At 40.9% G+C, this 72,089-nt stretch overlaps 2 protein-coding genes and 2 non-coding genes across 4 annotated transcripts; 2 read left to right on the plus strand and 2 right to left on the minus strand.

The window, feature by feature from the left end:
• Positions 1 to 7,672: 7,672 nt before the first annotated feature.
• On the minus strand, positions 7,673 to 7,780 carry LOC148573356 (small nucleolar RNA R71). The gene has a single exon (XR_015906834.1). It is a non-coding gene; the product is annotated as a small nucleolar RNA R71 (small nucleolar RNA).
• Positions 7,781 to 15,146: 7,366 nt separating this feature from the next.
• LOC148573357 (uncharacterized) lies at positions 15,147 to 15,791 on the plus strand. The gene has a single exon (XM_088505746.1). It carries the CDS (start codon positions 15,147 to 15,149, stop codon positions 15,789 to 15,791), a length of 645 nt encoding a protein of 214 aa, XP_088361872.1.
• Positions 15,792 to 45,674: 29,883 nt separating this feature from the next.
• On the plus strand, positions 45,675 to 45,782 carry LOC148573358 (small nucleolar RNA R71). The gene has a single exon (XR_015906339.1). It is a non-coding gene; the product is annotated as a small nucleolar RNA R71 (small nucleolar RNA).
• A 10,586-nt stretch (positions 45,783 to 56,368) lies between these two features.
• On the minus strand, positions 56,369 to 57,013 carry LOC148573359 (uncharacterized). The gene has a single exon (XM_088505747.1). It carries the CDS (start codon positions 57,011 to 57,013, stop codon positions 56,369 to 56,371), a length of 645 nt encoding a protein of 214 aa, XP_088361873.1.
• Positions 57,014 to 72,089: the final 15,076 nt, after the last annotated feature.

Raw genomic sequence — 72,089 nt, forward strand, 5'->3', positions numbered from 1 at the left:
ATAAATAATTAGCTCATTTACAACTAGCACAGTAAAAGTAATTGTACTTAAAATTTTATTTTTTTAATTTGTTTAAATTTCAAGTTAAGTAATTGTACTTAAAACTTTATTTTTTTAAATTTGTTTAAATTTCCAGTTAATTAGACTACTGACTTGATGAATTAATATATTTTTAAGTAGAGATGACATTTAAATAATATAGGGTAGTGAGAATGGGAGACAATCTCTCATTATTTACCTTACACTCTAAAAATCCTTTCGACCCATCTTAATTCTCATTCTCTATGATTGGGAAGTATTTCGCTCCTAATAGAGATAGAGTATGTAACATAACAGATCAAGATCAAGAGGATCAAGATCAAGATCAAGAAGATCAAGACACAGTTGTTAAGTGATAGTCAAGCCTAGTTTGTTTTTAATTCTGTTATTCTGTTTTCTATTTCAACAGAATTCTATGGTAGCTTGCTATAGCAGAGTTGCCTCATCTATTGTAACACATCCAATTACTCAATGATAAATCAATAACTCATTTCAGCTCTTTACTTCATTGAAAACTCTTTCATGGTATCAAGAGCATAGGTGATAGATCCATGGCCTCAATCATCCCTCATCAGAACCCACCCACTTCTTCTTCTTCTTTCCCTTTTCCTCAACCCTTTACTGCACATGTTCTTGACAAATTGACTGAAAACACATTTCGAACCTGGGAGAAGCTTGCCCTTCACGTTATAAATGCTAATGGCCTTGCTGATCATCTTTCTGCTGACAAGGTTCCATCACAATTTGAATCCGATTCTGCAAAAGAAGCTGGTACAGAATCAAAAGCTTACAAGGATTGGAAGCAAAAAGATGATTACCTTATGACATGACTCCTTTCTTCTCTGGATCTCATGTTTAAGAATCGAATGTTGGATTGCAAGTATGCGCATCAAGCTTAGACAACTATCACTGAATATTTTGCAAAGACCTCCAAGATCAAGATTCAGCAATTGAAGAATGAATTGAAGTCTGTAAAGAAACAAGGTATGACAGCAAATGAGTATCTCAAGAAGATTCGAGACATTGTTGATTCCATGGCATCAATAGGCTACACTCTTTCCCTAGAAGATCATATATCAGCCATTACAGATGGTCTTAATTAAGATTATGCTTTATATCTCTTAATAGTATTGGGAAAATTAGAATCCATTACTCTTATTGAAGCCGAAGCACTTCTTCTTGGACATGAAGAAATGATTGAAAGGTTTAAAAAGACTACTTTAGGAATGATACAAGCACACTATACTCAATCATCATCTTTCCTTCCTAGACCACCAAATACCACAAATTATGCTCCAAGAAGAGGTCGAGGAGGAAGAAGTTCTAACAGAGGCAGGTTTGCAAATTCTGATTCTAGACCAATTTGTCAAGTTTGTGGAAGGACAGGTCATACTGCACTGTCATGTTTTCATCGCTTTAATCAATAATATCAAGCTTCTTATTCTAATGCATGAACTCCAACCCAATCTGGACTGTTACCACCTCGTACTACCTATCACAATCCAAGGGCTTATATGGTTACTCTATCTACTTTCTCAGATGCAAGATGGCTTCTTGATACGGGGGAAAGCAATCATGTCATAAATGATGCACAATCTATCTTGGCGCCCTCTGAATTTCTTGGTACAAACCAACTCCTTCTATGTAATAGATCAGGTAGTAGTATCTCTCATGTTGGACACTCATATTTGGTGAATTTAGATTCAAAGAAACACTTTCTTTTGAACCAACTTTTACTTATTCCTGAAATTACACAAAATTTAGTGAGTGTACATAAGTTTGCCACTGATAATACATGTTTTTTTTTAGTTTCACCCTAATGTTTGCTATGTGAAATCTCAAGACACCTAGGAGATTCTTCTACAAGGAGCTCCATATAATGGGGTGTACAAGTTTGATAACATTGCTGTCACAAAATCTGCACTTAAGAATAGACATATATCTCCATCAAATTCTATCTCTTGTATTTCTGTACCTGTTGCTTATGCTTCTCAATTAGACACTTACAATTTATGGCACAAATGTTTAGGTCATTGTGCATCCAAGGCTGTTGTTTCTGTAATGAACAAGTGTAATCTACCTATTTCCTTTGCTTCAATAAAATCTGGTATTTGTGAACATTGTTGTCATGCACTTGTTGCCTTTTCAATTAGATGAATTCAATTTTCATGCCCCTTTAGAAATGGTTTACAGTGACATTTGGGGCCCTGCACCATATACATCTTATCATGGTTTCATATATTATATTTCTTTTGTGGATGCTTATACTCGGTATACTTGCATTTATTTACTTCATACCAAATCACAAGCTTTTCAGGCCTTCCTTCAGTACAAAGCTGAAATGGAAACTTTCACTGGTTTAAAATTGAAACAACTGCAGACTGATCATGGCAGGAAATATCTCTCTAATGCCTCCACTCAATATTTAGCTCAATAAGTTATATCTCATCGCTTCTCCTGCCCTTATACTCATTAACAAAATGGGAGGGCAGAGGGGAAGCATAGACATGTAACTGAAGTAGGCTTGGCACTTTTAGCCACTACCTCAATCCCTTTAATTCACTGGGATGATGCTTTTATTTCTGTGACATATATTATTAATAGACTCCCTTCTCCTAACACTAATAATCTATCACCATTTGAAGTTTTACATCATCATCCACCTTATTACTCTTTCTTTAAGGTTTTTGGTTGTGCTTTTTTCCCTTGTATGAAACCTTATAATACTCATAAATTGGATTTTAAATCACAATTTTCTGTATTTTTGGGTTATGCTCCTCATCATAAAGGCTACAAATGCCTAACTAGAGAAGGTAATGTTATCATTACAAGACATGTCTTGTTTGATGAAACAGATTTCCTTATGCTGAACTCTTTCCACTTCAGAAGCCCTCCTTATCATCTGGTCAATTTCCTCATACAACCCTCCCTTTACCTTTTATTTCATTTCTTCCATCTTCTTCAAGTATGACAGAATCCTTGTCATCTTCTCCTTCGAATCCTGTCCCTAAGACCACTACTGATTCCACTCAGAACTTAGAACCTACTACTCTTGTTCCGAGGGTTACCTGAAACTGTAGGTCGATCTCGGATGAGATCTTCTGTACTGGTCAGAGATGACGTGTCCGGCTAGCTGGTGGCGGCCGGAGCTGTTGTGTCCGACTTGTTGGCTGACTTCTGATCCTTGGTCACCAGAGGGTGGGGGGTACCTGCAAGAGACTCCGATGCTTAAGTTAGCACGGGTATTAAGTAGGTTTATTGTAGAATCAGAGTATGAGTTATACCTGGGTGCTCCAGTGTATTTATAGTAGTGTGGGCTGACCTTTCAAATAAGATAAGTTAGTTATCTTATCTTATCTTATCTTTGGGTGGGGTCAACTTATCTTCAAGGGAACCGCCTTTATCTCTTTAGGCTTTGGACTGCCTTTGGATTTGGGTCGTGTTCCTCTATTTGGGCCCTTTATTGGGCTTTCCTATCGATTTGGCCGACCTCTTTGAGAAGAGGTCGGATAGCTCGACCCAGGGTGTGAACAGTGCCCCTGCTTGAGCTCGGTCTTTTTTGCTGAGGTCGAGTCCTTGACTTCGGTCCTTCTCTAGCAAAGCCGAACTCAAGCATTTTGTCAATTCCTTTCTTTGTAGAGCCTTTTTGAATGTGGAACATTTTTCTTTAAAAGCGCACGCTTTTATATCGGCACTTTGGGAACGTGCGAGGGTTTAATACCCTCATTAGTTGGCTTCAAATGCCCCGTTTCCCTTGGGTTTTATTTTGAACTTTGCCATCAGAAACGGTTTCTCTTCTTCGTTCCTCTTCGTAACTTCTCCCTTTACTCTCTCATTTTCTATTCTTCCCTAGAGTTTCACAGTTTCTTCCTGCGACACCTGCTCTACTACTGCTTTCTGCGGAAAAGGAGTGATTCTGGATTTCTCCCTCCATTTTCTTCCGGCGAATTTTTCCGTTCGAGGGTGGCTCTGTCGCTTCTTGCTCTTCATCTTTCTTTCGAGGTTTCTGATGAGCGGATAATTTATACGCTTTTTGGCATTGTTTTTAGTATGTTTTTAGTAGGATCTAGTTACTTTTAGGGATGTTTTCATTAGTTTTTATGTTAAATTCACATTTCTGGACTTTACTATGAGTTTGTGTGTTTTTTTGTAATTTCAGGTATTTTCTGGCTGAAATTGAGGGACTTGAGCAAAAATCTGATTCAGAGGTTGAAAAAGGACTGCTGATGCTGTTGGATTCTGACCTCCCTGCACTCAAAGTGGATTTTCTGGAGCTACAGAACTCGAAATGGCGCGCTTCCAATTGCGTTGGAAAGTAGACATCCAGGGCTTTCCAGCAATATATAATAGTCCATACTTTGGCCAAGAATTGACGACGTAAACTGGCGTTCAACGCCAGCCTTCTGCCCAAATCTGGCGTCCAGCGCCAGAAAAGGATCCAAAACCAGAGTTGAACGCCTAAACTGGCACAGAAACTGGCGTTCAACTCCACAAATGGCCTCTGCACGTGCAACACTCAGGCTCAGCCCAAGCACACACCAAGTGGGCCCCGGAAGTGGATTTATGCATCAATTACTTACTCATGTAAACCCTAGTAGCTAGTTTATTATAAATAGGACCTTTTACTAGTGTATTAGGCATCTTTGGACGCCTCGTTCTTAGATCAGAGGGGCTGGCCATCTCGGCCATGCCTGGACCTTCACTTATGTATTTTCATACGGTAGAGTTTCTACACTCCATAGATTAAGGTGTGGAGCTCTGCTGTTCCTCAAAGATTAATGCAAAGTACTACTGTTTTCTATTCAATTCTTCTTATTTCGCTTCTAAGATATCCATTCGCACCCAAGAACGTGATGAAGGTGATGATTATGTGTGATGCTCATCATCCTTCTCCCTTATGAACGCGTGCCTGACAAACACTTCTGTTCTACATGAATTAAGCTAGAATGAATATCTCTTAGATCTCCTAACCAGAATCTTCGTGGCGTACGCTAGAATGATGGCAACATTCAAGAGAATCCGGAAGGTCTAAACCTTGTCTGTGGTATTCTGAGTAGGATTCAATGATTGAATGACTGTGACGAGCTTCAAACTCGCGATTGTTGGGCGTTAGTGACAGACGCAAAAGGAGGGTGAATCCTATTCCAGCATGATCGAGAACCGACAGATGAATAGCCGTGCCATGACAGGGTGCGTGAGCATATGATTCACTGAGAGGAGGGGATGTAGCCACTGACAACGGTGATGCCCTTGCATACAGCCAGCCATGGAAAGGAGTAAGACTGATTGGATGAAGATAGCAGGAAAGCAGAGGTTCAGAGGAACGAAAAGCATCTCCATTCGCTTATCTGAAATCCCTGCCAATAAATCTACATAAGTATCTCTATCCCTTTTATTGTTTATTTTAATCTAATAAAGTATCATGTTTAAATCCGCCTGACTGAGATTTGCAAGGTGACCATAGCTTGCTTCATACCAACAATCTCCGTGGGATTCGACCCTTACTCACGTAAGGTATTACTTGGACGACCCAGTGCACTTGCTGGTTAGTTGTATCGAAGTTGTGACAATTATGAATTAAGATCAGAGCACCAAGCTTTGGAGCCATTACCAGGATTTGTTAGAACCTGGAGATCACAATTTCGTGCATCAAGTTTTTGGCGCCGTTGCCGGGGATTGTTCGAGTTTGGACAACTGACGGTTCATCTTGTTGCTCAGATTAGGTAATTTTCTTTTTGTTTTATTTTCAAAAATTTTTCAAAAAATCTTCTCACCTGTTTTCGAAAAAAAAAATGTTTTCAAAAATATATTTTTCTTCAAAAATTTTAAGAATGAATTCTAGTGTTTCATATAACATGTTTTAGCTTGACTGGCCATGAAGCCATGTCTAATTCCCAGGATTTTGATTGAGGACTATGAATTCATTACTTCCTGTTTCCCAAATGTTTTCAAAAAAAAAAATTATACAAAAATCCAAAAAAAATTAGAAAATCATAAAAATAAAAAAAAATATTTTTTTGTGTTCTTGTTTGAGTCTTGAGTCATATCATAAGTTTGGTGTCAATTGCATATGCATCTTGCATTTTTCGAAAATTCATGCATTCATAGTGTTCTTCATGATCTTCAAGTTGTTCTTGGTAAGTCTTCTTGTTTGATCTTGATGATTTTTTGTTTTGTGTCTTTTCATGTTTATCATATGCATTTTTGAATTCTTAGTGCCTAGGCATTAAAGAATTCTAAGTTTGGTGTCTTGCATGTTTTCTTTGCATTAAAAAATTTTTCAAAAATATGTTCTTGATGTTCATCATGACATTCATAGTGTTCTTGGTGTTCATCTTGACATTCATAGCATTCTTGCATGCATTCATTGTTTATATCAAATTTTCGAAAATAACATAAACAATTAATGTTTTGATTCAAAAATTTCAAGTTTGTTACTTGCTTGTTAAGAAAGATTCAAACTTTAAGTTCTAGAATCATATCTTGTGATTTCTTATGAATCAAGTCATTAATTGTGATTTTAAAAATCAAATCTTTTTCAAAACTAATTTCTATCATATCTTTTCAAAAATATCTTCTTATCTTATCTTTTTCAAAAATATCTTTTCAAAATATCTTTTCTAACTTCCTAACTTCTTATCTTTTCAAATTTGTTTCAACTAACTAACTAACTTTTTGTTTGTTTCTTAACTTTTTCAAAACTACCTAACTAACTCTCTCTCTCTAATTTTCGAAAATATCTTCCCTCTTTTTCAAAAATTTCTTTTTTATTAACTAATTATCTTTATTTTTTATTTAAAAAAAAATTTTCGAAAAAAATACTAACCTTTTTCAAAAACTATTTTCAAAAATCACTAACTCTTTTTCAAAAAATTGTTTTCGAAAATTCACTTCCCCCTCTCATCTTCTTCTATTTGTTTATTGATATACTAACATCTTTCCTTCAACTCTCCAAAAATCCGAACCCCCTCTCTCTGAGTTCAGATTTTCTTCCCTTCTTTTCTTCTACTAACACAAGGATCCCTATACTGTGGTATAAAGGATCTCTATTATTATTATTATTATTATTATTATTCTGTGCCTTCTTCTTTGTCATATGAGCAGGAGCAAGGATAAGAACATTCTTGTGGAAGCAGATCCAGAACCTGAAAGGACTCTAAAAAAAAAAAATTTAAGAGAAGCTAAATTACAACAATCCAGAAATAACCTTTCAGAAATTTTCGAACAGGCAGAGGAGATGGCAGCCGAAAATAATAATAATGAAAGGAGGATGCTTGGTGACTTTACTGCACCTAATTCCAATTTACATGGAAGAAGCATCTCCATTCCTGCCATTGGAGCAAACAACTTTGAGCTGAAACCTCAGTTAGTTTCTCTGATGCAGCAGAACTGCAAGTTTCATGGACTTCCATCTGAAGATCCTTTTCAGTTCTTAACTGAATTCTTGCAGATATGTGATACTGTTAAGACTAATGGAGTAGATCCTGAAGTCTACAGGCTCATGCTTTTCCCTTTTGCTGTAAGAGACAGAGCTAGATTATGGTTGGATTCTCAACCCAAAGACAGCCTGAACTCTTGGGATAAGCTGGTCACGGCTTTCTTAGCCAAGTACTTTCCTCCTCAAAAGCTGAGCAAGCTTAGAGCTGATGTTCAAACCTTCAAACAGAAAGAAGGTGAATCCCTCTATGAAGCTTGGGAAAGATACAAACAGTTAACCAAAAAGTGTCCTTCTGACATGCTTTCAGAATGGACCATCCTGGATATATTCTATGATGGTTTATCTGAGCTATCAAAGATGTCACTGGACACTTCTGCAGGTGGATCCATTCACCTAAAGAAAACGCCTGCAGAAGCTCAAGAACTCATTGACATGGTTGCTAATAACCAGTTCATGTACACTTCTGAAAGGAGTCCTGTGAGTAATGGGACGCCTATGAAGAAGGGAGTTCTTGAGGTTGATACTCTGAATGCCATATTGGCTCAGAATAAAATATTAACTCAGCAAGTCAATATGATCTCTCAGAGTCTGCATGGAATGCAAGCTGCATCCAACAGTACTCAAGAGGCATCTTCTGAAGAAGAAGCCTATGATCTTGAGAACCCTGCAATAGCAGAGGTAAATTACTTAGGTGAACCTTATGGAAACACCTATAACTCAACATGGAGAAATCATCCAAATTTCTGATGGAAGGATCAAAAGCCCCAACAAGGCTTTAATAATGGTGGAAGAAACAGGTTTAGCAATAGCAAGCCTTTCCCATCATCAACTCAGCAACAGACAGAGAACTCTGAACAAAATGCTTCTAATTTAGCAAATCTAGTCTCTGATCTATCTAAGGCCACTGTAAGTTTCATGAATGAAACAAGGTCTTCCATTAGAAATCTGGAAGCACAAGTGGGCCAGCTGAGTAAAAGGATCACTGAAATCCCTCCTAGTACTCTCCCAAGCAATACAGAAGAGAATCCAAAAGGAGAGTGCAAGGCCATTGACATAAGCGCCATGGCCGAACCTGTGAGGAGAGGAGAGGACGTGAATCCCAAGGAGGAAGACCTCCTGGGACGTCCAGTGATCAATAAGGAGCTTCCCTCTGAGGAACCAAAGGACTCTGAGGCTCATCTAGAGACCATAGAGATTCCATTGAACCTCCTTATGCCCTTCATGAGCTCTGATGAGTATTCCTCTTCTGAAGAGAATGAGGATGTTACTGAAGAGCAAACTGCCAAGTTTCTTGGTGCAATCATGAAGCTGAATGCCAAATTATTTGGCATTGATGCTTGGGAAGTTGAACCTCCCTTGTTCATCAATGAACTAAGTGATCTGGATCAACTGACATTGCCTCAGAAGAGACAGGATCCTGGAAAGTTCATAATACCTTGTACCATAGGCACCATGATCTTTAAGGCTCTGTGTGACCTTGGTTCAGGAATAAACCTCATGCCCCTCTCTGTAATAGAGAAACTGGGAATCTATGGGGTGCAAGCTGCTAAAATCTCACTAGAGATGGCAGACAGCTCAAGAAAACAGGCTTATGGACAAGTAGAAGATGTATTAGTAAAGGTTGAGGGCCTTTACATACCTACTGATTTCATAGTCCTGGATACTGGAAAGGAAGAGGATGAATCCATCATCCTAGGAAGACCTTTCCTGGCCACAGCAAGAGCTGTGATTGATATTGACAGAGGTGAAATATTCCTTCAATGGAATGAGAACTCCCTTGTGTTTAAAACTCAAGGATCTCCCTCTGCAACCATGGAGAGGAAGCAGAAAAAGCTTCTCTCCAAGCAGAGTCAACCAGAGCCCCCACAGTCAAACTCTAAGTTTGGTGTTGGGAGGCCACAACCAAACTCTAAGTTTGGTGTTGAACTCCCATATCCAAACTCTAAGTTTGGTGTTGGAGAGTCTCAACAAAGCTCTGCACATCTGTGAGGCTCCATGAGAGCCCACTGTCAAGCTATTGACATTAAAGAAGCGCTTGTTGGGAGGCAACCCAATGTTTATCTAATTCTTATTTTTATTGTTTTTCATGTTTTCTTAGGTTCATGATCATTTGGAGTCACAAAATAAACAAAAAAATTCAAAAACGGAATCAAAAACAGCAGAAGAAAAATCACACCCTGGAGGAGCATCTGTCTGGCGTTCAAACGCCAGAACAGAGCATAGTTCTGGCGCTGAACGCCCAGAATGGGAGCATCCTGGCGCTGAACGCCCAGAACAAGCATGGTTCTGGCGTTCAACGCCAGAAATGGCAGCAAATGGGCGTTGAACGCCCAAAATGGGCACCAACCTGGCGCTGAACGCCCAGAGTTGTGTGCAAGGGCATTTTGCATGCCTAAATTGGTGCAGGGATGTAAATGCCTTGACACCTCAAGATCTCTGGACCTCACAGGATCACCTCAGGATCTATGGACCCCACAGGATCCCCACCTACCTCCACTCACTCTCTTCTCTCTTCTCAATCATCCTCTATTCCCAATAAACACTCTTCCCTATTAACTCTTTACCACTCACATCCAAACACCCACTTTCCTTCAAAATTCAACATCTCTTTCCCACCCAATCCCACCCATATGGCCGAATACACATCTCCCTCCATCTCCTCCATATCTTCTTCTTATTCTTCTATTCTTTCTTCTTTTGCTCGAGGGCGAGCAACATTCTAAGTTTGGTGTGGTAAAAAGCATAGCTTTTTTGTTTTTTCCATAACCATTGATGGCACCTAAGGCTAGAGAAGCCTCTAGAAAGAGGAAAGGGAAGACAAAAGCTTCCATCAAGGGTCTATAGCTCAGTGGTAGAACATGTGACTGCAAATCAAGAGATCCCTGAGATACCTCAGGGGATACATTTTCTTCCACACAATTATTGGAAGCAACTAAGGGTGGAACATCAAGAGCACTCCATCATCCTTCATGAAATCAGAGAAGATCTAAAAGCAATGAAGGAGGAGCAGCAAAGACAAGGAAGAGACATAGAAGAGCTCAAGGACATCACTAAGGTGGACTCATTCCTTGTTCTTACTTTCTCTGTTTTTCATTTTCTATGTTATGTGCTTATCTATGTTTGTGTCTTCATTACATGATCATTAGTAGTTAGTAACTTTGTCTTAAAGACATGAATGTCCTATGAATCCATCACCTCTCTTAAAAGAAAAATGTTTTAATTCAAAAGAACAAGGAGTACATGAGTTTCGAATTTATCCTTGAACTTAGTTTAATTATATTGATGTGGTGACAATGCTTCTTGTTTTCTGAATGTATGCTTGAACAGTGCATATGTCTTTTGAAGTTGTTGTTTAAGAATGTTAAATATGTTGGCTCTTGAAAGAATGATGACTAGGAGACATGTTATTTGATAATCTGAAAAATCATAAAAATGATTCTTGAAGCAAGAAAAAGCAGCAAAGAACAAAGCTTGCAGAAAAAAAAAATAGGCGAAAAAAAAAATAGAAAGAAAAAGAAAAAGCAAGCAGAAAAAGGCAAAAGCTCTTAAAACCAAGAGGCAAGAGCAAAAAGCCAATAACCCTTAAAACCAAAAGGCAAGGGAAATAAAAAGGATCCCAAGGCTTTGAGCATCAGTGGATAGGAGGGCCTAAAGGAATAAAATCCTGGTCTAAGCGGCTAAACCAAGTTGTCCCTAACCATGTGCTTGTGGCGTGTAGGTGTCAAGTGAAAACTTGAGACTGAGCGGTTAAAGTCAAGGTCCAAAGCAAAAAAGAGTGTGCTTAAGAACCCTGGACACCTCTAATTGGGGACTTTAGCAAAGCTGAGTCACAATCTGAAAAGGTTCACCCAATTATGTGTCTGTGGCATTTATGTATCCGGTGGTAATACTGGAAAACAAAGTGCTTAGGGCCACGGCCAAGACTCATAAAATAGCTGTGTTCAAGAATCATCATACTGAACTAGGAGAATCAATAACACTATCTGAACTCTGAGTTCCTATAGATGCCAATCATTCTGAACCTCAATGGATAAAGTGAGATGCCAAAACTATTCAAGAGGCAAAAAGCTATAAGTCCCGCTCATTTGATTGGAGCTATGTTTCATTGATAGTTTGGAATTTATAGTATATTCTATTCTTTTTATCCTATTTTGATTTTCAGTTGCTTGGGGACAAGCAACAATTTAAGTTTGGTGTTGTGATGAGCGGATAATTTATACGCTTTTTGGCATTGTTTTTAGTATGTTTTTAGTAGGATCTAGTTACTTTTAGGGATGTTTTCATTAGTTTTTATGTTAAATTCACATTTCTGGACTTTACTATGAGTTTGTGTGTTTTTCTGTAATTTCAGGTATTTTCTGGCTGAAATTGAGGGACTTGAGCAAAAATCTGATTCAGAGGTTGAAAAAGGGCTGCTGATGCTGTTGGATTCTGACCTCCCTGCACTCAAAGTGGATTTTCTGGAGCTACAGAACTCGAAATGGCGCGCTTCCAATTGCGTTGGAAAGTAGACATCCAGGGCTTTCCAGAAATATATAATAGTCCATACTTTGACCAAGAATTGACAACGTAAACTGGCGTTCAACGCCAGCCTTCTGCCCAAATCTGGCGTCCAGCGCCAGAAAAGGATCCAAAACCAGAGTTGAACGCCCAAACTGGCACAGAAACTGGCGTTCAACTCCACAAATGGCCTCTGCACGTGCAACACTCAGGCTCAGCCCAAGCACACACCAAGTGGGCCCCGAAAGTGGATTTATGCATCAATTACTTACTCATGTAAACCCTAGTAGCTAGTTTATTATAAATAGGACCTTTTACTAGTGTATTAGGCATCTTTGGACGCCTGGTTCTTAGATCAGAGGGGCTGGCCATCTCGGCCATGCCTGGACCTTCACTTATGTATTTTCATACGGTAGAGTTTCTACACTCCATAGATTAAGGTGTGGAGCTCTGCTGTTCCTCAAAGATTAATGCAAAGTACTACTGTTTTCTATTCAATTCTTCTTATTTCGCTTCTAAGATATCCATTCGCACCCAAGAACGTGATGAAGGTGATGATTATGTGTGACGCTCATCATCCTTCTCCCTTATGAATGCGTGCCTGACAAACACTTCTGTTCTACATGAATTAAGCTAGAATAAATATCTCTTAGATCTCCTAACCAGAATCTTCGTGGCGTACGCTAGAATGATGGCGGCATTCAAGAGAATCCGGAAGGTCTAAACCTTGTCTGTGGTATTCTGAGTAGGATTCAATGATTGAATGACTGTGACGAGCTTCAAACTCGCGATTGTTGGGCGTTAGTGACAGACGCAAAAGGAGGGTGAATCCTATTCCAGCATGATCGAGAACCGACAGATGAATAGCCGTGCCGTGACAGGGTGCGTGAGCATATGATTCACTGAGAGGAGGGGATGTAGCCACTGACAACGGTGATGCCCTTGCATACAGCCAGCCATGGAAAGGAGTAAGACTGATTGGATGAAGATAGCAGGAAAGTAGAGGTTCAGAGGAACGAAAAGCATCTCCATTCGCTTATCTGAAATCCCTGCCAATAAATCTACATAAGTATCTCTATCCCTTTTATTGTTTATTTTAATCTAATAAAGTATCATGTTTAAATCCGCCTGACTGAGATTTGCAAGGTGACCATAGCTTGCTTCATACCAACAATCTCCGTGGGATTCGACCCTTACTCACGTAAGGTATTACTTGGACGACCCAGTGCACTTGCTGGTTAGTTGTATCGAAGTTGTGACAATTATGAATTAAGATCAGAGCACCAAGCTTTGGAGCCATTACCAGGATTTGTTAGAACCTGGAGATCACAATTTCGTGCACCAGTTTCCTTCTATTTTCCAGGTTCGATTTTTCCTCCTCTGTCATTTTTTATGTCTGAGTTTGATTTTGCTTGGAGAAAGTTTGGATCTTTCTGCTTTTACTGCGCCTGATTGTTGCGTGTTCTGGAGTTTCTTCGTCTTTTGTATGAATTTTTTCGTCTTTCCTGTTGCTTGATGCTTTTAGGGCTTTTGCATATTATCACTGTTTTTGCTTGTGCTTTCGATGATGGTTTTTGTTTGATTCTGGAGAAAAGGCTGTGTCTTTGACGATTCTCTGCTTGGCATGTTTGGTGTTGTCGAAGCTTTTTGTAAAAAGATAGTGGCTTTGATGAATTTTTGTACTTTTTGTGTTTTTTTGGGGGATGCTGAGACGTAAGCTGTAGATTTTTCCTGAAACCTTGCTTTGTCACTGCCTCCAAAGGATGCCCCAGGACTTTGGTTTGAGTCATGGGATTTTCCTTTTCTGTTTGTTCGTCTGTATCATATTAGTCGAGTTGCTTTGCCCCTCCTTCGAGATGTTTTTTAGTAATCCAATCTTCTTTTCTTTTTGTAGGATTAGTTGGCCTCATGTCTTCTCGCAATAACGTTGCAGATATGTCTTCCAAAGTTCCTGAGGGGATGTCCGATTGGCTGGACTCCCTTGTCCTAATGTGTGTCTCTGTCGAGGATGCTGAATTTTGTGTAGAGCTAAGGAAACGTCATAGGATTTGTGGTACCAGTGCTCGGGAGAGGGATTATGAGCTTGTAGCTCCTGACTCTGATGAGAGGGCTTGTTTTCCTACTTTCGTCAAGGGGGAGCGTCCCTTCTTCTACGCCTATGAATATTTCTTCAGCCAGTTGGACGTTACTTTTCCTTTTACTGCTTTCGAGACCGACTTGTTGTGGTCATGTAACATTGCTCCATCCCAGCTTCATCCGAATTCCTGGGGTTTTATCAAGATATTTCAACTGCTTTGCCAACAGTTAGGCATAACACCTTCTCAAACTCTTTTCCTCTATCTTTTTGTCTCGGCCAAGCCTGGAGGTTCTTCCAAAAAGAAAGCTTCCTGGGTTTCTTTCAGATCGGCCCAGGGGCATAAAGTTTTTGCCATGTATGATGAGTCTTTTAAAGATTTTAAGAATTATTTCTTCCGAGTCCGCGCTGTTGAAGGGGTCCGCCCCTTTTTTTTTTATGAGAATGACGAGCCTGCTTTTCCTCTAGAGTGGCAAAGGAATGTGAGAGTGCCACGTTATACATGGGAGATGCTTAGTGAGGTTGAGCGGGCTTTTGTAGTTGTTCTTGAAGATTTGTGGGGAGAACCACCCCATCTGGATACAAAAAGATTCTTGAGTGATCCATCTTTGGTTCGAACTGCTTTGGGTACTGTCTGACTTGTTTCTATACTTGTTTCTTAGTTTTTCTTCTCCTATGTTGTAACTCGTCATTATGGTTGATTCTGTATTTTCAGAGATGTCGAAAAAAAATGATTCCATGAAGGCCTACAAGAAGGCGAAGAAGGCTGCTGCTGCTCAAAACATCTCGGCCAAGGCGGCCGGAGAGGGATCTTCTCAAGTTCCAGTGAAGCAGCCCGTGCCGAGTTCTCCTGGGCCAAGGAAGGTGATCCCCACTCCTCGAGTTCGTCTGACTGATCCTCCACAGACTTCTGCCATTGCTTCTGGTGCTCCTCCCAATAAGAAACAGAAAACAATTGAGGCCTTTAACCTTGACGCCCCTGATTTTAATGCAATCGAGTTCGTAGATCAGCAAATCGGTCCCTACGGTACCCTCCCCATGGATGATGTGTCAATCCTTCGCCATCTGGATTTTATGACTCGAAACAGTGTTAAAATGGCATATATGGGGGCTGCCCTGTATCGAACTGCTCAGAATCTTCCTCTCCATGCCACCAAAGAATTTATAGAGGAGGCTAAACAGGAGTTCGACCGGATGAAGGGCCTGAAGGAAGAGCTTGAGGTAAAGTTAGCCAAGTTTGAGAATGATCTGGAGAACGAAAAGGTGAGTTCCCTTGCTTTGGCGGCTTCTGTGCGGTTGGCCGAGGACACGGCATTGAGGCATAAGGACAGTTATGTTACGTCTTATCGGGAGGTGGTGCGCCTGAGGGAGGAGTTGGAGAATGCCCGAGCTGATTACTCCGAGCTCCAAGGTCATCTTGTTGGCAGCGTAACTGCTGCCTATGAGAACCTGAAGGAGCAGGTTCAGATTATTGCTCCCGAGGCCGACCTTACTCTTTTCAGCCTGGATAATGTTGTGAGGGATGGTAAAATTGTCCCTGATGACCAGGATGATGATGATGTTGAACCTCCCCCTGTGTCTTTTGCCAAAGTGTCAACCTCTTCAGTTCCTCCAGTTGTGTCTGATCCGGATTGCCAGATTCTGAACCGGGATGATGGAACCGTGGATGCTGTGCCTATTCAGACTCGTCTTCCTTCTCCTTGTACTGATGCTGCCGAAAAGGCTCCCGATCTTTGCTGATTTCTCTTGGATATTTTGTGTGAATAGCCCGGCTTGTGGGCTTCTGAACTCTTGTTTTGTAGTTTGAATATTTTACTCGACTGTGGATATTCTTTTGGGTTGCTTGTTTAGCAACTTTTATTTTTGAAAAACAACAAGTAGTTTTCAAGCTTTTGGGGCTGACCCTGAAGCTCGTTATAATATTGTACTTTATATCCTGCTCGTTTGCGCTTGTCTTAGCACTTTTTGGAGATGTTGGAGCCTTGCTTCTCAGCCTCTTTGGATCGCTTTGCACCTGTTGCTTGCGGGTTGACTCCTTTGTGATCGTGAATGGGCGGGTCCAACTTGTTTCTCGATTTTCTTGCTCTTGCTTGTATTTCTAGCAATCCATAGCCGATTTCTTTATGTTGGTCCTCGTCTTAGCTAGCTTTGTAGTCCTCTTTCTTGGACCTTTGCTAGGTCTCTTTCAGGGACTACTTTTATAGCATTTTTGTGGGAGGTCGACTTCTTTACGTCATCTTTTTCTAAGTTATTTTTGTAATCCTCTTTCTTGGACCTTTGTCAGGTCTCTTTCAGGGATTACTTTTATAACTTTGTTAATTGCAGGAGATCGACTTCTTTGCGTCGTCTTTTTCCAAGTTATTTTTGTATTCTTCTTTCTTGGACCTTTGTTGGGTCTCTTTCAGGGATTACTTATATAACTCGTTTTTGTAGGAGACCGACTTTGTTAGGTCGATCTCTTCTAAGTTATTTTGTAATCCTCTTTCTTGAAACTTTGTCAGGTCTCTTTCAGGGATTACTTATATAACTTATTTTTGTAGGAGACCAACTTCGTTAGGTCAATCTCTTCTAAGTTATTTTGTAATCCTCTTTCTTGGACCTTTGTCAGGTCTCTTTCAGGGATTACTTATATAACTTATTTTTGTAGGAGACCGACTTCGTTAGGTCGATCTCTTCTAAGTTATAGCAATTCCTCTTTTATAGGGTTGGCCAGACCTCTTTCTAGGGATTTGCTGATAACTTGGGTTGACTTGGTCTGACTTCTCAACGTCGGCCAGTCTTTAAGTTATTATTTAGCAATCCATAAGACCTCGTCGGGTTCTTTTTTCGGATCACTTTCGATAACTTCTTGCATTATTCTGTGTTCATCTTTGCCGATTTGTAGAAGGTGGTTTCTGTCTTTCTTTGGTCGACCTTTAGATGAATCGCGTTTTCATCTTTATTGGTCTTTTATCGTGATCGTGCAGTGAATCTGTTTTTCACTTTCTGCCGATCTGTCGCTTTATAATTGGACGATGAATGCTTCAGATTAATGCGTCTTGAGAATTTGTAGAATATCTAAAATATTTTTTATTCAAAAGAAAGCACAAAAATATACATGTTGGAGTTTTTCATCCTTTTAAGTCGGATAATATCTGGATCTCAACTTGGTGCCTCATTTAAAAACCTTTTCAGGAAAAAGAGTGCATCCTATGATGAGATCTTTTACCTTTTCTAGCTATAGTACCTTCTTAGGTTGCAGGCGTGCCACGATCTGGGAAGCTCTCATCCATCGAGTTCGGACAGTCTGTAGTAGCCCTTCCTAAGTACTTCTATGACTCGGTAGGGTCCTTTCCAGTTTGCTGCCAACTTTCCTTCTCCGGGTCGAGTTGTTCCAATATCATTTCGGATTAGGATGAGATCATTCTCCGCGAAACCTCTTGGCACTACCTTTTGATTATATCTTGAAGCCATTCGGCGCTTTAGCGCTTCTTCCCTGATCTGAGATCTTTCTTGGATTTCCGGAAGTAGGTCGAGTTCTTCTCTTTGAAGTTGAGAGTTGGCTTCTTCATTGTAGTGGACTACTCTAGGCGACCCTTCTTCGACCTCTACTGGGATTATTGCCTCCACTCCGTATGCTAATCAGAACGGTGATTCGTTTGTGGTGGAATATGGCGTAGTTCGATATGCCCATAGGACATGTGGAAGTTCTTCAGCCCAAGCTCCCTTCGCATCTTGCAATCTCTGTTTCAACCCAGCCAATAAGACTTTGTTGGCAGCTTCGGCTTGCCCATTGGCTTGAGGATGTTCGACGGAGGTAAACTGGTGCTTTATGTTCAAGTCGGCTACTAATTTCCTGAAGCCTGCATCTGTGAATTGAGTGCTATTGTCTGTGGTGATGGAGTATGGAACCCCGAACCTTGTGACAATATTCCTATATAGGAATTTCTGGCTTCTTTGAGCAGTGGCATTGGCTAGGGGCTCTGCCTCAATCCACTTTGTGAAATAGTCTACTCCAACTATGAGGAATTTGACTTGTCCTGATCCCTGGGGAAAGGGTCCGAGAAGATCGAGTCCCCATTTCGCAAATGGCCAAGGCGAAGTTACGCTGATGAGCTCTTCTGGCGGGGCGATGTGAAAGTTGGCATGTTTCTGGCATGGGGGACATGTCTTTACAAATTCTGTAGCTTCCTTTTGTAGAGTTGGCCAGTAAAATCCCGCCCGAAGTACCTTTTTGGTGAGAGCTTGTGCTCCGAGATGATTGCCACAAATACCACTGTGTACTTCCTCTAAAACTTCCCTTGTGTTAGAGGTCAGCACACATTTTAACAATGGTATTGAAATCCCTCTTTTGTATAGGGTGTTGTTTATGATGGTGTAGTACTGAGCCTCCCGTTTTAACCTCTTTGCTTCCTTCTCATTTGTGGGGAGTGTTTCTTTTTTGAGGTAATTAATTATGGGGGTCATCCATCCTTGATCCTGACTTGTTATAGCTAGGACTTTTTCTGCTTCCGAGATTGACGGGTTCTGTAGCATTTCCTGGATGAGGCTTCTATTGTTGCCCCATAGTTTGGTGCTGGCTAGCTTTGAGAGTGCATCAGCTCGGGCGTTTTGTTCGCAGGGTATGTGGCAGATCTTATATTCCCTAAGTTGTCCGAGCTGTTCTTTGGTTATATCCAAATACTTTTTCATGGTGGGATCTTTGGCTTGGTAACTCCCTATTATCTGTGAGGTGACTACTTGTGAGTCGCTGAAGATGTTGAGTTTTTGAGCTCCAACCTCCTTAGCCAGCTTCAAACCAGCTAGTAACGCTTCATATTCTGCCTGGTTGTTTGAGGCTGGGAACCCAAATTTGAGGGAAAGCTCAACTTGGGTTCCTTGGTTGCTTTCTATTATTACACCTGTGCCACTTCCAGTCTTATTTAAAGATCCATCCACGTAGAGATTTCATTCTGTGGGGGTTTCCAGGGTATCTGTGAATTCTGCAATGAAGTCGGCCAAGTATTGTGATTTGATGGCTGTCCGAGCTTCATATTGGAGGTCAAACTCGGATAACTCGACTGCCCATTGTAAAATTCTGCATGCTAGATCTATTTTCTGCAGTATCCCTTTTGAATAAGATGTCGGCAGAACTCCCTTGGTCTATTAATGTGCGGTGGAGATTGGCGTTTACCAGTATGATGGTGATGACCATGGGATCGTCGTGTCCTGAGATGATACCGGATGCGTCTTCTTTGGTGAACGTGATTGCAGGGATGTCAGGTGCTTCCTCCTTCCCTTCGACATGATATACTTCTTTGAGGTATCTTTTGCGGGATGATTTGGAGATTCCACCTCCTGCAAATCCTCCGTGTATCATATGGACATGTCTTTCTGGCGTACGAGGTGATCGCTCAGCTCGTCCGACGTCTTCATCTCTTCGTCTTTTTCTTTGTTCATCATCTCGGGTGGCTAGATACCGATTTAGTTTTCCTTCCCTTACTAACTTTTCAATGATGTTTTTTAAGTCGAAGCACTCGTTGGTGGAATGTCCTCGGACCCGATGATATTCACAGTATTCGTTCCGATTTCCTCTTCCTTTTTTTCCTTTGAGTGGTCGAGCTGGGGGTATCTTTTCTGTGTTACAGACTTTTTTGTAAATATCCACAAGGGACACCCGAAGAGGGGTGTAATTATGATACTTTTTGATTTTTTCGCCCGTTCGATCTTCCTTCTTCTTGGATTCTTTATCTTTATCTCGGTAGGTGAAACCGGATTTTGAGGCTTCTCCAAGTCGAGAATTTTCTTCCATGTTGATGTACTTCTCTGCCCACTCTTGTACCTCATCTAGGGATGTGGGATATTTCTTTGATATAGATTGGCTAAAGGGTCCTTCTTATAGGCCGTTGATGAGGCCCATGATGGCGGCCTCTGTTGGTAAGCTTTGTATGTCTAGGCACGTTTTGTTGAATCTTTCCATGTAGTTGCGAAGACTTTCCCGATCTCCTTACTTGATACCTAGTAGACTGGGGGCGTGCTTAGCCTTGTATTTTTGGATGGAGAATCTGGCCAGGAATTTTTTGGCCAGGTCGTCAAAGTTGGAGATGGACTTTGGAGGTAGGTTGTCGAACCATCTAATTGCTATCTTCGTGAGAGTCGTTGGAAAAGCTTTGCAGCGAACGGCGTCTGAGGCGTCGGTGAGGTACATTCTGCTTCTGAAGTTGCTGAGTTGATGGTTGGGATCTGTAGTGCCATCATACAAAGTCATATCCAGAAGTTTTTAGGGATTTTAGTCTTCATGATTTCCCTAGTGAATGGATCCTGATCTTTGCGAGAGTTGTCTTCAGAGGTTGTCCGGGTAGTCTTTGCTTTGAGATCGGCTTCAAGTTGTAGAAGTTTATCTTCTAATTCATGACGTCGCCTTACCTCTCTTTGTAGATCCTTGCCGACTTCTTGCTGGTACTGGCTTTCTTTTTCGAGTTGCTTTAGGCGATCTTCAAGTGCTTCTATTACTCCCGGATGTGATGAGTTTTTGTCTCCGTTAGATTCCGGAGTGTCCTTTGGTGTGGCAACCGTGTTTTTGTGCGGCGTTCTGTCCTCTAAATCTGAGTTGTAGTCGTTATCCTGTTCGTCCGCCATGGTGATGAGATGACTTTCAGGTTCCCCGGCAACGGCGTCAATGTTCCGAGGGTTACCTGAAACTGTAGGTCAATCTCGGATGAGATCTTCTGTATTGGTCGGAGATGACGTATCCGGCTGGCTGGTGGCGGTCGGAGCTGTTGTATCCGACTTGTTGGCTGACTTCTGATCCTTGGTCACCGGAGGGTGGGGGGTACCTGCAAGAACTCCGATGCTTAAGTTAGCAGGGGTATTAAGCATGTTTATTGTAGAATCAGAGTATGAGTTATACCTAGGTGCTCCAATATATTTATAGTAGTGTGGGCTGACCTTTCAGATAAGATAAGTTAGTTATCTTATCTTATCTTATCTTTGGGTGGGGTCAGCTTATCTTCAAGGGAACCACCTTTATCTCTTTAGGCTTTGGACTGCCTTTGGATTTAGGTCGTGTTCCTCTATTTGGGCCCTTTATTGGGCTTTCCTGTCGATTTGGCCGACCTCTTTGAGAAGAGGTCGGGTAGCCTGACCTGAAGAGGTCGGTCGCTTTGTCGCCAATCATCTCAGGTCGGATAGCTCGACCCAGGGTGTGAACAAGAGCCAAAGTGAAACCCTTCAGGATTCCAAAAGTATTTTAATTAAACACACTTTACCCAACTCTTTCGATTCCACTGCCCTCAATCAATCAGTTACATAAAAAAATGTGAAGGATATTGGAACCATGCACGTACATTTAATTCTGTCTCTCTCCTACTCACACCACCATTTACCATTATTAACTATTTAATAAAGCAATTTGAACTGGGGGCTACAAGGTCTAACCCAATTGGCCGAGTTACTCGCTCAATAACTGACTTATGTTTCATTAATAAGCTCAACCTGCTTTATTAAACACATTCCCAGGCTAAACTTGGGGGCTATGATCTGACTGCTACAATCAAGTCATAACTCGGTAAAATGCAGCATAGTTCGGCGTTACGTGTTACAACCGAGCTCAACGGCCTACATCCTAGAATCAAAACGTCCAACTAGACATCATCACTCATTAAACCTTATTATTACTCTTCAATTCAGACAATAAAGCAGAAATATAACCGACCTGTTTCATTCCACTTATAAAAAGGTATGATCTTCTATCTTAAGGGACACATTGAATTCTCAATACTAACTTAAGTTTCAGATTGCCTTTGCAGGTACACTCCCCCCTTGTTTCTTGTTCACACTCTGCACGATTGGACATCTCCCCAGGCGTGAAGCTCGGACATTCTCAAGACTCATAGATCGGCACCAAAGATAACAACTCGGCGCTGACTCCCAGAAGCCGAGCTACCCTCCAGGTATCCACACAGGAATAGGACTAAATTGGATCAACTCAATTGACCTAAACTAACTACCAGACTAGATCGGTTTGGGAGGAAAATTATTTGGTATCAAATCGATCAAAAATCTGAAAACTTGGTCAATACTTGTTTAATAGTAGAATCAGTCCAATTTTTTAGTGGTTAACAAATTTAAATAAATAACAAAAAATCAATTTTAAAAATATATAACATTATTTTATTATACTAGTTCAACTTTAATTAAACTTTGGTTAAACTTTTAAACTTCTAACTCTATCAATTTGATATCCAATTCAGTTTTTAAAACATTGTAAATTACTACGCTCTTATTTATAACCAAGGTTCTAAAAATCAAATCTATCATTAAATTAGTATAACAAAAATTTAAAAGTTCAACCAAGGTTCAATCGCCATTAAACCAATAGAATTAATGTTTAAAGATTTAAAGATTCAAATGAAATTTAATAAAAATTGAATCGAATATAATTAGACATAATTTTTATAGAAAAAGGTATTTTTTATAATTTATTATATTAAATCAATTAATTGCTAAAACATTGTATCAGTTCGATCGGTTAACTGATTTTTTCAATTCTTTAATCGATTCATTACCAATCCGATTTTTATATTTGTATAAAGAGTGTTTAGTATGTGAATAATATTCTTCAAACAAAAATACACAATTTCTATCGCTCGTCTAAATTATTATGACAACCTTCAACTAATATTGTACTGTCAATTTAAATTTATATCTTCAACTTGAAAATAAGAATAAAGAGTGGAAATCACTCTATAAAAATGGAGATAGACATAAAATTTCTTCATTGAAAAAAGAGTTGTCACTAGGGACGAAACTATGTTGTAGCCAAAGGGGGTAAAGCCCCCTGTTCATACCCTGGGTCGAGCTGTCCAAACCGGGATGTTCAGTAGCAAAGCGACCGACCTGTTCAGGTCAAGTGGACCGACCTCTTTACGAAGAACTCGGCCAAATCGACAGGAAAGTCCAGTAAAGGGCCCAAATAGAGGAACACAGCCCAATCTAAAGGCAGCCAAAGCCTAGAAGGATAAAGGCGGTTCCCCAGAAGATAAGATGACCTCACTTAAAGATAAGATAAGATAAGATAACTATCTTATCCCCAGAAAGGTCACTCCACACTACTATAAATACACTGGAGCACCCAGGTATAACTCATACTCTGATTCTACATAAAACCTGCTTAATACCCGTGCTAACTTAAGCATCAGAATCTCTTGCAGGTACCCCCCACCCTCCGGTGGCCAAGGATCAGCAGTGCAGCAAGTCCAACAAGTCAGACACAACAGCTCCGGCCGCCATCAGCCAGCTGGACACACCATCTCCGACCAGCATAGAAGATCTCGTCCGAGATCGACCTACAGTTTCAGGTAACCCTCGGAACATTGGCGCCGTTGCCGGGGAACCTGGAAGTCATCCCAAAACCATGGCGGACGGCCATGACAACGACAACGATTCAGATCTGGAAAACAGAACACCGTACAAGAACGCGGACACTACGCTAAAGGATACCCCGGAATCCAACAGGGACAAAAACTCGCCAAATCCGGGAGCCATGGAAGCACTCCAAGATCGTTTAAAGCAACATGAGAAAGAAACCCAGCAACAATGGGAGATCGGAAAAGATCTACAGAGAGAGGTACGGCGACGCCGAGAACTAGAAGAAAAACTACAGCAATTAGAGGCCGACCTCAAAACAAAAGCCCCTCGGACCACTCCTGAGGAAAATTCACACAAAGAACAGGACCCATTCACCAGGAAAATCATGAAGACCAAAATTCCAAAAGATTTCAAGCTCCTGGATATGGTTCTGTATGATGGCACTACAGCTCCCAACCACCATCTTAGCAATTTCAGAAGCAGGATGTACCTTACCGATGCCTCAGATGCCGTTCGCTGCAAAGCTTTCCCAACAACTCTCACAAAAACGGCGATCAGATGGTTCAACAACCTACATCTCAAACTTCGACGACCTGGCCAAAAAGTTCCTGGCCAGATTCTCCATCCAGAAAGATAAGGCCAAGCACGCACCCAGCTTACTAGGGATCAAGCAAGGAGATCGGGAGAGCCTCCGCAACTACATGGAAAGATTCAACAAAACATGCATGGACATACAAAGTTTACCAACAGAGGCCGCCATCATGGGGCTTATCAATGGCTTACGAGAAGGATCTTTCAGCCAATCCATATCAAAAAAGTATCCTACCTCCTTAGATGAAGTACAAGAGCGAGCAGAAAAATACATCAACATGGAAGAGAACGCTCGGTTGGGAGAAACCTCAAAATCTGGAGCCTCTTACCGAGACAAAGACAAGGACTCCAAAAGAAAAGAAGATCGACAGGGTGAGAAAATCAAAAAGTACCACAACTACACTCCTCTCAAAGCATCCCTGGTCGATGTGTACAAAGAAGTCTGCCATACAGAAAAAATCCCCCCAGCGCGACCACTCAAAGGCAAAAGGGGGGGAGGAAATTGGATGGAATATTGCGAATACCATCGAATTCGAGGGCACTCTACCAAGGAATGCTTCGACTTGAAAAATATCATAGAAAAATTGATAAGAGAAGGAAAATTAGATCGATTTCTGGCCACCCGGGATGACGACCAAAGAAAAAGACGGAGAGACGAAGATGATGGACGAACTGAACGGTCACCTCGGACACCAGAAAGACACGTCCACATGATACATGGCGGATTCGCAGGAGGTGGGATCTCCAAATCGTCCCGAAAGAGATATCTCAAAGAAGTATACCACGTTGAGGGAAAGAAGGAAGCACCCGACATCCCGGCGATAACATTTACTAAAGAGGACGCATCCGGCATCATCCCGGGACACGACGATCCCATGGTCATCACAATTATACTGGAAAACGCCAATCTACACCGCACACTAATAGACCAAGGGAGTTCTGCCGACATCTTGTTCAAAACAGCTTTCGACAAACTCGGCTTAGACGAAAGTGAACTTAGAGCATACCCGAACAATCTATTTGGACTAGGAGATACTCCGATACAACCCTTGGGATACGTATCGCTACATACTACTTTTGAAAAGGGAACCAATCTAGGACCCTCAAAATAGACTACATTGTGGTCGACGTAAGTTCAGCCTACAATGCTCTCATAGGTCGGACAACACTCAATCAACTCGGCGCAATAGTGTCAACTCCACATCTATGCATGAAATTCCCAACTACAGAGGGGATAGCCACGGTAAAAGCAGATCAAAAGATGGCATGTCACTGTTATAATGAGCTTAAACCTCAAAGGCAGAGGAGAAGAGTGTCATACAATTGAGCTTGGTGGAGCTCAGCATCGAGAAGAACTCCGTCCGCACCCAAAAGGCGAGATAGAGAAGGTTTAGATTGGAGACACCTCGGATAAAACGACTAATATCGGCACGGTCCTAAGAGGAGACTCAAAAGAATCACTGATACAATTCCTGCGAGATAATGTCGACCTCTTTGCATGGAAAGCCGCAGACATGCCAGGCATAGACCCTAAGTTAATGTGCCACAAGTTGGCGGTCTATCCAGGATCTCGGCCGGTGCAGCAAAAGCGAAGAAAACTCGGACCAGAACGATCCCAAGCTGTGGAAGAACAAGTACAAACGCTACTGGAGGCAGGATTCATAAGAGAAGTCAAGTACCCGCTATGGCTAGCCAACGTCGTTTTGGTGAAAAAATCAAACGGGAAGTGGCGCATGTGTATCGATTACACCGATCTCAACAAAGCCTGCCCAAAAGATCCATACCCACTTCCAAGTATTGACGCTCTGGTAGATGCTTCCTTCGGATACAGATACCTCTCGTTTATGGATGCGTACTCAGGATATAATCAAATTCCCATGTATCCACCAGATCAGGAAAAAACCTCGTTCTTAACGCCAAAGGCAAACTACTGCTACATCGTGATGCCTTTCGGTCTCAAGAACGCAGGAGCTACTTATCAAAGGCTAATGAATAAAGTCTTCTCAGATCATATCGGAAAAATCATGGAAGTATATGTGGACGACATGCTGATAAAGACACAAAGCAAAGATACACTACTGTCCGACCTGGCTCAAGTATTTGGCACTATAAGGAAGCAAAACATGCGACTCAACCCCGCAAAATGCACCTTCGCAGTTGAAGCAGGCAAATTCTTAGGCTTCATGCTCACACAAAGGGGAATTGAAGCAAATCCAGACAAATGTCAAGCCATACTTAACATGAAGAGCCCAACCTGTGTCAAAGAGGTACAGCAACTCAATGGGAGATTGGCCGCCCTATCCCGATTCTTAGCAGGAGCTGCGATAAGATCTCTCCCCTTCTATGCTACTTTAAGAAAGGGAAAACAGTTCGAATGGACGACAAAATGTGAGCAAGCTTTCCGAGACTTCAAGGAGTTCTTAGGACGGCCACCTATCCTATCTCGACCACGAGAAGGAGAACCACTTATATTATATCTCGCAGTAGGAAGCCGGGCAATAGCCTCAGCACTAGTCAGAGAAGACGAAAATGGGTAACAACCCGTCTACTTCATTAGCAAAGCACTACAGGGATCCGAGCTGAACTACCAGAAAATAGAAAAATTTGCCTATACTCTCATCCTAACATCTCGACGACTCCGCCCATACTTCCAGGCTCACACCATTAAGGTTAGAACCAACCAGCCCATAAAAGGAATACTGCAGAAAACAGATTTAGCAGGCAGAATTCTACAGTGGGCAGTCGAGTTATCAGAATTCGACCTCCAATATGAAGCTCGAACGGCCATCAAATCACAGTATCTGGCCGAATTCATCGCAGAATTCACAGATACCCCAGAAACTCCCACAGAATGGAATCTCTACGTGGACGGTTCCTCAAATAAAACTGGAAGCGGCGCAGGCGTGATAATAGAAAGCAACCAAGGAACCCAAATTGAGCTATCCCTCATGTTCGGGTTCTCGGCCTCCAATAACCAAGCGGAATATGAAGCATTATTAGCTGGTTTGAAGCTGGCTAAAGAGGTCGGAGCTCAAAAACTCAACATTCACAGCGATTCACAAGTGGTCACATCACAAATAACAGGGAGTTACCAAGCCAAAGACCCCACCATGAAAAAATATTTGGACAAAACCAAGTAATTACTCGGACAAATCGGGGAATATAAGATCTGCCACATACCCCGAGAACAAAACGCCCGAGCTGATGCACTTTCAAAACTAGCCAGCACCAAACCCGGGGGCAACAATAAAAGCCTCATCCAGGAAATGTTGCAAAACCCGTCAATCTCGGAAGAAGAAAAGGTCCTGGCCATAACAAGTCAGGACCAAGGATGGATAAACCCCATAATCAGCTACCTCAAAGAAGGAACACTCCCCGCAGAAGAAAAAGAGGCAAAAAAGTTAAAAAGGGAGGCACAGTACTACACCATCATAAACAATATCCTGTACAAAAGAGGAATCTCAATACCCTTACTAAAATACGTGCCGACCTCCAACACAAGGGAAGTGCTAGAAGAAATACATAGCGGCATTTGTGGTAATCATCTCGGAGCGCGAGCTCTCGCCAAAAAAGTACTTCGGGCAGGATTGTATTGGCCAACTCTACAGAAAGAAGCCACAGAATTTGTAAAGACATGTCCACCATGTCAAAAACATGCCAACTTTCACATCGCCCCCCCAGAAGAGCTCATCAGCGTGACCTCGCCTTGGCCATTCGCAAAATGGGGACTCGATCTTCTCGGCCCCTTCCCACAGGGATCAGGACAAGTTAAATTTCTCATAGTAGGAGTAGATTACTTTACGAAGTGGATCGAAGCAGAGCCCCTAGCCAATGCCACCGCTCAAAGAAGTCAAAAATTCTTATATAGAAATATTGTCACAAGATTCGGGATTCCATATTCGATAACTACAGACAATGGCACTCAATTCACAGATGCAGGCTTCAGAAAACTAGTAACCGACTTGAATATAAAGCACCAATACACCTCCGTTGAGCATCCACAAGCCAATGGACAGGCCGAGGCGGCTAACAAAGTCATATTAGCTGGACTAAAATGGAGATTACAAAATGCAAAGGGAGCCTGGGCAGAAGAGCTTCCACAGGTCCTATGGGCATATCGAACAACTCCACATTCCACCACGAAGGAATCCCCCTTTCGATTAGCATATGGAACAGAGGCGATGATTCCAGTAGAAATTGAGGAAGGATCGCCAAGAGTAGTTCACTACAATGAAGGAGCAAACTCCCAGCTTCAAAGAGAAGAGCTCGACTTGTTACCCGAAATCCAAGAAAGAGCTCGGATCAAGGAAGAAGCCTTAAAGCGCCGCATGGCTTCCAGATACAATTAAAAGGTAGTGCCAAGAAGTTTTGCAGAGAATGATCTCATCATAATCCGAAATGATATTGGAACAACTCGACCAGGGGAAAGGAAGCTGGCGGCAAACTGGAAAGGACCCTACCGAGTTATAGAAGTACTTGGAAAGGGCTACTACAGACTGTCTGAACTCGACGGACGAGAGCTTCCCAGGTCATGGCACGCCTGCAACCTCCGAAGGTACTACAGTTAGAAAAAAGGATATAAAAATCTCATCATTGGATGTACTCTTTTTCCTGAAAAGGTTTTTTAATGAGACACCAAGTTGAGACTCAGACAATCCCATATGTATATATTTCTACCTTTTTTTTAAAAATATATTTGAGATACTCTACAAAGATTTCAAGACGCATTAATCTGAAGCATTCATCGTCCGATTATAAAGCGACAGATCGGCAGAAAGTGAAAAATAATTTCACTGCACGATCACGGTAAAGACAAACCGTCCGATAAAGGTGAAAACGCGATTCACCCAAAGGACGATCTAGAGATGACAACCACTTTCTACAAATCGGCAAAGATGAACACAGAATAATGTAAGAAGTTATCGAAAGTGATCTAAAAAAGAACCTGACGAGGTCTTACGGATCACTAAAATAATAACTTTAAGACTGGCCGACGTTGAGAAGTCAGACCAAGTCAACCCAAGTTATAAGTAAACCCTGGAAAGAGGTCTGGCCAACCCTATTAAAGAGGATTACTTTAACTTAGAAGGGCTTGTCATGACAAAGTCAGCCCAAGATAAAAGTTATCAAAGTAGTCCTTGAAAGAGATCTGACAAAGATCCAAGAAAGAGGACTACAAATAACTTAAAGGAGACCGATATAACCAAGTCGGACTCCTACTACTTAAAAGTTATCAAAGTAGTCCCTGAAAGAGATCTGACAAAGATCCAAGAAAGAGGACTACAAATAACTTAAAGGAGACCGATATAACCAAGTCGGACTCCTACTACTTAAAAGTTATCAAAGTAGTCCCTAAAAGAGATCTGACAAAGATCCAAGAAAGAGGACTACAAATAACTTAAAGGAGACCGATATAATCAAGTCGGACTCCTACTACTTAAAAGTTATCAAAGTAGTCCCTGAAAGAGATCTGGATCCAAGAAAGAGGACTACAAATAACTTAAAGGAGACCGATATAACCAAGTCGGACTCCTACTACTTAAAAGTTATCAAAGTAGTCCCTGAAAGAGATCTGACAAAGATCCAAGAAAGAGGACTACAAATAACTTAAAGGAGACCGATATAACCAAGACGGACTCCTACTACTTAAAAGTTATCAAAGTAGTCCCTGAAAGAGATCTGACAAAGATCCAAGAAAGAGGACTACAAATAACTTAAAGGAGACTGATATAACCAAGACGGACTCCTACCACTTAAAAGTTATCAAAGTAGTCCCTGAAAGAGATCTGACAAAGATCCAAGAAAGAGGACTACAAATAACTTAAAGGAGACCAATATAACCAAGTCGGACTCCTACAACAAACAAAGAGATCTGACAAAGATTCAGGAAAGGGATTACAAATATAACTTGAAAATGGACTGCGAAAACAACTCGGAGACCAACTTGAAGGAATCGGTTACGAATCGTCAGAAATAAACCAGAGCGAGAACGAACCAAAAAATCAAGTTAGACCTACCTAGCCACAACCACAAAGGATTCAAAATACAAAATACAAAAGCAATCCAGAAAAGGTTAAGCTGTAGGGTTCCAACATTCACAGAAAAAGAAATACCAAGTCAAGCACAAAAGACAAAGTTATCATCCATAAGGTTAAAAGGCCTCGGAGGCAACCAAAACCCACCGCAAAGAAGCTAAAGCATGCTACCATTTGTTTTTATAAAAAACAAAAGTTGCTAGGCAAGCAACAGGAAAAGTGTCAGCAAAACATAAAGAGTTTAAAAAAGCCCACAAGCCGGGCCAACTACATGTCCAGAATAAAAATAAAAAGCTAAGAGTCAGAAGATTTTTTAGCAGCATCAGGCCGAGGAGATGGAGGCCGAGTCTGGAGAGGAACGACATCTACAGTACCGTCATCCTGATTCAAAATCTGGCAGTCGGGATCAGAAGCGGGAGGACCAACCTCGGCAGGGGCAGCAGAAGTCGACACCTTGGTAGAGGTTACAGGGGGAGGCTCGACATCATCCTCATCCTCGTCATCAGGGACAACCTTGCCATCCCTGACAACGTTCTCCAAGCTAAAGAGGGTCAGGTCGGCCTCGAGAGCAATAACCCGAACTTGTTCCTTCAGGTTCTCATAGGCAGCAGTTACACTGCCAACAAGGTGACCTTGGAGTTCGGAATAATTCTCCCGGACATTCTCCAATTCTTCTCTCAGATGCAACACCTCCCGGTAAGACGTCAAATAACTATCCTTATGCCGCATAGCCGTGTCCTCGGCCAGTTTCAGAGAACCAGCCAGGGAAGTAGAAATAGCCTTTTCATTTTCCAAATCTTTCTCCAACCTGGCCACCCTTACTTCAAGCTCCCCCTTCAAGTCCTTCATCCGATCAAACTCCTGTTTGGCCTCCTCCATAAAAGCTTTAGTGGCATGGAGAGGAAGACTTTGAGCAGTTCGATATAGGGCCACCCCCATGTGTGCCAACTTGATACCACTCCGGGTGAGATAATCAAAATGGTGAAGAATCGACACGTCGTCCATAGGAAGAACACCATAAGGGCCGATTTGTTGATCTACAAACTCAACTGCATCAAAATCAGGAGCATCGAGGTTGAAAGGTTCAGTTGTTCTTTGCTTCTTACTAGGAGGGGGACCGAAAGCGGCAACGGAAGATTGTGGAGGATCAACCAGACGGACCCGAGGAGTAGGAATTGCTCTCCTCGGCCTGGGAGAGCTCGGTATAGGAGGTTTAACCAGAGGCTGAGAAGACCCCTCTCCGGCCGCTTTGGCCGAGATGTTTAGTGCTGGGATTGCCTTCTTCGCCTTCTTATAGGCTCTCATAGAATCATTATTCTTCGACATCTCTGAAAAACACAAAAAACAAAGACAAGTTACAACACAGGAGAAACAAAGCTCGGGAGCAAGTATAAAAACAAATCAGGTAGTACCAGCAGCCCGGACCAAAGATGGATCACTCAAAAATCTCTTCGTGTCCAGGTGGGGTGGCTTCCCCCACAAATCTTCAAGAACAACCACAAAGGCCCGCTCAACCTCACTAAGCATTTCCCATGTGTAACGTGGCACTCTTACATTCTTTTGCCACTCCAGAGGAAAAGCAGGTTCATCATTTTCATCAAGAAAAAAGGGGCGAACCCCCTCAATGGCACGAACTCGGAAGAAATAGTTCTTAAAATCTTTAAACGACTCATCATACATGACAAAAACTTTATGCCCCTGGGCCGACCTGAAAGAAACCCAGGAAGCTTTCTTTTTAGAGGAACCTCCAGGTTTGGCCGAGACAAAAAGATAAAGGAAAAGATTTTCAGAAGGTGTTATATACAACTCCTGACAAAGAAGTTGAAATATTTTGATAAAACCCCAGGAGTTTGGATGCAACTGAGATGGAGCAATATTACAGGACCACAACAAGTCAGTTTCAAAAGCAGTAAAAGGGAAAGTAACGTTTAATTGGCTGAAGAAGTATTCATAAGCAAAGAAAGACGGACGCTCCCCCTCAACGGAAGTCGGAAAACAAACTCTCTCATTAGAATCGGGAGCAACAAGCTCGTAATCCCCCTCACGGGCACTGTTATAACAAATCCTATGGCGCTTCCTCAGCTCTGTGCAAAATTCAGCATCCACAATAGAAACACACAACAAAACAAGGGAGTCCAGCCAATCGGACATCCCCTCGGGAACTCTGGAAGTCATCTCAACAATGTTATTGCGAGAAGACATGAGGCCAACTAATCCTACAAGTAAGAAAAGAAGATGGGATTACTAAAAACATCTCGGATAAGGGAGAAAAACAACTCAAACACGATACAGGCCAACACACAAAAAAGGAAACCCCAAGACTCAAACCAAAGTCCTGGGGCATCCTTTGGAGGCAATAATCAAGTAAGGTTTCTGGTAGAAATCTACAGCTCTCACCCCAGCATCTTTCGAATAAGAAAAAGACCTCAAACAAGCAGGCATTTCCAGAAGCATAAATCATCACAGTCAACCAAGAAAAAGCATTCCCAAAACATCAAAACACGCCAAGTAGAAATCATCAAAGGTACGAACTTTTGAGAAATCAGACAAAAAGTAATCAAGCAAAGCAAGAAACGGATGCAGAGTTTCTATCAGATAGTAAAAAATCAGAAGCAACAAAAACCGTATAAAAGCCTCGACGAAAATACCAGAGGAGCGCACGAAAGAAAATCAAAGAAACAAATACAAGATCATGAAAAGGTTCAAACTTTCAAACATGCAAAGGCAAAAGTTTCACCAAAAAAGTAAAATGAAGCCGTAAAAGAAGTGAGAAAGTTAGTACCAACCTGAAAAAGCAGCAGGCTTCAGGGAAGGTGAAAAGGAACGGCGAAATCTGGAATCGCTACCTCGAAGTAAAAGAAAAGACATGAGCAAAAAGCAAACGTCGCTCGGCTGAAACGCGAAACTACGAGCTCCAGACAGAGGATTCAGAAAAATCAAACAACGCCGCAACACAGAGAAAATTGAAAGCCAGAGAATAAAGGGAAAAATGCGAAGAAGTTACGAAAAAAGGCGAAAGAAGAGAAACCGTTTCTGGGTTTTCAAAATCAAAATAAAGAGCCAAAATAAAACGGGGCAATTAATGTTAAAATTAAAAGGCATTAAACCCTCGCATATTTCCAAAGCGCCGATATAAAAGCGCGCGCTTTTAGAGGAAAACGTTCTACATTCAAAAGCTTCTACAAAGGAATCGACAAAATGCTTGAGTTCGGCTTCACTAGAGAAGGACCGAAGTCAAGAACTCGACCTCAAAAAGAAGATCGAGCTCAAGCAGGGGCACTGTTCATACCCTGGGTCGAGCTGTCCGAACCGGGATGTTCAGTAGCAAAGTGACCGACCTGTTCAGGTCAAGTAGACCGACTTCTTTACGAAGAACTCGGGCAAATCGACAGGAAAGTCCAGTAAAGGGCCCAAATAGGGGAACACAGCCCAATCTAAAGGCAGCCAAAGCCTAGAAGGATAAAGGCGGTTCCCCAGAAGATAAGATGACCTCACTTAAAGATAAGATAAGATAAGATAACTATCTTATCCCTAGAAAGGTCACTCCACACTACTATAAATACACTGGAGCACCCAGGTATAACTCATACTCTGATTCTATATAAAACCTGCTTAATACCCGTGCTAACTTAAGCATCGGAGTCTCTTGCAGGTACCCCCTACCCTCCGGTGACCAAGGATCAGCAGTGCAGCAAGTCCAACAAGTCGGACACAACAGCTCCAGCCGCCATCAGCCAGCCGGACACGCCATCTCCGACCAGCATAGAAGATCTCGTCCGAGATCGACCTACAGTTTCAGGTAACCCTCGGAACACCCCCTACTCTCCTCATCTAAAAATTTTGTAATAAAATTTTAGTTATTTCTAATTTAATTCTTCTCAAATTTTATATTTTAGATGTCTCTTATTTAAAAAAAACAACTTTATAATTTTTTTATGTTTAATTAAGGATTGAAAATAAAAATAGAAATATTTAGTAATAATTTTTATATGTATTCTTATATATTAAATTTATCTATAATTTTCTTCTAAATAACTTAATCCTTATATTTATTAAACAAATATAAGCGTATAGAGTAATAAAATGATGTGTATAATAATATACGTAAAATGCTTAAATTCGAACAATGCATATCATAAAAAATATTGGCATCCTTATAAAATAATGAAAATATATAAAAATATATCATAAAATAATTAATTATCAATTTTTTGTAAAAAAAATTTGGTCCTCAAATAGTCTACTATGCCCCTTGGTTATCTCACAATAAGGTCCAAATAGTTACCACAATTTTTTGTGGTAAGGATACTAATATTTGAATATTAGAAAGAATTTCAAATTGAAATTGTTCAACATCTACAATATTTTTTATTTTAAAATTGTACTATATACTTTATTTAAGTATACTTATTGAATTGAACAATTTTATAGAAATCTGTGGAACTATAATTTTTTGCGGAGAGTGGAGATGGAGCTGAAAGAGTTTTCAATGAAACAAAGAGCTGAAATGAATTGTTGATTTATCATTGAGTAATTGGATGTGTTACAATAGATGAGGTAATTCTGCTATATATAGCAAGCTACCATAAAATTCTGTTGAAACAGAAAACAGAATAACAGAATTGAAAATAAGCTAGGCTTGACTATCACTTAACAACTGTGTCTTAATCTTCTTGATCTTGATCTATTATGTTACAAACTCTATCTCTATTACCCTTCCTCAAACTCATGGCAATTTTGGAAATAACCTTGAGTTTGAAATGAAACTTCTCAAAAGTAGAAGCTGATAAGGCTTCCGTGAAAATGTCAGCAACCTGTTCTATAGAGGGTATGTACACAACCTTCAATTGATTCTAATTAACCTTCTCATGGACAAAATGTAGATCCAAGTCAAAGTATTTTGTCCTGCTATGAAGAACAGGATTTTCAGCAAGCAACACAGCACTAATGTTGTCACAGAAAAGAGTGGGGGTTCCAGAGATTGAAATGCACAGTTCCTACAATAAATTTTGTAGCCAGATGATTTCAGAGTCTGCGGCAGCTAATCCGCGATATTCAGCTTCTGTGCTAGACCGGCTCACTGAAGATTGTTTCTTGCTGGACTATGAAACAAGATTTGATCCCAAATAGATTCCATATCCACAAGTAGATCTTCGGTCATCAATATCTAACCCCCAATCCGAATCTGTAAAACTAAATAGCCTTAAATCAGTAGAGGCATGAAATAATAGACCTTGATCAATAGTGCCAGTTAAGTATCGCAAAATTCTCTTTACACATTTCCAGTGTGTAAGAAGCGGGAATTGCATATACTGGATAACCTTATTTACCAAAAAGGAAATCTCAGGCCTAAGAGTTGCATATTGCAATGATCCTACTATAGATCTATATAGATATGGATTGTCAAATTCATCATCTCCCTGACCTGAGAGTTTTAAATTTGTGACCATAGGAGTAGGAACTCCTTTGGAGTTTAGCATGTTATCCATTTTTAACAGGGAGTGAATATATTTTGATTGAGACAAATGGAAAGAATCTTAGGATAATTTAGTAGCTTCTATCCTTAAGAAGTAGCTAAATTCTCCAAGATCCTTTAAAGAGAAGGCATTGTTTAATTGAGTAATGGTGGTTTGAATGACATTGTGATCATTACCAGTAATAAGAAGATCATCAACATAAACTAAAATGTAAAAAATAATGTTACCAGAGGATTTAAAAAATAAGGAAGGATCTGACCTTGTTTTATAGAAACCAAAAGTAGCAAGAGTTGAGGTCAATTTTAGAAACCAAGCTTGAGGAGCTTGTTTAAGACCATAGATGAACTTATTTAACTTACATACATATAAAGAATCACCTTGCTGAAAGCCTGGTGGCTGAGACATGTAGACAAGTTCCTTAAGATCCCATTCAAAAAGGCATTATTGAAGTCCAGCTGCCTAATTGTCCAATAAAAACTCAGGACCAAAGAGAGCACCACCCGAATTGTAGAAGGTTTAATCACAAGAGCAAATTTCTGATCATAATTGATTCCTTCAAGTTGATGATTACCTTTGGCCACCAAACGAGCCTTATACTTAATGATTTGGCCATTGGAATGTCTTTTGATGGCAAAAATCCAACGACAGCCAATAACTTTGTCTGTTGTTGTTGAATTGACTAGTGTCCATGTATTAGTCTTGTATAAGGCTTATAATTCTTCCAACATAGCATTCTTTCAGTGTTTTGATTTTAGGGCAGCAGCAACAAATGAGGGTATATTATTAACAAGATCACATGAGGTGGAGAGTGAGGCAGTAAGGGCTTTCGATTTAAATATGCCAGACTTAGATCTAGTTTGCATAGGGTGAGTGTTAGAAGAAATTCTGGTAGGAGGGGAGTTTCCAAATTGAATGATAGTATTATTGATTGGGATGTTGTGAGGATGCAGAGATTGGTATGGCTAAGCTGATTTAACTTGTGATGTTGGAAGGGGAGTTGTTCACACCCTGGGTCGAGCTATCAGACCTGAGATGATTAGCGACAAAGCGACCGACCTCTTCAGGTCAGGCTACCCGACCTCTTCTCAAAAAGGTCAGCCAAATCGACAGGAAAGCCAAATAAAGGGCCCAAATAGAGGAACACGACCCAAATCCAAAGGCAGTCCAAAGCCTAAAGAGATAAAGGCGGTTCCCATGAAAATAAACTGACCCCACCCAAAGATAAGATAAGATAAGATAACTGGTGCATGAAATTGTGATCATCAAAAATGGCGCCAAAGGACTTGGAGCTCTCAAATGTGAATCACACTTTGTCACAATTCCGCACAACTAACCAGCAAGTGCACTGGGTCGTCCAAGTAATAAACTTTACGTGAGTAAGGGTCGATCCCATGGAGATTGTCGGCTTGAAGCAAGCTATGGTCATTTTGTAAATCTCAGTCAGGCAGATTCAAATGGTTATGGAGTTTAAGGTGATGAAAATAAACATAAAATAAAGATAGAGATACTTATGTAATTCATAGGTGGATTTCAGATAAGCGTATGAAGATGCTTTGTTCCCCTTGAACCTCTGCTTTCCTATTGCCTTCTTCCAATCATTCATACTCCTTTCCATGGAAAGCTTTATGTTGGGCATCACCGTTGTCAATGGCTACATCCCGTCCTCTCAGTGAAAATGGTCCTGATGCTCTGTCACAACATCGGCTAATCAGCTGTCGGTTCCCGATCATGTCGGAATAGGATCCATTGATCCTTTTGCATCTGTCACACGCCCCACAATCACGAGTTTGAAGCTCGTCACAGTCATCCCTTCCCAGATCCTACTCGGAATACCACAGTCAAGGTTTAGACTTTCCAGATCTCAGGAATGGCCACCAATAATTCTAGCCTATACCACGAAGGTTCCAATCTTAGATTAGAAACCCAAGAGAAACGCACTCAAGCCATTGCTAGTAGAACAGAGGTGGTTGTCAGGCACATGTTCATAGGTGAGAATGATGATGAGTGTCACAGATCATCACATTCATCAAGTTGAAGAACGAATGAATATCTTGGAGAAGAAATAGACTTGAGTTGAATAGAAAAACAATAGTACTTTGTATTAATTCATGAAGAACAGCAGAGCTCCACACCTTAATCTATGGTGTGTAGAAACTCCACTGTTGAAAATACATAAGAACAAGGTTCAGGCATGGCCGTGAGGCCAGCCTCCCAAAACGTGATCAAGTGTATGAAAAGTATGAATAAAAGATGAAAATACAATAGCAAAGGGTCCTATTTATAGAAAACTAGTAGCCTAGGGTTACAGAAATAGGTAATTAATGCATAAATCTTCTTCCGGGCCCACTTGGTGTGTGCTTGGGCTGAGCGTTGAAGCATTTTTGTGTAGAGACTTTTCTTGGAGTTAAACGCCAGCTTTTGTGCCAGTTTGGGCGTTTAACTCCAACTTTTGTGCCAGTTTTGGAGTTAAACGCCAGAATTCTTGAGCTGACTTGGAACGCCTGTTTGGGCCATCAAATCTCGGGAAAAGTATGAACTATTATATATTTCTGGAAATCCCAGGATGTTTACTTTTCAACGCAATTGAAAGCGCGCCAATTAAGTATCTGTAGCTCCAGAAAATCCACTTTGAGAGCAGGGAGGTCAGAATCCAACAGCATCTGCAGTCCTTTTTCAGCCTCTGAATCAGATTTTCGCTCAAGTCCCTCAATTTCAGCCAGAAAATACCTGAAATCACAGAAAAACACACAAACTCATAGTAAAGTCCAGAAGAGTGATTTTTATTTAAAAACTAATAAAAATATAATAAAAACTAACTAAAATATACTAAAAACATACTAAAAATAATGCCAAAAAGCGTATAAATCATCCACTCATCACAACACCAAACTTAAATTGTTGCTTGTCCCCAAGCAACTGAAAATCAAATAGAATAAAAATAAGAGAATATACAATGAATTCCAAAAACATCTATGAAGATCAGTATTAATTAGATGAGCGGGGCTTTTAGCTTTTTGCTTCTGAACAGTTTTGGCATCTCACTTTATCCTTTGAAGTTCACAATGATTGGCATCTATAGGAACTCAGAATCCAGATAGTGTTATTGATTCTCCTAGTTAAGTATGTTGATTCTTGAACACAGCTACTTTATGAGTCTTGCCCGTGGCCCTAAGCACTTTGTTTTCCAGTATTACCACCGGATACATAAATGCCACAGACACATAACTGGGTGAACCTTTTCAGATTGTGACTCAGCTTTGCTAGAGTCCCCAATTAGAGATGTCCAGGGTTCTTAAGCACACTCTTCTTTTTTCTTTGGACCTCGACTTTAACCGCTCAGTCTCAAGTTTTCACTTGACACCTTCACGCCACAAGCACATGGTTAGGGACAGCTTGGTTTAGCCGCTTAGGCCAGGATTTTATTCCTGTGGGCTCTCCTATCCACTGATGCTCAAAGCCTTGAATCCTTTTTATCACCCTTGCCTTTTGGTTTAAAGGGGTATTGGCTTTTTCTGCTTGTTTTTCTTTTTTTTTCTTTTCTCTCTTTTTTTTTTTGCCCTTCTCTTTTTTCTTTTTTCTGCAAGCTTTTCACTGCTTTTTCTTGCTTCAAGAATCAATTTTATGATTTTTCAGATCATCAGATAACATTTCTCCTTTTCCCATCATTCTTTCAAGAGCCAACAATTTTAACATTCATAAACAATCAAATTCAAAAATATGCACTGTTCAAGCATTCATTCAGAAAAATAATAGTATTGCCACCACATCAAAATAATTAAACTGTTTTAAAATTTGAAATTCATGCACTTCTTTATCTTTTTCAATTAAAAACATTTTTCATTTAAGAAAGGTGATGGATTCATTTTCATAGCTTTAAGGCATAGACACTTAGACACTAATGATCATGTAATAAAGACACAAACATAAATAACATAAGCATAAAAATTCCAAAAACAGGAAAATAAAGAACAAGGAAGTTAAAGAACGGGTCCACCTTAGTGATGGCGGCTTATTCTTCCTCTTGAAGATCTTATGGAGTGCTTGAGCTCATCAATGTCTCTTCCTTGCCTTTGTTACTCCTCTCTTATGGTTCTTTGATCTTCTCTAATTTCATGGAGGAGGATGGAATGCTCTTGGTGCTCCACCCTTAGTTGTCCCATGTTGGAACTTAATTCTCCTAGGGAGGTGTTGATTTGCTCCCAATAGTTTTGTGGAGGAAAATGCATCCCTTGAGGCATCTCAGGGATTTCATGATGAGGAGTTTCCACATGCTCTTGGTGAGGTTCTCTCACTTGCTCCATTCTTTTCTTAGTGATGGGTTTGTCCTCATCAATGAGAATGTCTCCCTCTATGTCAATTCCAACCGAATTGCAAAGGTGACAAATGAGATGAGGGAAAGCTAACCTTGCCAAAGGAGAGGACTTGTCCGCCACTTTGTAGAGTTCTTGGGATATAACCTCATGAACTTCCACTTCCTCTCCAATCATGATGCTATGTATCATGATAGCCCGGTCTATAGTAGCTTCGGACCGGTTGCTTGATGCACGGAAAACTTGTCTCTTAACAAATTTCCTTCGGCAAGTGTACCAAATTTTTCGTCAAGTAAAAACTCACAATAGAGTGAGGTCGAATCCCACAGGGATTGATTGATCAAGCAACTTTAATTAAAGGAATGTTCTAGTTGAGCGAATCCAGAATTTGAGTTGAGAATTGCAGAAAATAGTATGGCGGGAAGGTAAATGGTAGAAAAAGTAAATGCTAGAATTAAAGAACTAAAAATAAATGACTGAAAGTAAAATGCAGAATTGTAAATGGGAATGGGGGAATTGCTCATAAGAGTAAATAACAAAAATTAAAGAGAATGGGTAAGATCAGAAATGGGGAGTTCATTGGGCTTGGGAGATGTTGCATTCTCCGGATCAATTTCATTTTCATCTCTTCCTCAATCAATGCACTCATTGATCTCCTTGGTAATCTTAAGTGATCGAATTACAATTTCTTGTAATTCAATCTCTCAAATTTTGATCAATAGCCAATTCCTTGGTCAATTGCTCATGAGAAGAGATGAAGTATAGTCACTGATTATACCACATGCATTTCCCAAATCAAGTGTTGAGAAGATTATAGTCACATATCCATCCAAACCCAATTTGGTCCAGCATGAGAAAGCATTTCTAGCATGATCTTTTCATTCCTCTTTCAAGGTTCAGAAGAGATCCAAGTATGAATAGCTTCTTTTCCAAGATAACTACCCAATTGGATGAAGATCGAAAGCTTTCAAGTAAAATCAAGAGAAAAGATAGAAGAAGAATAATGAAAACTAGTATTGATCCATCAAATTACAACAGAGCTCCCTAACCCAATGAAAGGGGTTTAGTTGTTCATAGCTTTGGAAAATGAAAACAAAGATGGAGAATACATGATGAAACTAGAAGTGTAGAGTAAATACAGAGAGTGGTTCTATGCCTAGAGGCTCCCTATAATTTCCAACTCTTCTTTTAATTCAAAGCTACTCCTATATATACTACTCTTCTGATCTTCTAGTTGGCTCTTCAAGTCTTGGGTATGGGCCTTTAGATTTTGAGTTTGAAGCAGTTATCTTCTTCATTGGCTTTAGTTTTACTTGCAGAGAGAAAGTGTGAAGTGGACAGAGACTTTAGCTCAGGACGTTAGTGGTGTTAACGTTTAAGTGGAAATGTGGGTTCGAGAACGTTAGTGACAATCACCTTTTTCACTAACGTTCCTCACCAAAGTAAGAGCCACGTTAACTCTAACGTTAGTGGCACAAACGTTGTTACTAACGTTGCCTCTTTGTCCTTCGCACACATTATTGGGACTTACCTTTCCCAATAACGTTGAGAAGTCTCCTCCTTCCCTACGTTAGAGTCCACGTTAACTTAGTTAACATGGCTCCTTAACGTAGGCTTGCCAACCTTCGAGAACGTTAGTGACACTTACCTTTGTCACTAACGTTCCAATGTGCCCCTAGCTCCCACGTTAGAGTCCACGTTAACTAGGTTAACGTGGCCTTTAACGTGGCTGTGCTAGCCATCTCCAACGTTAGTGACAAAGGTGAATGTCACTAACGTTGGCTCATCATCTCTCCTCCTCACGTTAGCTTTCACGTTAACTAAGTTAACATGGGAGTTAACGTGGCTCATTGTGGCTTGTGTGGGCTCCTTCCAACGTTAGTGACAATGTTAGGTGTCACTAACGTTGGCGATCACCTTCCTTCTTCACGTTAGCTTCCACGTTAACTAGGTTAACGTCGGAGTTAACGTGGCTTATTGGGGCTTGTGTGGGTTAATCCCAACGTTAGTGACAATGTTTGGTCTCACTAACGTTGTCGATCACCTACTTTCTTCACGTTAGCTTCCACGTTAACTAGGTTAACGTGGAAGTTAACGTGGCTTATTGTGACTTGGCCAACGTTAGTGACAAAGTTGAATGTCACTAACGTTGGCTTCCCCTTTACTTCTTAACGTTAGAGGCCACGTTAACTAAGTTAACGTGGCTCTAAACGTGGCCACTTATGAGCTTGGTCCAACGTTAGTGACAAAGGTAAGTGTCACTAACATTGGCTCCATTTCCTTTCCTCCACATTAGAGTTCACGTTAACTTAGTTAACGTGACTCTTAACGTGGGCAATGATGGCTTCGAGAGCGTTATTGGTGATTACTTTTCTCATTAACTTTGCAAGTTACTCCCATTCCACGTTAGGAGTTACGTTAATTAGATTAACGTGGCTGCTAACGTGGTTCTTCCTTGCTTCCTTTGTCCTGAAATCAAGCAAAAGAGTGCATCAAAGTTCTAGTCCAAGTCATGGGAAATACAACATCCAATTTGTCATTAAATTCATGCAAAATCCTCATGAAATCATGTAAAGTACACAATGTATGCTTGAATCAAGATGTAAGTGAATATCTATCCAAAACTAGCTTATTTTCTAAGGAAATGCATGAAACTACCCTAAAACCAATAAAAAAAGGTCAGTGAAACTGGCCAAAATGCCCTGGCATCATTGCTAGTTGGAATGATTGAGCGTTGGATGAACTCCAACCATCCCCTAGCCATGGGCTTGAGGTCATGCCTTCTTAGTTGAACCGGCTTCCCTCTTGAATCTCTCTTCCATTGAGCGCCCTCTTCACAGATGTCCATGAGGACTTGGTCCAACCTTTGATCAAAGTTGACCATTCTAGTGTATGGGTGTGCATCTCCTTGCATCATGGGCAAGTTGAATGCCAACCTTACATTTTCCGGACTAAAATCTAAGTATTTCCCTTGGACCATTGTAAGCCAATTCTTAGGGTCCGGGTTCACACTTTGATCATGGTTCTTGGTGATCCATGCATTGGCATAGAACTCTTGAACCATTAAGATTCCGACTTGTTGAATGGGGTTGGTGAGAACTTCCCAACCTCTTCTTCGGATCTCATGTCGGATCTCCGGATATTCGCCCTTTTTGAGCTTAAAAGGGACCTCGGGGATCACCTTCTTCTTGGCCACAACTTCATAGAAGTGGTCTTGATGCACCCTTGAGAGGAATTTCTCCATCTCCCATGACTCGGAGGTGGAAGCTTTTGCCTTCCCTTTCCTCTTTCTAGAGGTTTCTCCGGCCTTTGGTGCCATAAATGGTTATGGAAAAACAAAAAGCCTTAGCTTTTACCATACCAAACTTAGAAGGTTGCTCGTCCTCGAGCAAAAGAAGAAAGAAGAGAGTAGAAGAAGAAGAAATAGAGGAGATGGAGTGGGCTTTGTGTTTCGGCCAAGGGGGAGAAGTGGTGTTTAGGGTGTGTGAAAATGAAAGAGTGAAGATGGGTTTATATAGGAGTGAGAGGGGTGTGTATGGTTTGGCCATAGAGGGTGGGTTTGGGAGGGAAAGTGGTTTGAATTTGAATGGTGAGGTAGGTGGGGTTTTATGAAGGATGGATGTGAGTGGTGAAGAGAATGGTAGGATTTGATAGGTGAGGGGTTTTGGGGGAAAAGGGATTAAGGTGATTGGTGAATGGGTGAAGAAGAGAGAGAGTGGTGGGATAGGTGGGGATTCTGTAGGGTCCAAAGATCCTGAGGTGTCAAGGATATCTCATCCCTGCACCAAGTGGCGTGCAAAACGCCCCTTTCTGCCAATCCTGGCGTTAAACGCCAGGCTGCTGCCCATTTCTGGCGTTTAACGCCAGCTTTTTGCCCATTCCTGGCGTTAAACGCCAGTCTGGTTCCCTTTTCTGGCGTTAAACGCCCAGAATGGTGCCAGACTGGGCGTTTAACGGCCGTTCTGCTACCCTTACTGGCGTTTAAACGCCAGTAGGTTTCTCCTCCAGGGTGTTCTGTTTTTCATTCTATTTTTCCTTCTGTTTTTGCTTTATCAATTGTTTTTGTGACTTCACATGATCATCAACCTACAGAAAACATAAAATAACAAAAGAAAATAGAAATTTAACATAGATAAGTAAAAATTGGGTTGCCTCCCAACAAGCGCTTCTTTAATGTCAATAGATTGACAGTGGCTCTCATGGAGCCTCACAGATGTTCAGAGCAATGTTGGAACCTCCCAACACCAAACTTAGAGTTTGAATCTGGGGGTTCAACACCAAACTTAAAGTTTGGTTGTGGCCTCCCAACACCAAACTTAGAGTTTTACTGTGGGGGCTCTGTTTGACTCTGTATTGAGAGAAGCTCTTCGTGCTTCCTCTCCATGGTGACAGAGGGATATCCTTGAGCTTTAAACACAAGGGAGTCTCCATTCACTTGAATGATCAATTCTCCTCTGTCAACATCAATCACAGCTTTTGCTGTGGCTAGGAAGGGTCTGTCAAGGATGATGGATTCATCCATACACTTCCCAGTCTCTAGGACTATGAAATCAGCAGGGATGTAATGGTCTTCAACCTTCACCAAGACATCCTCTACAAGTCCATAAGCCTGTTTCTTTGAATTGCCTGCCATCTCTAGTGAGATTCTTGCAGCTTGTACCTCAATGATCCCTAGCTTCTCCATTACAGAGAGAGGCATAAGGTTTATGCTTGACCCTAGGTCACACAGAGCCTTCTCAAAGGTCATGGTGCCTACGGTACAAGGGATTGAGAACTTTCCAGGGTCCTGTCTCTTTTGAGGTAATCTCTGCCTAGTCAAGTCATCCAGTTCTTTGATGAGCAGTAGAGGTTCATTCTCCCAAGTCTCATTACCAAATAACTTGTCATTTAGCTTCATGATTACTCCAAGGTACTTAGCAACTTGCTCTTCAGTGACATCTTCATCCTCTTCAGAGGAAGAATACTCATCAGAGCTCATGAATGGCAAAAGTAAATTTAATGGAATCTCTATGGTCTCAGAATGAGCCTCAGATTCCCATGCTTCCTCAGTGGGCATACATTGAGGTCTTCCTCAATGGGAATCACTGCCTCTTCCTCCTCTCCATGTTCGGCCATGTGAGATGTGGTTATGGCCTTGCACTCTCTTTTTGGATTCTCTTCTGTATTGCTTGGGAGAGTGCTAGGAGGGAGTTCAGTAATTTTCTTACTCAGCTGACCCAATTGTGCCTCCAAATTTCTAATGGAGGACCTTGTTTCAGTCATGAAACTTTGAGTGGTTTTGATTAGATCAGAGACAATGGTTGTTAAGTCAGAGGGGTTTTGCTTAGAATTCTCTGTCTGTTGCTGAGAAGATGATGGAAAAGGCTTGCTATTGCTAAACCTGTTTCTTCCACCATTATTGTTGTTGAAATCTTGTTGAGGTCTCTATTGATCCTTCCATGAGAGATTTGGATGATTTCTCCATGAAGGATTATAGGTGTTTCCATAGGATTCTCTCATGTAATTCACCTCTTCCATTGCTGGGTTCTCAAGATCATAAGCTTCTTCTTCAGAGGAAGCTTCCTTAGTACTGCCGATTGCTGCTTGCATTTCAGACAGACTCTGAGAAATCATATTGACTTGTTGGGTCAATATTTTATTCTGAGCCAATATGGCATTCAGAGTATCACTCTCAAGAACTCCCTTCTTCTGAGTTGTCCCATTATTCACAGGATTCCTTTCAGAAGTGTACATGAATTAGTTATTTGCAACCATTTCAATGAGTTCATGAGCTTCTGCAGGCGTCCTCTTCAGATGAAGAGATCCTCCAGCAGAGCTATCCAATGACATCTTAGATAGTTTAGACAGACCATCATAGAAGATTCCTATGATGCTCCATTCTGAAAGCATGTTAGAAGGGCACCTTCTGATCAATTGCTTGTATCTCTCCGAAGCTTCATAGAGGGATTCTCCTTCCTTCTGTCTGAAGGTTTGGACTTCCACTCTAAGCTTGCTCAATTTTTGAGGTGGAAAGAACTTTTCCAAGAAGGCGTTAACTAGCTTTTCCCAAGAGTTCAGGCTTTCTTTAGGTTGTGAATCCAACCATGTCCTAGCTCTGTCTCTTACAGCAAAAGGAAAAAGCATGAGTCTATAGACTTCAGGGTCAACCCCGTTGGTCTTGACAGTGTCACAGATTTGCAAGAATTCAGCTAAGAACTAATGAGGATCTTCCAATGGAAGTCCATGAAACTTGCAATTCTGTTGCATTAGAGAAACTAATTGAGGCTTAAGCTCAAAGTTGTTTGCTCCAATGGCAGGGATTGAGATGCTTCTCCCATAGAAGTCGAGAGTAGGTGCAGTAAAGTCACCAAGCACCTTCCTTGCATTGTTGGCATTATTGTTTTCGGCTGCCATGGTTTCTTCTTCCTTGAAAAGCTCTGTTAGGCCCTCTAAAGAGAATTGTTCTTTAGCTTCTCTTAGCTTTCTCTTCAAGGTCCTTTCAGGTTCAGGATCAGCTTGAACAAGTATGCCTTTATCTTTATTCCTGCTCATATGAAAGAGAAGAGAACAAGAAAGTAGGGAATCCTCTATGTCACAGTATAGAGATTCCTTGAGGTGTTAGAGGAAAAGAAGAATAGAAGGAGGAGGTAGATGGAAGAGAATTCGAACATATAAAGAAGGAGGGAGTTCGAATTGTACCTTGAGGAGGAGTGTTAGTCCTTTAAATAGAAGGATGTGAGAAGAGGGGAAGAATTTTCGAAAATTAAAGTAAAAGATTTTGAAATAATTAAAAGAAATTTTGAAAATTTGATTAAGATTTTTGAAAATTAAGATTAGGAAAGAAATTAAGTGATTTTTGAAAAGAGATTTTGAAATCAGAAATTAAAAAGATATGATTGAAAATTAATTTTGAAAAAGGGTGTGATTGAAAAGATATGATTGAGAAGATATGATTGAAAATCAAATTAAAAAGAGAAAGTTTTGAAACTAAAGTTGATTACTTGACTAACAAGAAATTAGAAGATATGATTCTAAAATTTAAAATTTGATCCTTTCTTAATAGGCAAGTAACAACTTGAAAATTTTTGAAGTAAATCTTGAATTGAAGCAAGGATTTTTGAAAATAGTAAAAATAAATATAAAATGGAAAGAAATTGATTTTGAAAGAGATATGATTGAAAAGATATGATTTGAAAAAGATTTGATTTTGAAAAATTATGAAAACTTAAAAAAAATGTGAATTAAAAAAAAATCTTTCCTCTAGTGTCATCCTAGCGTTAAACGCCCAGAATGGTGCCCATTCTGGTGTTTAATGCCCAAATCTCTACCTTTTTGGGCGTTAAACGCCCAGCCAGGTACCCTGGTTGGCGTTTAAACGCCAGTTTTCCTTTTTCACTGGGCGTTTTGAACGCCCAACTTTTTCTGTTTGATTCCTCTGCTGAATGTTCTGAATCTTCAATTTTCTGTATTATTGACTTGAAAAGACATAGTTTTTAAAAAATATTTTTGAATTTTTGATGATGGGAATCAATAAAAAATGCAACTAAGATCAAATAAACAATGCATGCAAGACACCAAACTTAAAAGTTTGTATACTAAGGACTATAACAATGTAAAAATACATGTAAGAAACAACAAAACATACAAAACAAGAGAATTTTAAGATCAAAGCAATGAAATCATCAAGAACAACTTGAAGATCAATGAAGAACATAATGCATATATTCGAAAAATGCAAGAAGAATAAAAAAATGCAATTGACACCAAACTTAAAAATTGATACTAGACTCAAACAAGAAACATAAAATATTTTTTATTTTTATGACTTTATAAAAATTTTTTGTGATTTTCGAAACTTATATGGAAAAGAAAATAAAGAGATTCAAAACTTTTAATAAGAATTCCAGGAATCATGCAATGTTAGTCTAAAGCTTCAGTCTAAAAAGATTAGACATGTTTGGCCAAGCTTCAGCAGGACATTACATTCAATAGCTAAATTGATGAGAATCAATCAGCTTTTGTGATGATAAGAACATCACCTTGAAACTCTAGAATTCATTCTTAAAAATTCTGAAGAAAAAAAATACCTAAGCTAAGCAACAAGGTGAACCGTCAGTTGTCCAAACTCGAACAATCCCCGGTAATGGCGCCAAAAACTTGGTATGCGAAATTGTGATCATCAACAATGGCGCCAAAGGACTTGGAGCTCTCAAACGTGAATCACACTTTGTCACAATTCCGCACAACTAACCAGCAAGTGCACTGGGTCGTCCAAGTAATAAACCTTACGTGAGTAAGGGTCGATCCCACGGAGATTGTCGGCTTGAAGCAAGCTATGGTCATTTTGTAAATCTCAGTCAGGCGGATTCAAATGGTTATGGAGTTTAAGGTGATGAAAATAAACATAAAATAAAGATAGAGATACTTATGTAATTCATTGGTGGATTTCAGATAAGCGTATGAAGATGCTTTGTTCCCCTTGAACCTCTGCTTTCCTATTGCCTTCTTCCAATCATTCATACTCCTTTCCATGGAAAGCTTTATGTTGGGCATCACCGTTGTCAATGGCTACATCCCGTCCTCTCATTGAAAATGGTCCTGATGCTCTGTCACAACATCGGCTAATCAGCTGTCGGTTCCCGATCATGTCGGAATAGGATCCATTGATCCTTTTGCGTCCGTCACACGCCCCACAATCGCGAGTTTGAAGCTCGTCACAGTCATCCCTTCCCAGATCCTACTCGGAATACCACAGACAAGGTTTAGACTTTCCGGATCTCAGGAATGGCCGCCAATAATTCTAGCCTATACCACGAAGGTTCCAATCTTAGATTAGAAACCCAAGAGATACGCACTCAAGCCATTGCTAGTAGAACAGAGGTGGTTGTCAGGCACATATTCATAGGTGAGAATAATGATGAGTGTCACGGATCATCACATTCATCAAGTTGAAGAATGAATGAATATCTTGGAGAAGAAATAGACTTGAGTTGAATAGAAAAATATAGTACTTTGTATTAATTCATGAAGAACAGCAGAGCTCCACACCTTAATCTATGGTGTGTAGAAACTCCACCGTTGAAGATACATAAGAACAAGGTTCAGGCATGGCCGTGAGGCCAGCCTCCCAAAACTTGATCAAGTGTATGAAAAATATGAGTAAAAGATGAAAATACAATAGCAAAGGGTCCTATTTATAAAAAACTAGTAGCCTAGGGTTACAGAAATAGGTAATTAATGCATAAATCTTCTTCCGGGCCCACTTGGTGTGTGCTTGGGCTGAGTGTTGAAGCATTTTCGTGTAGAGACTTTTCTTGGAGTTAAACACCAGCTTTTGTGCCAGTTTTGGAGTTAAACGCCAGAATTCTTGAGCTGAATTGGAACGCCTGTTTGGGCCATCAAATCTCGGGCAAAGTATAGACTATTACACATTGCTTTAAAGCCCAGGATGTCTACTTTCCAACGCAATTGAGAGCGTGCCAATTGGGCTTTTGTAGCTCTAGAAAATCCACTTTGAGTGCAGGGAGGTCAGAATCCAATAGCATCTGCAGTCCTTCTTCAGCCTCTGAATCAGATTTTCACTCAGGTCCCTCAATTTCAGCCAGAAAATACCTGAAATCACAGAAAAATACACAAACTCATAGTAAAGTCCAGAAGAGTGATTTTTATTTAAAAACTAATAAAAATATAATAAAAACTAACTAAAATATACTAAAAACATACTAAAAACAATGCCAAAAAGCGTATAAATTATCCGCTCATCAATAACTAACTTATCTTATCTGAAAGGTCAACCCACACTACTATAAATACACTGGAGCACCCAAGTATAACTCATACTCTAATTCTATAATAAACCTGCTTAATACCCGTGCTAACTTAAGCATCGGAGTCTCTTGCAGGTACCTCCCCCCCACCCTCCGGTGACCAAGGATCAGATGTTAGCCAACAAGTCAGACACAACAGCTCCGGCCGCCACCAGCCAGCCGGACACATCATCTCCGACCAGTACAGAAGATCTCATCCGAGATCGACCTACAGTTTCAGGTAACCCTCGGAACATTGGCGCTGTTGCCAGGGAACCTGGAAGTCATCTCATCACCATGGCGGACGAACAAGATAACGACCACAACTCAGATTTAGAGGACAGAACGCCGCACAAAAACATGGGTGCCACACCAAAGGACACTCTGGAATTTAACGGAGACAAAAACTCATCACATCCGGGAGTAATAGAAGCACTTCAAGATCGCCTAAAGCAACTCGAAAAAGAAAGCCAATGCCAGCAAGAAGTCGGCAAGGATCTACAAAGAGAGGTAAGGCGACGTCGAGAATTAGAAGATAAACTTCTACAACTTGAAGCCGATCTCAAAGCAAAGACTACCCGGACAACCCCTGAAGACAACTCTCGCAAAGATCAGGATCCATTCACTAGGGAAATCATGAAGACTAAAATCCCTAAAGACTTCAAACTTCTGGATATGACTTTATATGATGGCACTACAGTTCCCAACCATCACCTCAGCAACTTCAGAAGCAGAATGTACCTCACCGACGCCTTAGACGCCGTTCGCTGCAAAGCTTTTCCAACGACTCTCACGAAGACAGCAATTAGATGGTTCGACAACCTACCTCCAAAGTCCATCTCCAACTTTGACGACCTGGCCAAAATATTCCTGGCCAGATTCTCCATCCAAAAAGACAAGGCTAAGCACGCCCCCAGTCTACTAGGTATCAAGCAAGGAGATCGGAAAAGTCTCCGCAACTACATGGAAAGATTCAACAAAATGTGCCTAGACATACAAAGCTTACCAACAGAGGCCGCCGTCATGGGCCTCATCAACGGCCTACGAGAAGGACCCTTCAGCCAATCTATATCAAAGAAATATCCCACATCCCTAGATGAGGTACAAGAGCGGGTAGAGAAGTACATCAACATGGAAGAAAATTCTCGACTTGGAGAAGCCTCGAAATCCGGTTTCACCTACCAAGATAAAGATAAAGAATCCAAGAAGAAGGAAGATCGAATGGGCAAAAAAATCAAAAAGTATCATAATTACACCCCTCTTCGGGTCTCCCTTGTGGATATTTACAAAGAAGTCTGTAACACAGAAAAGATACCCCCAGCTCGACCACTCAAAGGCAAAAAAGGAGGAGAAAATTGGAACGAATACTGTGAGTATCATCGGGTCTGAGGACATTCCACCAACGAGTGCTTCGACTTAAAAAACATCATAGAAAAGTTAGTAAGGGAAGGAAAACTAAATCGGTATCTAGCCACCCGAGATGATGAACAAAGAAAAAGACGAAGAGATGAAGACGTCGGACGAGCTGAGCGATCACTTCGTACGCCAGAAAGACATGTCCATATGATACACGGAGGATTTTCAGGAGGTGGAATCTCCAAATCATCCCGCAAAAGATACCTCAAAGAAGTATATCATGTCGAAGGAAAGGAGGAAGCACCTGACATCCCTGCAATCACGTTCACCAAAGAAGACGCATCAGGTATCATCTCAGGACACGACGATCTCATGGTCAACATCATCATACTGGCAAACGCCAATCTCCACCGCACATTAATAGACCAAGGGAGTTCTGCCGACATCTTATTTAAAACTGCCTTCGACAAACTCGACTTAGAAGAAAAGGAGCTTAGAGCATACCCGAACAGCCTATTTGGACTGGGAGATACCCCAGTACAACCACTGGGATACGTGTCGCTACATACAACCTTTGGAAAAGGGAACCAATCCAGAACACTCAAGATAGACTACATTGTGGTCGACGTGAGTTCAGCCTACAATGCCCTAATAGGTCGGACAATACTAAATCAACTCGGCGCAATAGTCTCGACTCCACATCTATGCATGAAATTCCCAACTACAGAAGGGATAGATACGATAAAAGCAGATCAAAAGATGGCACGCCGCTGTTATAACGAAAGTCTAAACCTTAGAGGTAGAGGAGAAGAGTTCCATACAATTGAGCTTGGTGGAGTTCAGAGACGTGAAGAACTCCGTCCACAACCCGAAGGAGAAATAGAGAAAGTTCAGATCGGGGATACCTCGGACAAAACAACTAATATTGGGACGATCCTGAAGGGAGACGCAAAAGAATTACTAGTACAGTTCTTACGAGATAATGTCGATCTCTTCGCATGGAAAGCCGCAGACATGCCAGGCATAGACCCCAAGTTAATGAGTCACAAGTTGGCGGTCTATCCAGGATCTCAGCCGGTACAGCAGAGACGAAGAAAACTTGGACCAGAACGATCCCAAGCTATGGAAGAACAAGTACAAGCACTATTGGAGGTAGGATTCATAAGAGAAGTCAAGTACCCACTATGGCTAGCTAACATCGTCTTGGTGAAAAAATCAAATGGGAAGTGGCGAATGTGCACCGACTACACCGACCTCAACAAAGCCTGCCCAAAAGATCCTTAACCACTCCCAAGTACCGACGCCCTGGTAGATGCTTCCTCTGGATATAGATACCTCTCGTTTATGGATGCATATTCCGGATACAACCAAATTCCCATGTATCCATCGGATCAAGAAAAGACCTCGTTTTTTATGCCAAAAGCAAATTATTGCTACATTGTGATGCCTTTCGGTCTCAAAAATGCGGGAGATACTAATCAAAGGCTAATGAATAAAGTCTTTTCAGATCATATCGGAAAAATCATGGAAGTCTATGTGGACGACATGTTAATAAAGACACAAAGCGAAGAAACATTATTGTCCGACCTGGCCCAAGTGTTCGACACTATAAGGAAGCATGACATGCGACTCAATCCCACAAAATGCACCTTTGCAGTAGAAGCGAGCAAATTCTTAGGTTTCATGCTCACACAAAGAGGAATTGAAGCAAATCCAGACAAATGCCAGGCTATACTCAACATGAAGAGTCCGACTTGTGTCAGAGAGGTACAACAACTCAACGGGAGATTGGCAGCCTTATCCAGATTCTTAGCAGGATCAGCGATAAGATCTCTCCCCTTCTATGCCACTTTAAGGAAAAGAAAGAAGTTCGAATGGACAACAGAATACGAGCAAGCCTTCCAAGATTTCAAAAACTTCCTGGGACGACCACCTATCCTAGCTCGACCACGAGAGGAAGAACCACTCGTATTATACCTTGCAGTAGGAAGTCAGGCAGTAGCCTCAGCACTGGTTTGAGAGGACGACAAAGGGCAACAACCTGTATACTTCATTAGTAAAGCGCTGCAGGGATCTGAGCTGAACTACCAAAAAATAGAAAAGTTTGCCTATGCTCTCATACTGACATCTCGACGACTACGTCCGTACTTCCAAGCTCACACCATTAAGATCCGGACCGACCAGCCCATAAAAGGGATACTACAGAAAACAGATCTAGCAGGCAGAATTTTACAATGGGTAGTCGAGTTATCCGAGTTCGACCTCCAATATGAAGCTCGGACAGCCATCAAATCACAATACTTGGCCGACTTCATTGCAGAATTCACAGATACCCTGGAAACCCCCACAGAATGGAATCTCTATGTGGGCGGGTCTTCAAATAAGACTGGAAGCGACACAGGTGTGATAATAGAAAGCAACCAAGGAACCCAAGTTGAGCTTTCCCTCAAATTTGGGTTCCCGGCCTCAAACAACCAGGAAGAATATGAAGCGTTACTAGCTAGTTTGAAGCTGGCTAAGGAGGTTGGAGCTCAAAAACTCAACATCTTCAGCGACTCACAAGTAGTCACCTCACAGATAACAGGGGGTTACCAAGCCAAAGATCTCACCATGAAAAAGTATTTGGATATAACCAAAGAACAGCTCGGACAACTTATGGAATATAAGATCTGCCACATACCCCGCGAACACAACGCCCGAGCTGATGCACTCTCAAAGCTAGCCAGCACCAAACCAGGGGGCAACAATAGAAGCCTCATCCAGGAAATGCTACAGAACCCGTCAATCTCGGAAGCAGAAAAAGTCCTAGCTATAACAAGTTAGGATCAAGGATGGATGACCCCCATAATTAATTACCTCAAAAAAGAAACACTCCCCACAAATGAGAAGGAAGCAAAGAGGTTAAAACGGGAGGCTCAGTACTACACCATCATAAACAACACCCTATACAAAAGAAGGATTTCAATACCATTGTTAAAATGTGTGCCGACCTCTAACACAAGGGAAGTTTTAGAGGAAGTACACAGCGGTATTTGTGGCAATCATCTCGGAGCACAAGCTCTCATCAAAAAGGTACTTCGGGCGGGATTTTACTAGCCAACTCTACAAAAAGAAGCTACAGAATTTGTAAAGACATGTCCCCCATGCCAGAAACATGCCAACTTTCACATCGCCCCGCCAGAAGAGCTCATCAGCGTAACTTCGCCTTGGCCATTTGCGAAATGGGGACTCGATCTTCTCGGACCCTTTCCCCAGAGATCAGGACAAGTCAAATTCCTCATAGTCGGAGTAGACTATTTCACAAAGTGGATTGAGGCAGAGCCCCTAGCCAATGCCACTGCTCAAAGAAGCCGGAAATTCCTATATAGGAACATTGTCACAAGGTTCGGGGTTCCATACTCCATCACCACAGACAATGGCACTCAATTCATAGATGCAGGCTTCAGGAAATTAGTAGCCGACTTGAACATAAAGCACCAGTTCACCTCCGTCGAACATCCTCAAGCCAATGGGCAAGCCGAAGCTGCCAACAAAGTCATATTGCCTGGGTTGAAACGGAGACTGCAAGATGCGAAAGGAGCTTGGGCTGAAGAACTTCCACAGGTCCTATGGGCATATCGAACTACGCCACATTCCACCATAAACAAATCACCGTTCCGATTAGCGTATGGAGTGGAGGCAATAATCCCAGTAGAGGTCGAAGAAGGGTCGCCTAGAGTAGTCCACTACAATGAAGAAGCCAACTCTCAACTTCAAAGAGAAGAACTCAACCTACTTCCAGAAATCCAAGAAAGAGCTCGGATCAGGGAAGAAGCGCTAAAGCGCCGAATGGCTTCAAGATATAATCAAAAGGTAGTGCCAAGAGGTTTCACGGAGAATGATCTCATCCTAATCCGAAATGATATTGGAACAACTCGACTCGAAGAAGGAAAGTTGGCAGCAAACTGGAAAGGACCCTACCGGGTCATAGAAGTACTTGGGAAGGGCTACTACAGACTGTCCGAACTCGATGGACGAGAGCTTCCCAGATCGTGGCACGCCTGCAACCTAAGAAGGTACTATAGCTAGAAAAGGTAAAAGATCTCATCATAGGATGCACTCTTTTTCCTGAAAAGGTTTTTTAATGAGGCACCAAGTTGAGATCCAGATATTATCCGACTTAAAAGGATGAAAAACTCCAACATGTATATATTTGCGCTTTCTTTTGAATAAAAAAATATTTTAGATATTCTACAAATTCTCAAGACGCATTAATATGAAGCATTCATCGTCCGATTATAAAGCAACAGATCGGCAGAAAGTGAAAAACAGATTCACTGCACGATCACGATAAAAGACCAATAAAGATGAAAACGCGATTCATCTAAAGGTCGACCAAAGAAAGACAGAAACCACCTTCTACAAATCGGCAAAGATGAAGACAGAATAATGCAAGAAGTTATCGAAAGTGATCCGAAAAAAGAACCTGACGAGGTCTTATGGATTGCTAAATAATAACTTAAAGACTGGCCGACGTTGAGAAGTCGGACCAAGTCAACCCAAGTTATCAGCAAATCCCTGGAAAGAGGTCTGGCCAACCCTATAAAAGAGGAATTGCTATAACTTAGAAGAGATCGACCTAACGAAGTCGGTCTCCTACAAAAATAAGTTATATAAGTAATCCCTGAAAGAGACCTGACAAAGGTCCAAGAAAGAGGATTACAAAATAACTTAGAAGAGATCGACCTAACGAAGTCGGTCTCCTACAAAAATAAGTTATATAAGTAATCCCTGAAAGAGACCTGACAAAGGTCCAAGAAAGAGGAATATAAAAATAACTTGGAAAAAGACGACGCAAAGAAGTCGATCTCCTGCAATTAACAGAGTTATAAAAGTAATCCCTGAAAGAGACCTGACAAAGGTCCAAGAAAGAGGATTACAAAAATAACTTAGAAAAAGATGACGTAAAGAAGTCGACCTCCCACAAACATGTTATAAAAGTAGTCCCTGAAAGAGACCTAGCAAAGGTCCAAGAAAGAGGACTACAAAGCTAGCTAAGACGAGGACCAACATAAAGAAATCGGCTATGGATTGCTAGAAATACAAGCAAGAGCAAGAAAACCGAGAAACAAGTTGGACCCACCCATTCATGACCCCAAAGAAGTCAACCCGCAAGCAACAGGTGCAAAGCGATCCAAAGAGGCCGAGAAGCAAGGCTCTAATATCTCCAAAAAGTGCTAAGACAAGCGCAAACGAGCAGGATATAAAGTACAATATTATAACGAGTTTCAAGGTCAGCCCCAAAAGCTTGAAAACTACTTGTTGTTTTTCAAAAATAAAAGTTGCTAAACAAGCAACCCAAAAGAATATCCACAGTCGAGCAAAATATTCAAACTACAAAAAAAGAGTTCAGAAGCCCACAAGCCAGGGCTATTCATACAAAATATCCAAGAGAAATCAACAAAGATCGGGAGCCTTTTTGGCAGCATCAGTACAAGGAGAAGGAAGACGAGTCTGAATAGGCACAGCATCCACGGATCCATCATCCCGGTTCAGAATCTGGCAATCCAGATCAGACACAACTGGAGGAACTGAAGAGGTTGACACTTTGGCAAAAGACACAGGGGGAGGTTCAACATCATCATCATCCTGGTCATCAGGGACAATCTTACCATCCCTCACAACATTATCCAGGCTGAAAAGAGTAAGGTCGGCCTCGGGAGCAATAATTTGAACCTGCTCCTTCAGGTTCTCATAGGTAGCAGTTATGCTGCCAACAAGATGACCTTGGAGCTCGGAGTAATCAGCTCGGGCATTCTCCAACTCCTCCCTCAGGTGCACCACCTCCCGATAAGACGTAACATAACTGTCCTTATGCCTCAATGCCCTGTCCTCGGCCAACCGCATAGAAGCCGCCAGAGCAAGGGAACTCGCCTTTTCGTTCTCCAGATCCTTCTCCAACTTGGCTACCTTTACCTCAAGCTCTTCCTTCAGGCCCTTCATCCGGTCGAACTCCTGTTTAGCCTCCTCCATAAATTCTTTGGTGGCATGGAGAGGAAGATTCTGAGCAGTTCGATACAGGGCAGCCCCCATATATGCCATTTTAACACTGTTTTGAGTCATAAAATCCAGATGGCGAAGGATTGACACATCATCCATGGGAGGGTACCGTAAGGACCGATTTGCTTATCTACGAACTCGATTGCATTAAAATCAGGGGCGTCAAGGTTAAAGGCCTCAATTGTTTTCTGTTTCTTGTTGGGAGGAGCACCAGAAGCAATAGCAGAAGTCTGTGGAGGATCAGTCAGACGAACTCGAGGAGTGGGGATCACCTTCCTTGGCCTAGAAGAACTCGGCACGGGCGGCTTCACTGGAACTTGAGAAGATCCCTCTCTGGTCGCCTTGGCCGAGATGTTTTGAGCAGCAGCAGCCTTCTTCGCCTTCTTGTAGGCCTTCATGGAATCATTATTTTTCGACATCTCTGAAAATACAGAATCAACCATAATGACGAGTTACAACATAGGAGAAGAAAAACTAAGAAACAAGTATAGAAACAAGTCAGACAGTACCCAAAGCAGTTCGAACCAAAGATAGATCACTCAAGAATCTTTTTGTATCCAGATGGGGTGGTTCCCCCCACAAATCTTCAAGAACAACTACAAAAGCCCGCTCAACCTCACTAAGCATCTCCCATGTATAACGTGGCACTCTCACATTCCTTTGCCACTCTAGAGGAAAAGCAGGCTCGTCATTCTCATCAAGAAAAAAGGGGCGGACCCCCTCAACAGCACAGACTCGGAAGAAATAATTCTTAAAATCTTTAAAAGACTCATCATACATGGCAAAAACTGTATGCCCCTGGGCTGATCTGAAAGAAACCCAGGAAGCTTTCTTTTTGGAAGAACCTCCAGGCTTGGCCGAGACAAAAAGATAGAGGAAAAGAGTTTGAGAAGGTGTTATGCCTAACTCTTGGCAAAGCAGTTGAAATATCTTGATAAAACCCTAGGAATTCGGATGAAGCTGGGATGCAGCAATGTTACATGACCACAATAAGTCTGTCTCGAAAGCAGTAAAAGAAAAAGTAACGTCCAACTGACTGAAGAAATATTCATAAGCGTAGAAGAAGGGACGCTCCCCCTCGACGAAAGTAGGAAAACAAGCCCTCTCATCAGAGTCAGGAGCCACAAGCTCATAATCCCTCTCCCGAGCACTGGTACCACAAATCCTATGACGTTTCCTCAGCTCTACACAAAATTCAGCATCCACGACAGAGACACACATTAGGACAAGGGAGTCCAGCCAATCGGACATCCCCTCAGGAACTTTGGAAGACATCTCTACAACGTTATTGCGAGAAGACATGAGGTCAACTAATCCTACAAAAAGAAAAGAAGATTGGATTACTAAAAAACATCTCGAAGGAGGGGCAAAGCAACTCGACTAATATGATACAGACGAGCAAACAGAAAAGGAAAACCCCAAGACTCAAACCAAAGTCCTGGGGCATCCTTTGGAGGCAGTGACAAAGCAAGGTTTCAGAAAAAATCTACAGCTTACGTCTCGGCATCCCCCAAACAAAACACAAAAAGTACAAAAAGTCATCAAAGCCACTATCTTTTTACAAAAAGCTTCGACAACACCAAATATGCCAAGCAGAGAATCATCAAAGACACAACCTTTTCTCCAGAATCAAACAAAAACCATCATCGAAAGCACAAGCAAAAACAGTGATAACATGCAAAAGCCCTAAAAGCATCAAGCAACAGGAAAGACGAAAAAATTCATACAAAAGACGAAGAAACTCCAGAACACGCAACAATCAGGCGCAGTAAAAGCAGAAAGATCCAAACTTTCTCCAAGCAAAATCAAACTCAGACATAAAAAATGACAGAGGAGAAAAAATCAAACCTGGAAAATAGAAGGAAACCTCGAAAGAAAGCTGAAGAGCAAGAAGCAACAGAGCCACCCCTCGAACAGAAAAATTTGCCGGAAGAAAACGGAGGGAGAAATCCAGAATCACTCCTTTTCCGCAGAAAGTAGTAGTAGAGCAGGCGTCGCAGGAAGAAACTGTGAAACTCTAGGGAAGAACAGAAAACGAAAGAGTAAAGAGAGAAGTTACGAAGAGGAACGAAGAAGAGAAACCGTTTCTGATTGCAAAGTTCAAAATAAAATCCAAGGGAAACGGGGCATTTGAAGCCAATTAATGAGGGTATTAAACCCTCGCACGTTCCCAAAGCGCCGAAATAAAAGTGCGCACTTTTAAAGGAAAACGTTCCACATTCAACAAAAAAGACCAAGCTCAAGCAGGGGCACTATTCACACCCTAGGTCGAGCTATTCGACCTGAGATGATTGGCGACAAAGCGACCGACCTCTTCAGGTCAGGCTACCCGACCTCTTCTCAAAGAGGTCGGCCAAATCGACAGAAAAGCCCAATAAAAGGCCCAAATAGAGGAACACAACCCAAATCCAAAGGCAGTCCAAAGCTTAAAGAGATAAAGGCGGTTCCCTTGAAGATAAGCTGACTCCACCCAAAGATAAGATAAGATAAGATAACTAACTTATCTTATCTGAAAGGTCAGCCCACACTACTATAAATACACTGAAGCACCCAGGTATAACTCATACTCTGATTCTACAATAAACCTGCTTAATACCCATGCTAACTTAAGCATCGGAGTCTCTTGCAGGTACCCCCCACCCATGCGCATAAACTTGTTACGCTACGATTTAGGAAATTGCACGATCGGCAAAATTCCTTCCGGCAAGTGCACCGGTTATCGTCAAGTAAAAACTCACAATAGAGTGAGGTCGAATCCCACAAGGATTGGTTGAGTGAGCAATTCGGATTAGAAGTGTGTTCTAGTTGAGCGGAATCAAGATTTAGATGAGAATTGCGGAATGTAAAATTGGCGGGAAACGTAAATGACAAGAAATTTAAATGGCGGAATCTTAAATTGCATGAATTAAAGAGCAGAAGCTAAATTGCTGAAATTAAAAGGGAATGGGGGTGATTGCATGAATTGAGTTGCAGAATGTAAAGAGAAAGTGGAAATCAGAAATGGGGAATTCATTGGGTTATAGGAGATATTGAGATCTCCGAATCAAAACATGTTTATCTCTTCCTCAACCAATGCGTTCATTAAATTTTGCTTGGCAATCTTATATGATTGGATCCCAATCCCTTGGCTCACCAATTCTCTCTAAAAACAAACAAATTCCCAATCCCTTGGTTTAAATGTTCATAAGAAGAGATGATGCTCGATCACTGATTTTACCACACAGTTTCATGAACCACAATTTGGTAGGATTACATGTCACAATATCCATCCAAACCCCAATCCAATTCACTGTGAGAAAGCTTCTCTAGCATGAATCCTCCATTCCTTTCCCAAGGTTCCGAAGGATTCCAATTATGGGTAGTTTCTTTCCCAAGACAACTACCCAATGGAATTAGATCGAGAAGCTTTCTAACAAAATTCAAGAGAAAAGATTGAAGAAGAAGATAAACTATTATTGATTCATTGAATTACAATAGAGCTCCCTAACCCAATGAAAGGGGGTTTAGTGAGTCATAGCTCTGAATTCAATTACAAAGATATGAAAACTAGCTAAATGAAAAGGTAAAGGTTCCCCCTCAGGGGCTGGATTCCCCCTCAATCCCCCCGTATCTCTCAAATGCAGAAACTAAGGCCTTTAAATAGGCTCCCTAAATTATAAAATGAAAATGAAATTCAAAGCAAATTACAACCAAATGAAAATAAACTATTCTAGATTATTCTTGTGGCCTTGATTTGGTGTTGTTGATGGGCCTTGCTTGCTTGAAGGGTAAAGTGACATAATTGATCCAAAAAGGATAATGATCCATTAAACTACACTCAAACGTTGCACCCCCTTTCTTGAGTCGTCACTTTCTTCTCTTGTCAACCTTGCCAATTTGATGCCAAATATAGACTATTATACCTCGTTGGAAAGCTATGGATGTCAGCTTTCTAACGCAATTGGAAGCACCTCAATTGGATTTCTACAACTCGAGTTATACTCCATGGAAGGTGAAGAGGTCAGCTGGCTTGATTGCATGTTGGTACTATGCTCTTCTATGCACATTACGGGGCTGTTTTCTCCCTCAATTTTTAGTATCCACCATGCATGCCATATATGCTTGGAAAGCTCTAGATGTCTTCTTTCCAATGCATTTTGAATCACCTCATTTGGAGTTTTGTAGCTCAAGTTATTTATGTTTGAAGAAGGCATGGTCAAGCTGTTCCATATAACACGTTTAAGCTCCAGTTTAAGCTTAAACTGGAGCTTAAACGCTGGCATTCCCTGGAGGCACAAGCTCGAGCACGTTTAAGCTTCAGTTTAAGGTTAAACTGAAGCTTAAACGTGGAAATGAGAAAGCAACCCTGGAGGAGAAAAATAGTCGAACACGTTTAAGCTCCAGTTTAAGGTTAAACTGGAGCTTAAACGTGGAATGCTCCTGGTGCCTTTCTTTCTTCTGGCGTTTAACCTCCAGTTTAAGGTTAAACTGGAGGTTAAACGTGGAAATGCTCCCCTGGTGAGATTCTCACTTCTGGCGTTTAACCTCCAGTTTAAGGTTAAACTGGAGGTTAAACTTCAATTCCAGCATTATATGGCTTGGTAGTTTAAGTTCCAGTTTAAGCTTAAACTGGAACTTAAACTCCACATGTGATATTCAAGCTTCCTTTATTGATTTTGTTGCTTCCTTGCCTAGCCTCTTCTTCCCTGAAATCATCCAAACAATTGCATCAAAGTCTTGCAAAATTTCATGAGAATTCTTCCATTCATAGCATTCAAGGAATATAACTAAAAACTCATGGAATTTGCATCAAAATCTTCATGTTGAATGATTTAAGACAAGCATGACTATTTGGCCCAAATGATTACTTAAGGCTCAAGAAAATGCATAAAACAACTAAAAATAAAAGAAAAAGGCTAGTGAAACTAGCCTAAGATGCCTTGGCATCACAACACCAAACTTAATCCTTGCTTGTCCCCAAGCAAGTTCTGAATTATTGAGAAGAAAGAATGAAACAGAAGTAAATTCATTAGCCATATCAGTAAGTAATTGACATTGATTAATGGCGTGTTCATGCAGAAAGTTGTTGCAGCATCACTTTATTGTTTCTTAGGTAAGAATGTCACTTTTTATGTTTCCACTAAAACACTGCTATGGCCTCTTGTTATTCACATATCCTTGGCAAGTTTCTTTTCTTTGTTTTTCTTTTTCTTTGAGCTTATTTGCTCCTTGTTGCTCAGTGTCATGTGTTGCACAAGCCTTTGGCATTTTCTTTTTCTTATCAGTGCACTACACATATCCACTACAGGCATTTTAGTTCACATTTCTTCTTGAGACATTGGTACCCAGCACCTCTTTGTGTGACTAAATGTTTTGTATTTAGGTTGCTCTTGATAATGGACTTTTGGTTGATAATCCCGGGTTAGTTAACCCAAGTTACCAAGTGTTGAAACACTCCTCAGAACCTATTCATCCAAGCATATCCTTAATACATAAACACCACAGGCATTTGTCTCAGAAGTTCAAACCATTGGTGCCTAGCTTATTTTCTCAATTTTTTTTGCTTTTTGGTTGCCCTTTTTCAGTGGCTTTTTCTTCTTCTTCTTCTTTCTTTTTCATGGCCAAAGACATTTATTCATCAAGATCCATAGACAGCATCCTAAATTCCACTAAAAGTGACAATTCTAACTTTATTTCTTAGTGAGCTGACTATTCAATCAAACATGCATACCACCACTTAATCTTATTTGATTTCTTACTAAATGGAATTGAGTTACTTTTGTTCAAACTTTTCTTTTATTTTTGGAAACAGAACAAGCATGGCAAGCATACATTTAAGCAAGTGAAGTTTATCCAAACACTTAGACTATCACTTATTTGGAAATTAAACAAACAGACAAACAAAAACTGCAATGACTCAAACTTAAAGCAGGGGTGCATGCAAACTTCCAATATCAGCAATTCAAAGTACAAGCAATTAAGTGACAATACAACCTTTTATCATCTTCTTTGTTGTTCATCATCCTTCCTAGCCTTGGTGTTCTCTTTGATGATGATGTATATTCCTTCCATGAGATTGATTGTCTTCCTGCAAAGCTATTAGAAGTTGCTTGTTCCCCAAGCACTTTGAGAGTTGGTTAGCATGCATGTATGTTTGTAGGCCTCTGAACTTAGATTGGTGTGTGAACACCAAACTTAGTTCCTTGCCATATGCAGCAATTGGGATCATATGCAGAAAACCTCATGTGCTTTTATTAAGAAAATAACTATGAACTAGAAAAAGAAACTATGAACTAGAAATTAAACTATTGTTTAAGTAGTTTCCCTGATTGGTTGGAGCTAGTGACTAGTCATGCTGAGGTAGAAATGTGCTTTTAATGAAGTTTTTGGTGGAACACCAAACTTAGAATCTCACATTCACCCTTGAATTATTTTGGTGTGCAACACCAAACTTAGCTCCTTGCAATACAGATAAATCTACTTAACTCTTTTATTGAAATAACTAGAAAAGAAAAACTACCTTTGGTTGGGTTGCCTCCCAACAAGCGCTTCTTTAACGTCATTAGCTTGACATGCTGTTCCTGACTTTCTTCCTCTTCCTCCAGTTTGTTAAGAGGAATGACTTCAAGTGGATAAAGGAGCTAGTTAGTGCCCCTTGTTGTGAATGCTTCTTTCCGGCAAGCTTTCCCTTGTGATTGGCTTGAGTGAACTTGCTTGTTGGCTCAGGAGTTGGATTGTTCTTCGACCTTCTCTTCTTCATGGATATGGTCCTTTGTTTCTCGGTCACAATCCTTATTTTGGTGCTTGTTTCTACTGCCTTCACATCCTTGATCTCAGAACTTGGTTGTTGTTGGACAGTTGGAGTATCCTGTTCATCAAAAGCTTCCTGAATTTGTGGTTCAATGAACCCTTCCTCTTTGCAACTCTCTGTTTCATTGGAGTGTGATCTCCCTTGATTGACTTTCTCCATTTCTTGTTCTTCTGATTCCTCCCTTGGGTTTGCCATGGTATCACTAGAAGAATTGTGGGTAGGGATTTGCTTTGATAGATATCCAATTTGTGCTTCTAGCTTTTGAATAGCAGCACCTTGATTTTGTAAGTTGGATATCACTTCTTCCTTAAAGCCTTTCAAATCGGCCATATCTCTGCCCATAGTTGCAATCATTCCTTCTATCCTGTTTAATTGATCTTGAAATTGTTGGCTCGGATTAGGTTGGTGGGGTTGATTATCTTGGCTGTGATATGGTGGCTGGGAGTATGTGTTTTGTGTGGGCTGATAGAGTCTTTGGTTGGAGTGTTGGTAGTGGTATGACTCTTGTGTGTAGTGGAATGAGTCTTGTGGATAGTGAAATGAATTGTATGAATTTGAGAAGGAATTTTGTGCTGAGAAATGCTCAAGTGATGAAGAATTTGGATATGTAAAACTAGGAGGTGAGGTTGGATAATTCAGAGGTGATGGCTCTTGATGAATGGGGTGTGAATAAGTGAAATCTCTTTGGTTTTGATCTTCCCAGCCACAACTTGAGTAGTGATCAAATTCACCAAAACATGGACCATTTTGTGGCTCTGGGAAGTACCCCGTTTCCTGTTCCTGATACTCCCACCCACCATGAGCATAATAACATGAATCATTCTGTGGTGGTGGAGAGTTTCTCATGAATTTTGATTGACCAAAAGATGATGGATACTCCTTTCTTTTTTGCAATGTGCTCAGTCTCAAACAATACTCATCCAAAGATAGTGGAAATTCCATAGTGAGGCAATATCACAAACAGCTAGTGGTTAGTATGCTAACAAGTGAATAAGCAAAGAAAACAAATTAAAATTTGCAGAAATTAGCAGTAATAAACTGAAACAAAAACTATTAACAAAAGAAAAGAAAAATTGCTCAATCTAGTTAACTTCCAATTTGAGAATTGTCAATCGAAAACCAATCCCCGGCAACGGCGCCATAAACTTGATGCGCATAAACTTGTTATGCTACGATTTAGGAAATTGCACGATCGGCAAAATTCCTTCCGGCAAGTGCACCGGTTATCGTCAAGTAAAAACTCACAATAGAGTGAGGTCGAATCCCACAAGGATTGGTTGAGTGAGCAATTCGGATTAGAAGTGTGTTCTAGTTGAGCGGAATCAAGATTTAGATGAGAATTGCGGAATGTAAAATTGGCGGGAAACGTAAATGACAAGAAATTTAAATGGCGGAATCTTAAATTGCATGAATTAAAGAGCAGAAGCTAAATTGCTGAAATTAAAAGGGAATGGGGGTGATTGCATGAATTGAGTTGCAGAATGTAAAGAGAAAGTGGAAATCAGAAATGGGGAATTCATTGGGTTATAGGAGATATTGAGATCTCCGAATCAAAACATGTTTATCTCTTCCTCAACCAATGCGTTCATTAAATTTTGCTTGGCAATCTTATATGATTGGATCCCAATCACTTGGCTCACCAATTCTCTCTAAAAACAAACAAATTCCCAATCCCTTGGTTTAAATGTTCATAAGAAGAGATGATGCTCGATCACTGATTTTACCACACAGTTTCATGAACCACAATTTGGTAGGATTACATGTCACAATATCCATCCAAACCCCAATCCAATTCACTGTGAGAAAGCTTCTCTAGCATGAATCCTCCATTCCTTTCCCAAGGTTCCGAAGGATTCCAATTATGGGTAGTTTCTTTCCCAAGACAACTACCCAATGGAATTAGATCGAGAAGCTTTCTAACAAAATTCAAGAGAAAAGATTGAAGAAGAAGATAAACTATTATTGATTCATTGAATTACAATAGAGCTCCCTAACCCAATGAAAGGGGGTTTAGTGAGTCATAGCTCTGAATTCAATTACAAAGATATGAAAACTAGCTAAATGAAAAGGTAAAGGTTCCCCCTCAGGGGCTGGATTCCCCCTCAATCCCCCCGTATCTCTCAAATGCAGAAACTAAGGCCTTTAAATAGGCTCCCTAAATTATAAAATAAAAATGAAATTCAAAGCAAATTACAATCAAATGAAAATAAACTATTCTAGATGATTCTTGTGGCCTTGATTTGGTGTTGTTGATGGGCCTTGCTTGCTTGAAGGGTAAAGTGACATAATTGATCCAAAAAGGATAATGATCCATTAAACTACACTCAAACGTTGCACCCCCTTTCTTGAGTCGTCACTTTGTTCTCTTGTCAACCTTGCCAATTTGATGCCAAATATAGACTATTATACCTCGTTGGAAAGCTATGGATGTCAGCTTTCTAACGCAATTGGAAGCACCTCAATTGGATTTCTACAACTCGAGTTATACTCCATGGAAGGTGAAGAGGTCAGCTGGCTTGATTGCATGTTGGTACTATGCTCTTCTATGCACATTACGGGGCTGTTTTCTCCCTCAATTTTTAGTATCCACCATGCATGCCATATATGCTTGGAAAGCTCTAGATGTCTTCTTTCCAATGCATTTTGAATCACCTCATTTAGAGTTTTGTAGCTCAAGTTATTTATGTTTGAAGAAGGCATGGTCAAGCTGTTCCATATAACACGTTTAAGCTCCAGTTTAAGCTTAAACTGGAGCTTAAACGCTGGCATTCCCTGGAGGCACAAGCTCGAGCACGTTTAAGCTTCAGTTTAAGGTTAAACTGAAGCTTAAACGTGGAAATGAGAAAGCAACCCTGGAGGAGAAAAATAGTCGAACACGTTTAAGCTCCAGTTTAAGGTTAAACTGGAGCTTAAACGTGGAATGCTCCTGGTGCCTTTCTTTCTTCTGGCGTTTAACCTCCAGTTTAAGGTTAAACTGGAGGTTAAACGTGGAAATGCTCCCCTGGTGAGATTCTCACTTCTGGCGTTTAACCTCCAGTTTAAGGTTAAACTGGAGGTTAAACTTCAATTCCAGCATTATATGGCTTGGTAGTTTAAGTTCCAGTTTAAGCTTAAACTGGAACTTAAACTCCACATGTGATATTCAAGCTTCCTTTATTGATTTTGTTGCTTCCTTGCCTAGTCTCTTCTTCCCTGAAATCATCCAAACAATTGCATCAAAGTCTTGCAAAATTTCATGAGAATTCTTCCATTCATAGCATTCAAGGAATATAACTAAAAACTCATGGAATTTGCATCAAAATCTTCATGTTGAATGATTTAAGACAAGCATGACTATTTGGCCCAAATGATTACTTAAGGCTCAAGAAAATGCATAAAACAACTAAAAATAAAAGAAAAAGGCTAGTGAAACTAGCCTAAGATGCCTTGGCATCATTAACCAGCCCAAGCCTAGGAGGAGAAAGGTTGTTCTGAAGAAGAGGAAACATGATGTGTTGATTTGTCTGATGAGTCTGAGGATATTTAGGACGAGGTTCCAGCGGAGGAGCTTCAATGGTTTTTTGAAAATCAAAAGAAATTGCATGATGTGGCCGAGCAAAGTAATGGGTCGTCGCTGTGGGGGAAGGATTTTCCATATATGGTGGTGACGGACGAGGTGTGTCAAGGGACGTCAGATGTCACATTGGCTGGTGAAGTCGGTGATGTGGCCATTGATCAATATATGCAGGTATGTATTGATTTAGTTTTGTCAATTATGTTTTGGGTGGATATCTATGTATCAGTTGCTATGTCTCTGAAGGTTATTGGACTTCGGCTTGCGAGCTTGGGGCGCAGCTAAGAGAAAAAACATCGGCAAGTTGCCAAACAGAAGCCAAATGTGAGTTTGGAGGAACTGTTGAATTTGAAGAATGCTAGGGTTACAGAACTGGAGAGTAAATTATCTAAGGTTGAGAAAGAGCTAAAGTTGACCAAAGAAAATTATGCAAAGGAAGTGGAGGATGTGAGAAAGAAAGAGGCTGATCTCTTGAGTATGAGTACTCGGATGGTAGAGTTGACTGCTGAGTTGAAAAATATAGAGAAGAGCAAGGAGACAACAATCTTAGATTCTTTTATTGAAGGGTTTGAGCGAGCTTCTCTTCAAGCCAGGTTCCTAGCTCATAACGTGGATTTTGGTCTGATGGATCCGGGCAAAATTGTTCAGGATGGAGCCATGGTTTAAGATGATGGTGCTGAAGAGAAGGGAGGTGAAAATGTTGGGCAGTAACCCTAGTTTCAGACATCTGTATGTTTTGTTTAAACTTTGTAATAGTTGTTTGGTAAAAATTGTTTGCTCTTAGAATGAGCACTTTGACTATTTATATTTTGGATGTTTTTGCTGCCAGTTTGAAGTGGGCAGTTTATTTTTCATATGGCAAAATGCTGTGTTGCATCTTTTGATTTATAAGTAGGATTATCTGCAAGGTACCCTGTAATAGGTGTAGGATAGGATATGTCAGAAAAAGTAGATGCAAGTTGGGTACAGTGAGTTTGTTTTTGTGCTTGCTTTGTCTGTTGATCGATTTGATGGGTTAGGTTTGGCCAATTTACGTTGATGGGTAAAGATCGGTAGGCTATGTATGAATAGTTATTGGATATTTGTTTGATTGGAATAGTCCGAATGATCGGACTCAGAATATAGATCTGCTATCTGGTAAAGTCTGATTAGTTGGATTCGGAGTATTGGTAGTATATTTGGTTAAATCTAAATGATCATCTGTTTGTTTGATCGTTAAAGTCCGAATTGAACAGAGCTCGGCTGTTTGTTTGGTCGGTGAAGTCCGAATAGAACAGAGCTCAGCTGTTCATTTGGCCGGTGAGGTCCAAATAGAACAGAGCTCGGCTGTTCGTTTGACTGGTTAAGTCCGAATAGAACAGAGCTCGGCTGTTCATTTGGCCAATGAGGTCCGAATAGAACAGAGCTCGGCTGTTTGTTTGACTGGTGAAGTCCGAATAGTCGGATTCGAAATTGAGTTTGGAAGGATAATAGTATAAATTCGGATATAAAAAAAAGTACTTAATATGATAATTAATCTTATGAAAATAGGAAACTTATATATGTTAACAAACCTTTGGTTACAAAGTTGCAGGTAGGCGAACCTCGTTAAAACCTCTCCAAGCAAAATCCGTTTTGGGAAAAATCTTGGTAGTAGGAAAAAGAATACTCGCCTGTCCCTGACTTTTAAATGTAATATAACTTTAAAGATGATACATTTTCAAGTGTTAGGCAAATCATTACCATCTAAGGTTTGTAATTGGTAAGCTCCATTGCCGATGACTTTTATTATTCGATAAGGGCCCTCCCAGTTAGCTGCTAGTTTGCTATGGCTTGATGGTTTTCTAGCCTGTTCAGTTCTTCTGAGCACAAGGTCATTTACTTGAAAAGACCTTGGGTGAAGTCTTTGATTATATCTTCGAGCTATGCGCTGTTGCATAACTAGGTGTTTAATTGCTGTGGAAGATCTGACTTCTTCAAGGAGGTCCAGTTCGGATTGCCGAGCAGCGTCTTTTGTAGTATGGCCGGCCATTTCAATGCGCAGTGAGGATTAGGAGATCTCCATGGGTATCATTGCATTAGAACCGTAGGCTAGCCGAAAAGGTGTTTCCTTTGTTGTTGAGTAGATGGTGGTATTGTATCCCCATATGATCTCTGGGATGAGTTCAGCCCAAAGCCCTTTGGCGTCGTCGAGTTTCTTCCTTAAGGCATGTAAGTTTACCTTATTCGCGGCCTCTGCTAGCCCATTTGTTTGTGGGTGCTCTACTGATGAAAAATGCTGGTTGACCTTTAGATTCTGCAAAAAGGAGATGAATTTTTGATCAACAAACTGGCGTCCATTATCAGTGATAATGTGCCGGGGTATGCCGAATCGACAGATAATATGCTTCCATACAAAGGATATCATTTGTTGTGAGGCGATTTTTGCTAAGGGTTGTGCCTCTATCCATTTTGAGAAGTAATCAATTGCTACTATTAAAAATTTTACCTAGCCGGCCGCTAGAGGGAAAGGACCGAGGATGTCGAGCCCCATTGGTTGAACGGCCAGCTTACCTCGGAACAGTGTAGTAGTTCGGCTGGAAAGTGGGTGATCGGACTGTGTTTCTGGTAGTTGTCACAGCTTTTGACTTTTGTTTTACAATCTTGTTGCAACGTCGGCCAATAGAAATCAACTCGGAGGATCTTTGAAGACAGGCTTCGAGCTCCGAGGTGTGTACCACAGATACCTTCATGTGCTTCGGCAAGTACAAGATCGGCTTCTGATCTGCAAAGACATTTTAGTAAAGGACGAGAGAATCCTTGTTTACATAGGTAATTGTTATAAATTGTAAAGAATGAGGCTTGTCGGCGAAAGTGCCGAATTTTTTCGGCTTCGCCTGGCAAGATTCTTGTCCGAAGATAGTTTATGTTTGGTGTTCTCCAATCTGCATCCTACGTTACACTTAGAACTTCTGTTAATTCTATACTGAGTTTAAGTAAGATAGATCGGTGAAGAGATGAATTATTTGTTTGGGTGCTGACGAGCTTAGAGAGAATGTCAGCTCGGCTATTGTTCTCCCGAAGTATATGTTCAATGTAAGATTTATGAAATTTTGAAAGTAAAGTTTGAACAATTGCTAGGTATTTGGATAATATAGGGTCTTTTACCTGGTACAGCTCGTTTACCTGCTGAACAATGAGCAGAGAATCACAGTATACCTTAAGCTCGGCTATATTGAGATCGAAAGCTAGTCTGAGGCCGGCAATAAGAGCTTCATACTCACTCTGGTTGTTGCTCGCCTTAAAGGAAAAGTGTAGCGATTGCTCAATGACATTACCATTTCCATCATCGAGTATGATCCCGGCGCCACACCCGTGTGGGTTAGAGGAGCCGTCTACAAACAAAGACCATTCTGGTGGACTTTCGGCGATGTCCGGTACTGTGAATTCGGCAATGAAATCAGCCAAGAATTGAGATTTGATAGATGATCATCCTTGGTATCTTATGTCGAACTCGGAAAGTTTGACCGACCATTTTACTAGTCGGCCAGCCAGTTCTGGTTTCTGAAGGACTTGTCACAAAGGTTGATCCGTCCGAACATGGATGACATGACTCTAGAAGTATGGCCGTAGTCTTCTTGCTAAGAAGACTAGAGCCAAAGCTAGCTTCTCAATGCTCGGGTAGTGAAGTTTAGCATTTTGTAGTGTTTTGCTGGTGAAATAGATCGGCAACCGCTGCTTTTGCCTTTCTGCAATAAGAGCGGAGCTTACAGCTCAGTTAGTCACAGATAAATATAAGAATAATGGTTTCCCTTGAAGGGGGGTTTGTAAAATTGGTGGTTTTGAAAGAGTTTCTTTGATGGTTGTGAATGCTTGTTCACATTCATTGGTCCATTGGAAATCCTTTTTATTTTTTAAAGTTTGGAAGAAACATAAAGACTTAGAAGCTAGGCAAAGTAAGAATCTAGAGAGTGCAGTAAGTCTTCCTGTCAACTGCTGGACTTCTTTGATAGTTTGTGGGCTTGTCATATCCAAAACGGCTCGGCACTTTTCTTGATTGGCTTCAATACCTTGGCTAGTGAGCATGAAGCCAAGGAATTTGCCACTTTGTACGCCAAATGTGCACTCTCGGGGTTTAACCGCGTGTTATATTTTCTGATTTGACCGAAGATTTCTGCGAGGTCATCAAGGTGGTTATTGCCGATCTTGGTTTTGGTGACCATATCCTCAACGTAGACCTCAATGTTCCTACCGATCTTTTGGGCGAATACTTTGTCCATTTGGCGTTGATATGTTGCACCTGCATTCTTAAGGTCAAATGGCATTACTTTATAACAGTAGTTTCCATATTCAGTAATAAAGGCTGTCTTGCTTTGATCGGATGGATGCATTTGAATCTGGTTATAGCCAGAGTATGCATCCATAAAACTGAGTTTTTCATAACCAGAAGCATTATCAACTAAACAGTCAATAGAGGGTAAAGGATAGGAGCCTTTTAGGCATGCTTTGTTGAGATCGGTGAAAGCAACACACATGCGCCATTTACCATTATGTTTTTTCACCATGACGACATTCGCCAACCATGTTGTGAATCTGATTTCCTGAATGAAGCCGGCATTGATGAGCTTCTTGGTTTCTTCCAGAGAGGTTTGTTTGCGGTCATGGCTGAGGTTGCGCTTTTTCTGTGCTATAGGTCGGACAGAAGGATCTAATGCCAGTTTGTGGGATATAAGAGATGGGTCAATTCCTGGCATGTCAGCTGGGGTCCAAGCAAACAAGTCGGCATTTTGTTGTAGGAATGTTCGGAATAAGGCCTT

Source organism: Arachis ipaensis, chromosome B2, assembly GCF_059453495.1.
Source record: "Arachis ipaensis isolate K30076 ecotype BB chromosome B2, ASM5945349v1, whole genome shotgun sequence".
NCBI classification, from domain to species: domain Eukaryota; kingdom Viridiplantae; phylum Streptophyta; class Magnoliopsida; order Fabales; family Fabaceae; genus Arachis; species Arachis ipaensis.

Bases quoted from the DNA above. Each gene is read 5' to 3' on its own strand.
- LOC148573357 (XM_088505746.1), top strand. From the start codon at position 15,147: ATGGCATATATGGGGGCTGCCCTGTATCGAACTGCTCAGAATCTTCCT.
- LOC148573359 (XM_088505747.1), bottom strand. From the start codon at position 57,013: ATGGCATATATGGGGGCTGCCCTGTATCGAACTGCTCAGAATCTTCCT.